Genomic DNA, 72089 nt, shown 5'->3' with positions numbered 1-72089 from the left:
TGAGACTGATCTGTGGTCAGATCTCACCAGGGATGACCTCATAGTGGGGGACTACAGTGGTCACCCATATTGGTAAACACATGAAGCAGTACATTGGCTCTCCTTTATGGGGATGTCATGCCACTGGTCCAGGGCATTGTAGTTAAGGACATGGGCTAACCTTTGGGCAAGTAAGCTTCAGCATGGCTAAGCAACACAGTTGGTGGTTACTTAATGTCACCCCAAGTCATGGTGTACTTATATATCTTGATTGACACAAGTACATTCAAATAAGCACAACAGGTGTCTAGATTCATGGAGCTGCTCCTGTAGCTGGCAATGGCTTGATTAGGTGTTCTTCCAGCAATGAATAGCACCTGCAGTGTCTCCAGGAAATCACAGTGTTTCACTAAATCTGGATGTGTATCTATCCTTAATGAATATGTATACACCACCTGCATTACCTTGCACACTGGCAGTTTGAGGTCTGAGCATGTGGAAGGACGTGTAGTCTGGTATGGCTGTGGTGCTGTCCACAGCCTTGAACCAGGTGTCTTTGACTACACACATGTCTGTATATTCCAAGGTGGAGACACCTTCCACAGAGTGGGGTTTAGTGTTGCCATTCCCAGAGTGTAGGAGCATAACCTTGATGTTGTATGAAGATGGCGTTCTCATTGGAAAGTTTCCCCTCCAGACAGTGCCAATAAGATGTATTGTGGGGGTGTCAGCAGCCTTAGCCAGTACTCAACATCCCAGGGCTGAGAGATGAAGACCATCCCTATCAAAGCATTGACGTCAGTTGAGCAAGTCATCCCAGGCAGACATATAGTGGATCCCCTTACAATGACACCACAAGCAAAGGCAATTATTGGCTTCCATCATTTTCCCTGTGTATTGAGACATCATCCTAGGTGAGGGTCAAATGCAGCTGAATGTTATGGGCATACCCGTGAGAAACACAGAGAGTCTAAGTTCAGTCATGTGTCTGCAAGGTTTGAGCCTCACATCTGCTAAGAACTTCATTAATTGAAAGGATATATTTTTTTAACAGCAGTGTGACATGGCAGGTTAATGCAGTGGTCTGCAGGTGTGATGGTCTTAGGTTTGAAATAGGGGACAGGTGTTTATTAAGGCCAGTTACCTTGGTTTGGTGGAGCATGATGCTAATAATACAAAGATTGTCGGTTTGAACCCTAAACAGGGTAAGTGGCCAGTTAGCATACAGTCTGGTGACATATGTCCCTAATCGTACACACCTGCAGGAACTATGATGTTATCATTATGTTACCTAATATTCCTTGAGTTGCAGCAATGTGTGGTATGATGTATCATATCAACCCACACTCAGCTAAATGTGACCTTTCCTATATGTAGTCTGGTGACATAGACATCAATGTGTCTCATGATAAATCACCTATGAATAATAGGTTTAATTTTGTGTTTTGCCTCAAGTGTTTGATCAGTGAGACAGTGGTGCATGGACTATTATGTGTACTGTGCTCTCCAGAGGTATGGTTTTCTGGTGTTTATTATTTGGGAATGTGACTGGTAAGGAGATGCACACATGCAGGTGTGTGTGATGTGGGTGTGGGTGGAGCAGGAGGTGAGCTGTGCATGTTGGCAAAATGCTCGTTGTCATATGTACTGACTGCTGTTTGAGACACCATAGAATCAAGGTTTGAAATACAGTCACATCTGTTACATGTTGTGTTTGTGTGGCATGGGAGTACAGGGGTGGGGACACTTTCCACATCTCATCAGCAGTCATTGATAGTGCCATTAGCACTGAAGTCATGCTTGTGTGTAAGTCATAGCACACCATCATTAGGCAGTGTCATGACAGATGGTGAAATGTAATGTCACCTTTATGTAGGTCCTGTAGATCAATGTGTGTGTATGCATCTTTAAGAAGCTATCCAAGGGCTTGCACAAGTGTATAAATACTGAGCACATGTGAGCCTGACTGCCATTTTGTAGTAAGCTGTTGAGATGTAAGCATGTATGTATGTATGTTCTGTCTGTTAATTTGTTTATATATTATGATACTGCTATCCATGCTGATGTGTTTCTATGCATTAAAGCATCTAAATAAAATATCCTGCCTGCTTGTCATCTATGTTAGAGAGGGATGAGAAACATGGTGTCAGAAGTGGCATGTCTAAAGGGACATGATGTTAAAAGAAGAATGGCCCAAACGAGTTGTTACCAGAAAGAGTTCCAGTTTCTTCCACTTAAGTCCGAGAAGCACCCTGTTGGCATTGGAGGAATATAAAGGAGAGAATCATCCCTAACAGGTCAGAAACAAATTTCAGATATTAAAACTTGCTTAAAACTATTTCTTATTCACAAAATAGGAAAAAGAGGCATACAGAATGCTCTAAACAATATTCAAATAAACCAGTCTGTCCGATATTGCTAAAAATATTCAAATTACTACAGAAAATGTTTGAGATAAAGTCCGACTTGCATAAAACAAATAAAATAAAAGCAAATGACCACATTTTCACTAAGCACGTATTTTCATATTAATTAAAGATATCTAAGTTATCAGAAGTGTATAAAGTAATCGCATGTTGTTGTCCAGTATTGCAGTAAAGTTATTTCACAAAATATAGACATTACAGAGCATATTTCGTAAAGTACAGTATTTCAAAGAGTGTATTGTGCATTTGAATGTTATTACAAGCTCACAAAACAGTTTGTTCATACATAATTACAAGAGCCATATTTTCAGTGTGTTTGTGCATACATTGTGGGCATGGCAGATGGATTTCGAAAACCCAGTGCACTTGTGTTTGACAGTAATATTGCTCAGAACTGAAGAGTGTTTGAGCAAGAGTATGACATTTTCATACAGGCTGCACTTTCTGATAAAGATGACCATACAAAGGCATTTATTCTACTTAATTTAGCTGGGTCAGAAGCCATTATAAAGGGAGCGCTCATTTGTGTATGCACCTTATATCTATGCAGGAGAGGGGGAACACCATCATATTGTTGCACTGACTGAGTCAAGGGAGGACCCTGTGTGCTTAAAACATAAATTAAGAGAAATGTGTAACCCCCAGACAAATGTTACAATCAAAAGGCACTTATTTTATACAAGGGATCAAAAGCCTGGTGAAACTTTTGCAGCATATATAACTGACTTGAGAAATAAGGCTAAAATGTGCAGATTTGGTGATTTAAGGGATGAGTTGATAAAAGACAGACTTGTGTTTGGTATTAAAGATGATGCTGTGAGAAAAATTTTGCTTTGTGACAGTAATTTAACATTGAATAAGGCCACTGAGATTTGTCAGATATATGAGCTCACAGAAAAGCACACAAATATGCTTACAAATGAGAGTAGCTCTAGAAGGCACAGTGATAAAGCTCATGTTGATAGTATGCAGCACATGGTTAAAAGAAACAGGCCAAAGCACATGGCAGCAGCTGCACCCACTGGTGAACCCCAGAGCTTTCCAGCAAATTCCAGAGTTCACACAGTCTCAGTGAAGCATAAGAATGAGTCAGCAAACTCAAAGCATGGGTCCCAACCCAGTTTCATTGCCAACTGTTATAATTGTGGTGGAAATCATGAATCTAAAAGGAAGAAATGTTTAGCTTTTGATCAACAATGCCACAAATGCAATAAGTGGAATAATTTCAAAAGGTTTTATAAATCAAAAGGCCCACATTCTTTTATTAAAATGGAACATTTTAAGAAACAAGTCGATCAGTTAGAGAGATGCAACCCTACTCTTTATGTTGATAGTGTGTTGGTGCTTTATGAAACAGTTAATGCAGTAGATTTAAGGGGAAGGAATGAAGTATTTTGTACTGTTCAGGTAAATGGAAAACCCATAGAGCTGAAAGTTGACACAGGTTCCAAGTGCAATGTTATGTCAGCAGAAACATTTGCTAGTGTGTCATGATGAGAGGCTTGATTTGGCAAATTGTGCAAAGGTTGTTGCTTATGGTGGTGAAGAAATTCAGACTGAAGGCTCAGTAGTGCTTTCATGTTACTCTGATGGGAAATGTTACGACTTGTTATTTTATGTGGTCAAGAGGCATGTCCAGTCATTATTAGGGCTCAGAGACAGTTTGAAAATGGGACTGCATTCATTTAAAAAGGAAGTCCACTAATCTTGAAAGACCGCTTCTCTAATTTTGCCCAGTACATTTTTTCTACCTATGCTGATCTTTTCAAAGACAAACTAGAGAAGCTTCCAGTTGTGTACTCCATGAAGTTAGACCAGTTATCAGGCCATCTCAAAACACTCCAGTAGCCTTGCAGGACAGAGTCAAAGCTGAGCCAGATAAAATGCTGTGACAAGGTGTGATTTGTCCAGTTGCAGAACCAACTGAGTGGGTCCCTTCTATGGTGGTAGCTCATAAGAGAAGCTCAGATGACATCATAATATGTATTGATCCATGAGATTTGAACAAAGTATTAAAAAGACCTCATCATCCAATGCGCACAGTTGAAGAAGTCAGAGCTCTAATGCCAAATGCCACTGTTTTTTGTCTTAGATGCACAAAGTTCATTTTGGCAAATTCAGCTTGATATGAAATCCTCATTGCTAACTACTTTCAGTACTCCGTTTGGAAGGTGCAGATATTTGAAAATGCCATTTGGAATAAATTCTGCAAGTGAAGGCAACGTGCAATGGAGAAATTTTTTTTCTGGGTATCATTGTGCTGTTATAGTAGACGACATAATTGTAGGAGGTAATGGTGAAGTTGAGCATGACAGGAACCTCAAAAAAGTTCTGGAAAGTGCACGTCAAGTGAATCTTAGCTCAATCCACTGAAATGCAAATTCAGGCTACAAGAGGTTACTTATGTTGGTCATTTGTTTATTAGTTCAGGCCTACAATCAAACCCTTCAAAGCAAGCAGTCATCCTTGAGATGCCAGCTCCAGACAATGTTCAAGCCTGGCAAAATTTTATTGGCATGGTTAACTATCTAAGCAAGTTCATTCCAGACTTGAGCCAACAATCAGCACCACTTAGAGAGCTAACATGAAAAGATGTATCCTGGTCTGGGTTACAGCAACACCAAAGAACATCTGATGTCCTAAAACAAAGAATTACCTTTCAACCAACTCTCAGATACTATGATGTTCACAAGCCAGTTACTCTTTCATGTGACACTTCGAAATGTGATCGTGGTGCAATCATTCTTCAAGAAGTTAAATCTAGTCCATATGCATCAAGAACTCTCACCCAAACTGAAATGCTGTATGCTCAAGATAGAGAAAGAGCTTTTGGCAATTGTGTTTGCATGTTTGAAGTTCCATGATTATGTTTATAGTAGAGCTATCCAGATCAAAACAGGCCACCGGCCTCTAGTCATTATCTTAAGAAAGCCTATGCATTCAACTCCAGCCAGACTGCAACCCATGATGCTGAGATTGCAAAAGTATAATTTCACTCTTGTCTACAAGAAAGACAAATTTCTTTATCTTGCTGACACATTATCCAGATCGCCCAGTAACGCCACTGAACAGCATGAGAATGAGAACCTTGATCTTGAAGTCATGGAAGTGAGAAATTTTTCTTCCACGTCTTGATGAGCTGATTGATCACACAGCCACAGACCCAGTTTTACAGAGGATAAACCACTTTATCAATTAAGGCTGGCCGTCAGAGCAATCTAGTTTACCTGAAGAAGTGCAACCTTATTTTCCATACAGAGATGAGATTTTGTCTGACAAAGGTATCATTATGAAAGGTCCAAAAGTAATTGTTCCAAAGTCCTTGCAACAAAGAGTACATTACTATCTTGCAGCATGGTCACCCAAGAACTGACTCTATCAAAAGAAGGGAGAGAGGACTTGTATTTTGGCCTTCTGTGTCACAAAACATTGAAAGAGTTTTTCTTGTTCTGTTTGTAATAGTACTAAGCCACAGCAACAGAGAGAACCAGTTCAGCTAAACCAGATTCCTGAACTACCTTGGTTGTCAGTAGCCACTGACATTTTCAAGTGAAACAGTCAACATTATTTGGTGTTAGTAGACTCTTATTCAAATTGGTTTGAGATTGACCTACTTCCCAATCTAACATCCAGTACTGTCATTACTAAGATGAAGCATCATTTCTCAATCCATGGTAGTCCACACAAAGTCTTTCTAACAATGGCACACAGTTTACAAGTCATCAGTTCAAAAGATTTTCCGAAGAATGTGACTTAACTCATGTCACAAGTAGCCCAGAGTATCCACAGTCATATGGCTTGGCAGAACGTGCAGTTCAAAGTGCAAATCAGCTACTAGAGAAGTCAAAATGAGACAATAACAATGTTTTCCTGAATATCTTGAATCTCAGAAATATTCATCATGATAAACATCTAGGTTTTCCTGTCCAGAGACTTCTGTCGAGACAGACCAGAACCACATTATCAATCAGTAGTCAATTGTTGGTTCCATGTGTTAAAAACAACAGGTCAGTGAAAACCAATCTGTTGGAGAAGTATTTAACCCAGAAGTTTTACTACGATAAAACCAGGAAAATGCTCCATCCATTACGAGAAGGAGAAGTGGTAAGGATGCAAACGTCCAAAGATTATGATCGACTGGAGTCATGAAGAAATTATTCCCAGAGCCAAGATTGTATATTGTGGAATCACAAGGAGCAGAGTTTAGGTGGAATTGGAAGTATTTGAGACCAATGTCTGAGCCTATACCACAGCACATAGCCTGTGAGAAAGACTCTTTATCTCAGAGTGAGTTGTCCGGTGTTCCAATTCCAGAGGAAGTTCCAGAGAATATTCCCATTCCGGTGATGAATCCAGAAGTTCCTTATATGAGTTGGTCACCGAAGACTGTCCCTGTAGCTAAATTCAGTCCAGATTGTTATGTTATGAGATCCAGTCGTATCTCCAGACCATGTAACAGATACACGGCAACTTGGACATGAACATTGTGTTTTTTTTCTAGTGTCTATAATAATGCATTTCTCACTATAATGTTGTTTTTACTAAAATCAATCTTTTTAAGAATGAGGATTTAGATCAATGTGTTTGTATGCATCTTTAAGAAGCTAAGTGCTTGCACATAAATACTGAGCACATGTGAATCTAACTGCCACTTTGTAGTAAGCTGTTGAGATGTAAGCATGTACATATGTAAGGTCTGTCTGTTAACCAGTTTGTTTATATTTTATGATGCTGCTATCTATCCTGATGTGTTTCTATGCGTTAAAGCATCTAAACAAAATACCCCACCTACTTGTCATCTATGTTAGAGAGGGACATGTGACAGGTCCCTTAAGGTAACACAGCACCTGACAGTGTGCCATACAATGCTTTGCCAGCCATGTGGACCTTGGATTGACCATAATCCTGTTATTAGGCTTGGTCCCAATGCCATACCTACAAATGTGACACTGTGCAAGTCCAGCAAAGTTAGGGTCATGCTACTACACCCTTGAGGTTGACAGCCTGAAACACTGCATTTGTAGGCACTCCTTGCAGTGAATATGTGGATGTCTGTGCATGCACAGAGGACTTGTTCAACTTTGCTGACATCGCATTGGCCTTGCGTGTGTTCAGTGCCTGTCAAATAACCACACAGCAAACTGGTTGTTGTGTGACATGATGTGGAAACACAGACTTGTGTTCCGGGTACATAACTGTACAATATGACATAGTTAAGACATGTGGCAGGTGGACACACTTTGGCCAAAGGTGGCCAGTCCTGTGCAGTAGGCCTCACAGACATATCATGCAGATATCCAACATTAATCTGTTCAAGGGCAGGATGCATGAAGTGCTATGAAATTGTCATCTAAGATGGATCACCGCTACTGTGCTGCTTGTTTTAGCAAGCTTAAACATCTATGTCACTGGACACTGCACATTATATTGCAACACTGCAGCTGTACTCCTAATCTCCATCTGGTCAGTTCCCTAGTGACATACCACCAACCCTGGTATAGAAGGCATAATACATGCAAAAGCCAACTGATTGCTCAGGTTGCTAATCAAGGCATCTACCTGGAGGAGGGTATGTGAAGCCTACAGAGCCTTTCATAATGTAGGACAACTATGTGGATGAACAAACAGGCTGTGTCCTGCTTCTCGTCATGAGCTTCGTAGTAATGTGTTGCGTATTATTACAGAAAAAGTATTGGAGCATGGTATCCCATGAAAGAGTGGTTGTGGTGAGACCAACATCAGTAGTAGCCAGGCACCAGCAATTTAGGGGACTCCCCTCCTTTCCGCATTCTTCAAAAGGTAATTGTGTCCTTTCAGTACACACCACTCGAGTAGTGTTCAGCTGCAGAATACCTGTGTAAAACCTTCTGCCTTACCTTCACAGGGTATACATATTACCCTTCCCTCCATTGTTTGTCTGTGCTATGTACAGACACCTTGGATGCCTCTTTTCTTGGAACATGAGGGAAGTAACTGTACTACTTAGTTGCACAGAGGACAACTAGCATGCAGTGCCAAGCAGTCTCCCCAGATCTCTTAGTCATCTGATATGTAAAGCCATGAAAGGAGTTAACATGGATACGATCAGTAACAATGTTGTACACCTAGTGACACTGGACCAAACACATTTTGTTTTGCTCAAGGGCAGATCATGCCTACCCATCCTAACTGGTGGACCTCACTGAGTGTTACACTATCCAGTTGATGAGGGAAATATGACTCACTTCACCTACCATGACCTGACAAGGTGTTTGACAATATTAGGCCAGCAGGCCTTATTGAAAACTGTGTAGGTAATTTACAGAGTGGTATGTCAGCTGGTGGATAGCCAAGTGTCTGATAGTCATAATCTGGGAAGATAACATTGGATAGTCCAAAGCTACAATGGCACCAGTCACCAGTGGACTTCCCTCAGACATCACTAATGGAGTACCCCTTCTAGCCATTCCCTTCTCTGCAGTCATGGCTAAGTGACCTCTGACTGACTACATTAGCAGGTGATTGCATATTAGGCGCTGCATCTGAATCCCACACAGTAGCAACAGTTATCCAGGATGGCCTGAGACACACATTCAGTTGTTGTCAGAGCAACTGACAAACAGTAAATGCCAAGGACTGCATAATACTATCCTTTTGGATGTAATCCACCCCTGGAAAATATAGTAGTGTCCGCATGCTGCACATAGTTGAGCCATTACTCATGGACTTATGGACACAGAGAGTAATGTAGCCTTTGACTTTCACTGGTTGGTAAGATGTGGGGATCCATTCAGTTTTGTACAACCTATACAGAAAGGAATGGCATGTAACTCCCAGACTGTCATTGTTATATTGCATGTGGTACTCATCACACCTATCATTCAGTGCAGTGGCACCTTTGCTATGTCACTACACAGGCATATCGTACAACTGTAGCAGCCACACAGGTTCCATGGTAAACCAATACACATTGTAGATACCATGTCCTATGGAGTCCGTGTCAAGACCGTACATGTGTAGTCTGCCTCCTAAATGCATTTGAGGGGATGTGTATGGCTGCTATAGAGGGAGGTGTCAGATCCTACTGTGTACCTCCTGGTTATCCAAGACAAGACTAACACATGTATTACCTGTTCTACACACCTACACCATCACTGTGGTATAAATAGTACATGCTGGTGAGACAGGTATGTAACACAGATACTGCACCCTATATGTAAAAGGCTCCCCATGCAAGTGAAGCACATGTCTGCTGTAATGCACACACAGTAAGCTCTGTAGCATGTATGATAACTGTGTAATAGTACACACCTATGTGCAAGTTACACAATGAGATGCAGAACAAGATAATCATAACTTGTGTAGGACAAATGTCTGTAATGGACACAGAAAATTTGTAGATGGATCATCTCCATCATCACAATTTGCAGATGTGCTAGCTCCAGAAACCCTGGTGACACTTACAAAGGGTATCAGACCTTTTCATAGATTAGGGATGCATGAGTAGGCTGAATGATGCCTGGAGTCATGCACCTATAGTGCTGTACTTTGCTGAAGACATATTTCTTCTGTGCTGGCATTCCATCCTGTGCTATGATGTCTATGGGTTTATTGCCACTGTGTATCCATAGGTGTTCCCTACAGACTCCTGAACTGAACCATAACAGGTCTGTGACACACCTTTCATTGTGTAAGTATACAGCCATTACAACATCATACAACATAATGTACACAAAATGATGTGGCTTACTCATTACAAATGTCAGCATATAGTATCTGTCAGTGATGAGTACAAGTGGTGTGGCAAAGAAACACTGGATTACACAATTACATATTCATTTATATAATCACCCTGTGCATCAGACACATAGCTTCATGTCCCTGCATCAACAGCAAGGATGACAGGGATGTGGCACGGCTATCATCACTTGCACAAGGTGTTCTGTGGGGCTGCAGGAGACCGAGGCTGACCCAATAGGTTGAAAGCATGTGTGTGAGTCAAAAAGGCAAGCAGGTAAGATGGACCATGGAAATGTGCCATGTGCATCTGTAGGTGACCTGATTCTGACTGTGGTATGTGAATGCGTGCATGAGCACAGTCAACCTCAGTGCTAGCCCTACATGTGTGCATGTTGGACAGCTTTAAACCATGCATGGCAGAGCTGACAGTTCACCGTCTCCACCCCCGAACATGGGAACTATCTCTACCAGGAGTTGCACTGACACCTCCATGCCCAAGGTCAGAAGTGGTGCTAATACCTGATGGTGACTGCTGTCTGCTGGGACTGTATCCTCCATGGGAACCCCCAGGACAACAAGCCCATGCCCTGCCAAGTCTTGGTGTGGACAGCACACTCCCCTCTGAAGCACTGGATGTACTGCTACTATGGGAGAGTAATTGTGCATGGCCACCTGGACTCCCAGCAATTTGCAATGTCCTGACAGTACTGTCACATCTATCAGTGTGGTCACACCTACAAAGCATATGCATGACTGCAACATGTGTACAGTCAGAAAATATCTGTGCAGTTAGCAATAATTCTGACAGCACAGCAATCCAGCCAGCAGGCCTGGGATGACACTTTAGGGAATACATTGCAGTAAATCTGCATCTGTAATAAAACAGTGTTGTGCTTACCAGGAGCAGGGCCACACCCTTGTCCAATTCCTGATGGACCTGTGAAGACACCACAACATGTTGCACTACAACAGGGTAATATGTCCATATATCTCACATTTACAGTAGCTATTTTGCTAATTGTTATGTTGGTCAAAGTCTGAGCATGAGGTTCAAACTGCTGTTAACACCCCCCCCAAAAAAACAAACATCTAAGACCCACGTAAAAGTATGTACACCCTGACTCACTGAATGCTACAGTATTCCAATGCTAAACAAACTAAGCCTACATGGATGCTCCTCTGGCATGGAAATTGTGGCACCCATATCCAGTGTGATGAATGCCTGAGAGCTCTTGTGTGTTCTTAGGTTCACCAGGAATTCCTCAGTGGCTGAGAGTGGTTGTTCTGCTTCAGGACCTCCACTGGTGCCACTGGCGACACCATGATCCCTGGCCACATCTGCTGGTCTTCTGCATGCAGCATTTATCATATCTATCACACCGTGTCAAACCTGCTCATATGTCCTGCTCTGGTGACCTATGGCATTAACATCATGGACAAAGTCAGCCCACAATACTGCCCACTGTTCCCTATTTTGCCTCCCCCTAGACAGCAAGAGTTCATGGTGTTAATGGAGGCCTTCCAGGATTATATCATTCTCAGCATCCATAAAAGAGGCATGGTGTCTTGCATACATGTTTCCTGAAAGACAGCAAAATGGGAACACATGTCAGGATCACGTATGTGAGAGTACACTATGTAGAGATACAGCAAGAACAGAATGGCTGGCAGTATCCACTGCTTGATCACACATCTCATATTCCACAATGTGCAAACATAATAATCATGTGGATACAACTAAGATACTAGCAATAGTCAGCTATTCCTGTTTCTGCCATGACAGCTACTGCTGTATTATCACACACCCAATACAGGCGTCCATTGTAGTGTGTCACCTAGAGGCAACCCCCCCCCCCCGATAATATGTCTAAACAACAGTGCTAAACAAATAGAAGTGTGCTATTACAACCACTATAAAGGGACATTCCAATGAGACCAGCATGCCACATTGGTAAAAACATTCCACCCTTGATGTACTGTACGTCCTCTGTAGGTGTAACAAATCTGGAGATCAATGACATGTCATAATTACAGTTCTACGAAAGGCTTAATACTTTAATCCCATTCCCCCTAAGTATATTCACACATATGCACCATGTTGTAAACAAAAAGGTTGCATACCTGATGGAGTATAATACTCCTCTGTTGATAAGTGCAGATATATAAAGTTTTTGGCAACACTTTTACTTTGTGCAGAAAGTCTCATACAGACTGGTTCCCCTAACCAGCTGTTTGCCTTTTTAACAAGGCTCTCATTACCAGATGTTTGGCTCTTAACCAGTCTGCAGTTCTGAAATGCTAATAGCAGTCAACACAGCTGATTTGCAGTATAATCAGTCAATGACATGCAACCACTGAACAAAATATAAGGCCTTCATGTAGATTAGAAGTCCTTTGTGATATGTTGTTCTGGGCATTACTGGAGTCAAGATACTATATCATCACAGAGGATATGCCTCTAGCAGCTACTTTTACATACAGATGTGTGTGTTACAGGCTGTAGCTGATGCTGTAGGCAATAGGCATAGGCAGAGAGTGTGAATGTTTATAGGAGAGCAAGCTGTAAGAGTAACTGTGGGAGCTGTGGCAGCCTTGCTGTAGAGGCAGAGCCAGATTGAGGGTACCCATTACACTGCAAATTAAGGCATGTGTTGAAGGTAAGTATGTTAGGCAATGGTATCACTAACAGAGTACTAGGCAATATGTTTGTTGTGTCTTTGAGCAACATAGGGGGTGAATATACCATTATGCCAACCATTTGAGCAACTTCCAGGCCATGTGTTACATTATGGCAGTCATTTGGAATGTGTGTGCTGGCAGTCCTTGTTACTAGCAGGATCACCATATGTGTACATTAGTTGTGCAGCTGTGCTAATCTGTAATATGATTATGAAATGATTGTGTGCTGTACTCTGATATTAGTCAGCCTCATTTGAATTAGCTAAGTTAAAGTCCTCTGTCAATTCATATTAATGCATGAACTGACACTTTATGCACTTTTTAGTGTTGCTATAGGGATATGTCAAGTGTGTTCCTATCTGCTGGCCTTTGACTTCCATCATTGAAAACCAGACATTGCATTGTAAATGCATTGTGTGGATAAAGAGTGTATGTCTCAGTCATTCATTGATGACTTCTCAGTAATGGAATTGAAATGCTACACACCACTGGATTTGAACCCAGGACCATCTATGGCTAAACTTACTGTTTGCAAAGAATTTAACAGGCTGTGCTACTGAGTCATCATTACCACATGTATATTTGTGAAGATATAAGTGCACACATACAGACTATGACATATCTCCATTACATCCATTATTATGTGCCTGGCTTTATAGGGATGTATTTCTCAACCAGAGTCCCAGCTGAACAATGTTTTAGCAGGTGTATCTCTACATGTTGCTGATAAAAGTGTACATTTACCTACTATTAGAGACCCCACTTACATCCATTATTCTGTGCCTAGCTTTCTAGTGGTGTAGTCCTGTACTAGACTCCAAGTTACACTCCCAGTTTTTCCATTACTCTTTCAGCAAATTTGTGTTATTTGGCATGATGCACAACTCTGCTTAAACATGCTTAATGACAGTAACTTGCAATTATTATGTTTTGCTTAAACCATGTGTTTTAATTAACAGCTGTGTGGTGTGGTAGGTAAATGCAATGATCTGCAGGTGCAATGGTCTTGGGTTTGAAATAGGGGACAGGTGTTTATTTTGTATGAGTTTTTTATCATTTAAAACACATATATCAATATAGCTCCATTTAGCTGAGCTTACAGATGCAAGATGCACCGCATCATGCAGCATTGTGCAAAAAATCTTTAAAGAAAAGAAAAATAGGACAAAAAAGTGGTGAAATGGGGTGCAAGCAGGGGAAAAAAACATAGTGAAGGGCAGGTAGGGGTGTGCAGGAAGGGTGTGGATAAGAACCATAGCTATCCATTTCTTCATCAGCAACAACTGTGCACTTTGACAGAATTTGTAGATGAATTTGGACTGTCAATTTGGACCAAATTACATGTGTCTGGTGGACATGTGTGCGAAAAGGAGAGCTATTTAAGGGACAATATTTTTTTTGGCACAGGTGTCCATTTTTTTTAGGTGAGAGTGGAATGTTGGGGAAGGGACATAGGTACATGTGGAGAGGTAGGTTGGGAAGGTGAGGAAGCTTTTGCAGAAAGACAAGACAGACAAGACACCAGACATGGGTGGTGTGTGACACAAGAGGAGGGTGTAGTGGAATCCCAGTTTCAGGTGCCTGCAGAAGGTAGCAGCATGACTCAAGTCCCCATGCATAGAAGTGTCAACACTGTTCCTCCACTGCCCCCGGGGTGGCAGTGGAGGACACTGGGGTCCGGGGTGCAGCTGCACCACCAGGGTGGTGAGCATGCTCTTCATCTGGCACAGGCAGCATCCAAAACCTTGGAACAGTATCCTGCACACCAATCCTCATAGTTCATCATGGGTGACAACACCACCCTCTCTTCCACTGCTCCCAGAGGGGACGAAGCACTGGCCTGTGGGGTGGAACTACCTGACACAGCAGGTAGTACAGGGGCAGCAGAGGGGGCATCACCAGACTGTGGCCCAGATGTGTTGAGCTCCGGTGTCAAGGCTGGAGGAGCCAAGATAGGTGGATCACCTGGAACAGGCCTACCTTGTCGTGCTGTAGTAAATTAGATATAACTATAAGTTATGGTTAGTAATAACCTAACCAATGTTAGTATTAATATAATGGAACATAATATTGATTAATCCAAATGCATATTAAGGTATATTATATGGAACACAAAACAACATAACAGTAAGTATGTTAACAGCAAACCAGTATGAAATAACCCATATGGCCAATATAACAGTTAGTTTAACAGAATATATTAACATTAAATCATAATAATACATAACATTAATAAATTAAAGAAGATAAGGGTGGGAGAGAGAGAAAATGATACCATTAGTGAATTCACAGATGATATTAATACACAGACTACTAATGCATACTTCTACAAGTGTGCAGTGTCAGTTGTGAGTACAGTAACTCAGATTCTTCTATAGATGATGTAGCACATATATACCTCTCAAGCTGTTAGCATGAGACAGTATGGACCAAGCACTAACAAATGCAGGTACACAGCTACACAGAACTGTTTCACATAGTGTACACTTACATAACTACCAAGGTGTTCTGTAAACAGATTTGCAAATACATTGCATTCCAGCTAATCATTTATCTGGTAATCATGGACCAGACAGATTGGGCAGTTGTCATTACATTATGAAAAATTATGACAGTTGAGAGGTATGTTTGTGTACATTAAGTAGACTAGACAGCCATCATGTCTTAGTTGGAAGGCATGGAAATAGAAGCCAAAAGCTGTGACTCCAGTGGACATGTGCACATAATGTAACAACTGACTGCAGTGACATTAGAACAGACATGCTATGAATACCGCCCTACTGAACACATTACTTTTCAAACTACAGTCCTGCTTTACACTTTATTGTTATTGCTCCTTAGAATCTGTGAATTATACACATGATATCTCCCCAGAATGTGTGCTACCTTACCTATATACTTTGTTCCTGGAATGGGAGGAATAGAGAGTATTATTTGACTGAAAGTGGCCTGAAGGCAGCCATGAACCATATTGTGGGTTGTGTAATACATATATCAGGAATTACTTTTGCATTCTTTATTTATTTCATTTTTACAGTTGACAGCAATGACATTAGAACACACATGCAGTGAATGCAGCCTTACTGCAGTTATTTGCACACATTAGTTCTCAAACTACAATCTTGCTTTAAACCTTATCGCTTATTGTTATTGTTTATTGTTTATTGTACTACAGTTATCAGAAAACATCCATACTTACCACATTCATGGTGCATCCTGAACAGGCACCCAGTGTGAAACTCGACATTGCAAGCCTATTCAGCTGCAGGTGTTGGAAGAGAATCACACCATTATGCATACCAGTTTTGCACAGATTCAGCTTGTATTTTAGCTAAGTAGTAACAAACATACTTACATATCTGTGGGGCATGCACAGCCCTAGGATCTTGAACCCAGGTGTCTAAAGTTACCCTCTTCCTTCGCTTCAGGTCATCATAGAGGTGATGACACTGCTCACCTGTGTGGGGGATCCCACTAACACTGGTAAGATCCCTGACCAACTGATCCCAGGCTTCAGCTTTACATTCAGAGCTCTGGTAACCACCCTGCACCAGCTGGGGTTTGTAGTTCTGGACCAGGAGTCCAACATACACTCCTTCACACCCCACCTCTGCACCCAAAAGTGCGCTTTCACACCAACACCACCAGGCATATCAACAGGTTAGTAAGGCTCCAATGAATGCTACAGAATTCCAACTTATTGGCCTTAATATATGCTATTTTTGAGCCCTTACATATGTCATACTGTAACATTCAAAAAATGCCATATTGCTTAGCATTGTGCAAACAAGCTTAGCAGAGATGAGCATCTTGTAAACTTGTACAAGCGTGTTTTAACTAAGCTAAGCAAAGCACAAACAGGAGTAACCATTTACCATGTTAAAGCAGTGCTTAGCATTGTGCAGCTTTTCCAAATGTAACAATTTTGTTTTTAAATTAAACCGTCCTTTAGGTCACCTCACACATTTCTACAGCAATAAATGTAAGAAGGTATGCCTGCTGGGGGCTCACACCTGGGACCTACAACACTTTAGGCTATGACTCTACCTATTTAGCTACTTGGATAGCAAGAAAATCAGTATACCTTTACACATACTACTAAGCTACCTGTTAGCACTGCTAAGCACTGCACTGCACCTCGCTGCACAAATGGCAATTCAAAAAAAAAAAAAAAATGTAGACAGCTATAGCTAATTAATTACATCTGGTTTCTATTTTAGATGCCTGGTAGGTGTCAGCTCAGCACTGCTGTGCTCCATGCCACACCACTCAAATGGGCATAAAAATAAAGAAAAAATAAAAATAAAAAACACAACTATTACAACTTACACATATTTCTACACTAGCAGGGTACATTATAGGGATTCTTATCCTGTACATAACATCTGTCTAGGTATTCCCTAGCAATCCACAACCATGAGACAGCCTCTACACTACTGCCTACATGGATTCAATATCCGTGTTACTATGATCTCCCTCGGCAGCTCGTCATGATTAATATGCATGGCGCAACTGCTGAGGGGGAACTGTGGCCATGTACATGGGAACATTCCATGTAGGCTCTACACAAAGCCTACATGGATTTTATTGAATCCTGGGGTTTGACAATGAACCTCAGAAGCTTGCGGTCAGATTAATGAATAAATGTGCAAATGACTACCACACATCTTGTTGACTCACTGTTGTTAGAATAAATTGTTCAAATCAGTATCCTTCCACCATACCTGCCACTGTATTGGCCCAAGGATCAATGAGAAAGTTATAAAGTAATAGGAGAAAATGAACAAAGTCTTGTCATTGGCTTAGAAAGCATCCCCAATAACAAGCTTTGCATTACAATACTTTTCAGAAGGCTACTAAGTCTGAACTTCAAATGTCTATCATTACTTAGTGACTGCAATCCTCTTAGATTTGTCAGAGAAATGACAAATGTTTCAATTCTGTGAAATCAAAGAAGTTTTAGTAGCCACTGAAACATGGCTTCATAAGTCACAGCTCATATTCAACCCCAAAAAAGACCAATCTACTACTCTCCCCCAAATCCCTCTATCATGAAAAAAAAAAATAAAGTCCTCTCTCTTGATAATTCAACCATTGATGTCACATCTCATAGCAAACTATTAGGGGTGATAGTGGACGATAAGTTTACATTCAACCTGCATATACAAAACTGCATAAGAAAAACTCATCCAAAACTAGGGATGCTTTACAGAGCCAAAACCTTTCTCACCAATACAACTAAAACTACAATTACCACTACTTATCTCATCCCCTCACTTCTTTATGGTAATCCCATCCTTACTAACCTCCAGGTTTCACAAAAATTAAAACATGAATAGTGCTATAATAAAGTTGTTAAATTTGTAGCACATACCCCTTTCAGGACCCAGCAATATATAGCACTTAAAGCCCTAAATTGTTCAGAACTACCCCATCAACTAACATATACAGAACGTCTTACTACCTATAAAATTATCCAGCATCCATCTGCCTGTCCAGCACTAAAAACATTCTATACAACTATGTTTCTAGTCAGTCATTGTGATCCAGTGATCAGAAACTCCTGTCTGTCTGCAAACTTAGCAAATCTGCTAGGTATTGTCTGCACTCGTTCAAGGTTTCTAAGGCCTGAGACTCCTTACCTGTATCCAACAGGTCTATACTCTCCCTCCCATCTTTCAAAACCACTCTGAAAGACTTCCTACCTTAAATTTGGCTCTGATCTTGCTCAAATCCAGGACTTAGGGACACAGGTGGACAGTGGTCTCACTTTCGATAACCACATCACCACAACAGTCAGGAAATCCTTTTATGTGGCACACGTCATCACTAAGGGCTTTTCATCCAGAAAAAAGGAGGTCATTGTCCCACTGTACTCATCCCTCATTAGACCCCTTATTGAGTATAATGCCCCATTTGGTATGTACCTCACAAGACATCTGCAACAGCTGGAAAGGCCACAGAAATAGCTCACTAAAAGAATCACAGGCCTAAAGCAGATGCCATATGCTGACCGTCTAAAAAAACTCCAGCTATACTCTGTGGCATATCGTCTGCTCAGAGGCGATCTCTGCTTAACATACAAGGCCATGTCAAACCCTGAGCTGTTGGACATGCTCCACTTAAAGAAATCCCAATCCCTCAGAGCCACACACTCCAGAGATTTAAACCATGTCATCACAATGAACAAAACATGCTGGAGGGATAGGTTCCTGACCCAGAGACTCCCCATACTCTGGAATAGACTGCCCATACATGTCAAGCAGAGTGCCTCATTGGACTTCTTCAAAAGGAACCTTGATGATTGGATGGCAGATAGGAAATTCACCCCGGGGATCATGCCAGTCGCCATGCTAGACAGAAGCCCAGAGAAGTAAATATTGTGGGAAGAAGTATCCAGGGAATTGTTATGGCTAGGCTTGCATAGGCCCTAAGGCCGATAGCCTAGTACCAACCTATGAACCTATATATCTATAAACTATATCCCTAAATGTGAACAAGTACCTTTTCATTCCTTATACCTCCTTACTCTCCCTTCTTCACTAACTTCCTTACTGCTAATTCTCTTCCCTGACTTTCTCTCTAAATGTACCATAAGCCTAGTTTTCCCTCACTTTATATTGTAATTCCTATTTGTATTAGAGTAACTTACCTTTAATTTCTCTTCAAACTGTCTAAAATGTCTCTAAATATTAAAAGGTTACCTTATACCTTGTATCGATTCTTAACTAACGTTTTTATACTATGTCTAATTGCTTATAGTTATGTGAATTGCAGATGTTTTGTTTTAATTTTGAAGAATGCAAAATTATTGTTCTTAAAATGTTTTGTAATAATTTGGAGGTTTTCTCTCTGGGCCTCCACTGAAAATGGGCTTCTACCTAGTTGGACTTTCCTGGTAATCAAATATGAACAAATAAATAAAAGCTGAGACTATCTATATCCCACATGCATACATACATCTATAGTACTTACTTACATGCATACACACACACACACACACACACACACACACACACACACACACACACACACACACACACACACACACACACACACACACACAGAGATGCGACTGCCATGGGTTACATCCACTTGTATGACTGTGATTGTACTTCTCAGAAGTTTGAAAGTGACCAAGAAAATCTAAAGGTATTACTGCCCTATGCTAGGAGCCTAAACAAAAAACTCCACTCCCTGGAAGCTATTTTTACCCTAGAGAATGCTGATGTCTGTGCGGTCTCTGAGACGTGGTTTAAAGCTATGTACAGCACACCAACAGTGCAAGGTTATAATGCCTTCCACACATTTAGACCAACTATGTCACAGGCAGGGACTAAAGTTGGAGGTGTCTGCATTTACATCAAAAATAAATAAACTTCAAGGCTGGTCAAACAGGGCAATGCAGTTGAGCTGCTCCATGTTCAAATCACCATAGGTAAAATCCAATACCACTTCCTTGCAAGCTATAGGTCCCCCTCTATGACCCAGGAAACCCATACCATGTATTTAAATGTATTAGACACACTAACTATACAACCCAATACCATATTCATGGGTGACTTTAATTACCCCACTATTAACTGGGAATCCTATGCGACATGAAATGTGCACGCACAGAGATTCCTGGATTTTGTAAACACAAACTCCCTGGACCAGATAGTCAATACACCAACCAGAGATACAAACATACTGGATAGGTCTTCACTAATATAGGAGAGTGCTGCACACCCCCTACTGTAATGCCTTTCTGGGTAAGGGCAGACCACGAAATGGTCTCCTTTGAAGTAAAAATAAAACCTGGACCCCCAGCTAAACTGGGAATATCCAGGAACTATTCTAAGTCTAATCTCCTGCTATTAAGTGAACCTGGCAAAATTTCAAGCCCTTATAAACCCTGAGAACACTTCTGCATATGCAGAACTGTTCACGGAAATCCTGTACAAGCATGTTAATAGCTGCATAGAGGCAGCTGTACCCACCAGGAAGAAGTACAGAACTATCTCAAAAAACAAGTCACCCTGGTGGAATCATAAAATTAGTCGAATGTTTAACAGGAGGAAGAAAATCATGGCAAAAATTAGGAGGTGCAGCACGCAGCAGGATAAAAGCACTCTTATCAAACTAAACAAACAACTCAGAAGACAAATAAAGTCTGCCAAAGCCAAATTTGAGGTAAGTTTGTCCTCCTAGGCCAAGGACAATCACAAAGCATTCTTTAGCTATGTCCATGACCTCAAAGGCAATACACAATTGTGTGCAGAGCGCATTGTATATGAAGCCACCTATACTGAGCCAAAAGATATAGCAAACCTCCTGGCTGATAAATTCAGCTCCAACTTTACTACTGTCTCCCCCTCAACCTTCCCTCCAGAAATATCATATATAACTTCCCCTACTAGCACTAGGGAACAGGTCCTTAATGCTCTCTCTAAGATCAAGAACACTGCATCAATGGGCCCATTCAATACCCCAGGATACCTTCTAAATAGCAACATGACCTATCAGGGCCTGTGGAATTACTATTTAACTGTAGCCTGCAAACAGGCTTCATGCCTCATGAATGGAGAAAGGAAACAGTCATCCCTCTGCACAAAGGTGGCCCATCTACAGACCTTGGAAACTACAGATCCATAAATCTCACTAGTCTTATATGTAAAGCCATGGAAAGAATTATCATGGAGATGATCAACAGAGATATAGTAAATGCCAGACACTGGACCCAAACCAGTTTGGTTTTGTCAAGGACAGATCATGCCTACTCAACCTGGTGGACTTCTTTGAGAAGGTCACCAAAGCAATGGATGAGGGCAAAATCATTCACACTACCTGCCTTGACCTAGCCAAGGCATTTGACACAATACCCCACTTGGGCATCATTGACAAACTCAAGAGGTTAGGTATAAACCTGTATGTCACCCAGTGGATAGCCAAATGGCTCACAGACAGGACCCAGGAAGTTAGAATTGGGGAGTCCACCTCTACAAAAAGGCCAGTCACAAGTGGAGTCCCTCAGGGATCAGTCCTTGGACCGGTCCTTTTTGTCATTTACTTCTCAGAAGTCAAGGCCAATGTCAGTAGTCTCTGGCTGAACAGATTTGCATATGATTGCAAATTAGGAGCTGTCATTGAATCTCATACTGACACAAATGTTCTCCAAGAGGGGTTGACACAGACAAACAACTGATGTCAGAGTCATGGACTAAAACTAAATGACAAGAAATGCATAATAGTATCCTTTGGAAAGTCATTCATCCCTGGTAACTATCATATTGATAACACACCCCTTAGAGTTGACCAAGTAGTCAGGGACTTAGGGACACACATAGATAGTAATCTAGCCTTTGATCACCAGGTGGCTACAGTGGTGATGAAATCATTCTATGTTGCTCAACTTATAAACAAAGGTATGACAACTAAGTCAAAGGAAGTCATTGTTCCACTGTATTCGTCATTCATCAGACCTAACATTGAGTATAATGTCCCCTTTGGTTTGTACCTAACCAGGCATATCAAACAACTGGAACATCCACAGAAGTTCCTCACTAAAAGAATACAGGGTATAGGTAATATGTCCTATGCTGACTGTGTCAAGGCCCTATCTCTGTATTCTGTCTCCTACAGGCTTTTGAGGGGAGATCTATGCTTGGTATAGAGGGCATTGTCAGACCCCACTCTGATGGACCTCCTGCATATCCACAAAACAAACAATGCCAGAATTACCCGTTCTAAAGACTTAAACCTTGTCTGTGATATAAATAGGACCTGCTGGAGAGATAGGTATATATCCCAGAAACTACCCCATCTATGGAACAGGATCCCAACCCATGTGAAGCAGAGTTCCTCCCTAACCCAATTCAAGTGCAACTTGGACAATTGGATGGGAGAACGGGTTTGGCACCTATGTCTCTAATGCCATCAGGCAACCTGTAAATGGTACATCTCCCAGGCCCATGCTTACACTTACCAAGGGTGTCAGAACTTGTCAAAGATTTGGGATACAGGGCTAGGCTTAAAAAGGCCCTTGTGGTTATTAGCCTAGTAAACACCTATTAACCTATCAAATGAATAAATAAATACATTAATTAACTGCCACACAGGACTGTCTCTTCCCAGTTTACTGCTGTCAGATTATTAAACACACATCTCTGTTAGTAACCCCTTACCTTTCACATATGTCCCAACCTCTTACATCAAGAATTAAGCAGAAAGCTAAAAATAATGGGTCACAAAAAAACAAAATCAGGGACATATATTGCCCTTATAAACTTAGAACAGCAATATTTGCATTAGCATGCATTTTCTATTGAAATCTCAGTGTCTGTCATTGTTAGTTTGTAACTGTAAGTAAGCAGAAACTTTGCAAGGAAGTAACAGACCAAAATATGAGACTAAATCAGAGACATTCTCTAAATTTTGGGACAGTTGAGAGCATTTACTTCTCCCTCACTTGCGCCCATAAGTGATACATGTAGAGCTAGCTACACAAAACAAAATAATACAAATATATATATATATATATATATATATATTCATTTATTTGACATTTGTTAACCGGGTTGGTCAGTCTGGGATGAGGCCCTTTCTCAGTGGAGACCCGGGGAGAAAAGCTCCACAGTTCAAACATAAGTACAAAAGTATGAAACATAAAACATCTAAGTGAGTCACACAATACATAATACTGCCTAGAGGGTATATACAATGTTAGGTAACTGCATATATTATAGTAGTTAAAAAGGAAAAATACAGTATAGAGAAAAAAAATAATACAGAAATTAAATATAAGCAGTGAACAGAGGTTAAAGTGTAGAAGTGAGTTTTAGACATTCTACTGCTGAGGAGATTGGCATCAGTACAATCAAAGTGTTGGAGGTGAAAGTTGGGAAAGATTTAGCAGTGATGAAGGGTAAGAGAGTCAGGATAGAGGTTGCGTTGGATACCTGTAGGAGAAAGGAAGTGATTGGCTGCTCTAGAGAGATGGGTCATTCAGGGGGCTGATTGCAGAGGCATAGTTTATTTTTGCTAAAGTGATTTTTCACAGCATTTCTGAATAGTAGTTTGGATCTAGTGTTTCAGATGTCAAGTGGGAGTTTATTCCAGTTTTTGCAGGGCAATAGCTATACAGGTTTTTTCCTATGCTGAGCTTAGGTTTGGTTATGGACAGGAGGTGTTGGTCAGAGCTCCGGAGTGTTCTAGCTGGGGTGTAGGATGAGATGATAGGTGATATGACGGGGCAAAATATGGGCTGGAATAGGATAGAATGGATTATTTGGAGTTAGGAGACATTTAGGTTATGGGGGAATTCTAACCATTTCAGTTTTTGTAGTGCTAGACAGTGATGAGAGGGGGATGGTAGTTCAGTGGCAAATTTTGCTGCTTTGTTATAGGTGGATTCAAGTTTGGATATAAGTGAGGTCTGCAGGTTGATGAGAATCTGAGAGCCATAGAGAAGGGTTGGTAGAAGGTAGGCACGTGATAGAACTATTTTAGCTTGACTAGAGAGAAAGTTTTTATTTCTATAAAGAAGACCAAGTCTTTGGTGGATATTTTTAATGTTATTTAGTACATGCTGGTCAAATTTTAGCTGGTCATCAATGATGACCCCGAGTAGTTTAGTGTGGTCTTCCCCTAAGATAGGTGTGCTATTATGGAAGGTGATGGAGAAGTTTGGTTTCAGGTGGGTCATTGTTTTAGGTAGAAAGAGTAGGACTTTGGTCTTTTGTGGATTTAAGATTATATGGTTATGGTTGAGCCAGTTCTCAATAGACAAGAAGGATTCCTGTGTTTTAGAATGGAGCTTGGGAAGTTTGTCAGCAATGGTGATGACTGTGGAGTCATCAGCATATTGCATTAGTGATGACTGTGGGGTGGAGATAGATAACCAATGGGTAAAAATATTGAAAAACAGTGGTCCTAGTACTGATCCTTGGGGTACTTCCATCAGTATTGGGAGTTCTGGGGAGATGGATGAATCCCATTTGACTGACTGGGAATGGATGCTAAAATAACTAGTGAACCAGGAGATAGTGGCAGGGGATAGGTTTAATTGGGAGAGTTTGTTTAAGAGTAACAGATGGTGAACTGTATAAAATCCCTTTGATAGGTCAAGAAAGAAACAAGAGGCTAGTTTATTCTGGTCTCTAGCTTGAAAAATAGTGTTTATGAAGGAGATGAGAGCTGTAGAGGTGCTATGGCCAGGGCAAAAGCCGTGTTGGGTGGGAGTAATTAAGTTCTCTTGAGTAAGGTGCTGGAGAATTTGTGTACACATTTTTCCAAGATCTTGGAGAGGGGTGATAGAATTGCGATGGGCCTATAGTTAGTTAGTTCAGTGGAGTTACCTCTCTTATGGATGGGAAGAGATTAGAACTTCTTCCAGATGACAGGGACTGTAGCTTCAGTGATGGATCTGTTGATGAGAATAGAGATGGGTAAGGCTAAGGAGTTAGCAGCTAGTTGGAGAAAGAGTGTAGATAGACCATCTATGGAGGGAGAGCAAGGTTTGAGCTTAAGAAGCAGGGGTTTTATGTACAAGGTGGATACAGTAAGTAGGCTGAATGCAGGAAAGGGGTTATAGTGAGTAGGAGGGGTGGTGAGTGGGGTGGTGTTGGAGTTAGAGTGATTAATAAGTTTGCTGATGGACTCAGTGAAGTACGAGTTGAAGTTTGTAGCAGTTTGGAGAGGAGTGAGTGTGGGGCTTGGGTGGGGAGTGGATGGGTTTCCTGGATGTAGGATTTGATTAATTGTATGCCAAAATGTATTGGGTTATTTAGATGTTTTTTAGGGGGGGTTGTGTAGTAGTTATTTTGTCATCTTTATTTGCTTGCTTAGCCAGGTTATGAAGTTATCTATATTGTTGTAGGTGAATGGGCAGTTTGGTTTTGGCCCAGAGTTTCCAGTTTCTGTCTCTCTGTGCCATTAGTGAAAGAGTGGAGGGAGTAAGCCAGGGTGACACAGTGGATTTTATTCTGACCTTACGTATGGGGGCCAGGGAGTTTAGAATGTTGAGGAATGTATTATTAAATTCCATGACTGCTTATCAAGGGAAAAGAGTTTGAAAAAGGTCCAGTTAATAAGAGAGAGTTGACTGTTGAGTTCATTTAGGTCAAAGTTTTTTTATCTTACATCAAGTTTTAGTTATATGGAGTTTGAGTGTGTTTGTGGAGTAAAGCGGAGGACTTTGGTAGGAGAGTGGCCACTAAGGGTGTCAGGAAGGGTTTCAGGGAAGTGATATTTGTGGGGATGAGATACAAGGATCCAGTCAAGTATGGCTGAGTGGGTAGTGGATTTAGTGGAATAGGTAGGTGTTGTTACTAGTTGGGAGAAACCATGTAAGTTAATGGAGGTAGAGGGGGATGTAGTTGTGAGTGTGGACCAGTTGATGTTGATATATATATATATATATATATATATATATATATATCTATATATATATATATATACATATATATATATATATATATATATATATATATATATATATATATATATATATATATATATATATATATATATATATATATATATATATATACATATATATATATATATATATATATATATATATATACACAAAATAATACGTATATATATATATATATATATATATATATATATATACAAAATAAAACAAAACAAATATATATATATATATATATATATATATATATATATATATATATATATTGCTTAATTCTACCGAAATACTCAATGAAGAAGGATTAATAAATGCATATAAAACTTCAGTTACTACAACTTACAAAAAAACAAAACAGAAATATAAACTGCAGCCCACTGCGGTTCATTAAGCTTTCGTTCCTTTATTCAGTATCAGAACTTCATCAGAATGAACCGCAGTGGGCTGCAGTTTATATTTCTATTTTGTTTTTTTGTAAGTTGTAGTAACTGAAGTTTTATATGCATATATATGTATATGTATGTATATATATATATATATATATATATATATATATATATATATATATATATATACACAAAATAAATAAAATATATATATATATATATATATATATGTATATATATAGTTATCAAAATAAAGAGACACACCTTACTGGTTGTCAGAAGGTGGAAGGTAAGGGTGCAAAAAGGCCAAAATGCAAACGCAAATCCTGTTGACTCTGAAATGTCGATACGTAGCTTGTGTTAGCAGTTTTGAGCGTCGGCGTTTTGAATTGGATCTCACTTAAGTGCCGATTGGGAAGATTATCCTTTTATTCACTGTAGTGCGATCTTGGAGTTAGAATATATAATTAGCAGGGGGTTTGGGGGGTGCAAGACGGCTTGCCTCCATGCAAAACAGTAGATATGTGTATGTTTTTTCCTGGTGTTTTTTAAAGAGAGTGAGTGGTCCATTACATGTTGAATGTTGAGCAGTCAGCTTGACAGTATTCGTCGTTTCGGTCTGGGGATGAGAATATTCATCATGAGTGTTTTCTTTATTTTGATAACAAACGTATATTACAGTAAATGCCTTACGTGCACATTTTACTTTCAGTATCAGGCTATCTCAGTTTCAGCTACAATAGAAATGGCTCCTCACTGTTTCTTATATCTTCTTACAGCAGTCCATCTGCTCCCAAAACTAATTAACTTATTTACCTAAATATTTCCCAGTGCCTCTCCCTTAATATTATAATCTTTGTGTCAATAATCCAGTTTTTGTGTACAGCAAAATATGCAACCAGTAACTGGAGACCTTGGCAATTCATTTGCTCCATGTGCACGCCTCAGTTATTCACATCTGGTAAATATAAAAATTAAAGTAATACAGTCATTGCAATGGGCTACTAGGCCACTGCCTTTATACATCATCATGCACATCTGGTAAATACCAAAAACAAAGTAATGCAGTCATTTCACTGAGCCACTGGACCACTGCCTTTTTTACATCATCATGCACACCTGGTAAATACCAAAATTAAAGTAATACAGTCACTGCACTGGACCACTGGACCATGCCTTCATTACATCATCATAAACGTCTGATGAATAGTATAAACAAAGTAATACAGTCACTGCGCTGTGCCACTGAACCACTGCCCTTATTACATGATCATGCACATCTGGTGAATACCAAAAACGAAGTAATACAGTCACTGTACTGAGCCACTGGACCATGCCTTCATTACATCATCATGCCAAATGGTGCTTCTTTAGACCTCTTTTCAAAAATATCAATAAAAAGAAACAAAAAAAAAAGTGTGGGGAAAGACTTTCAGTCTAGCTGAAAGACAAATTAAGGAAAAAATATCTACATCTCAGGCAATCAAATGTTCATATAGTTGCTCACTGTCATCTTTTAAAGTGTGAAAAAAGCTTTTGCTTCTCAGCACCAAACATTAACTTTAAACAATAATGCTGGCATCCCTTTCCTTGTATTGATTCACACCATATAGTGCACTTATCTAAATAAAAATGTGTCTCAAAAACACGCAGATTAAAGCATGAGATGGTATGATCATAGCAAAATCTTCCAATTCCAAAGCAATGCTAAGAAAGAGCAAAGTAACCTCAACGAACAAAACCTTAATACTTTGACAGCCTAACACTGCTGCCCCATTTATAATAACTAAACCATTAGACATATAATACCATTTTTAGAAACATTAGTGGCATTAAGTCTATCAAACTATCAAAGTTTTGGACCTTTGCTTAGTAACTAACATAAATTTCTATTGATGCTAAAGCACAATTTGTCATTTAACATCCTCCTATATTAAAATTATAGTATAAGAATAATTTTTTCTATCATTTTATCCATTTTGCAATTATATCCCCAAACCCAATGTCTTTACAAAATCTTTTACTTCACACAAACAACCAAACTGATATTTCCAGAATAGGATTCCAGACATGTAATGAAAGAATATTCACTTTACCTTTAACTCCCTTATCTTGAAATACAGCTGCAATTATGCAACCCCTAATATATAATCTTTATAATGACAGTTTATTGTTAACTGTGCTATTGCCCCTGAATCAGTATTACTGACATATACACACTCAACCTAACAAATGACAATTTGCTTCAATGCATGTGGTTGTATAAATCAACAACAGTTCAATTATGAATATGTAATGAAATCCCCAGTCCCCAATAGGTTCATAGGTGTTTACGAGGCTGATGAGCACAAGAGCCTTTTTAAGCCTAGCCATGCATCCCAAATCTCTAACGGGTTCTGATCCCCTTGATAAGTGTAAGCATGGGCCTGGGAGATGAACCATTTACAGGTTACTTATTTGTATCATTAACATAGGTGCAATCAAATAGAAACAGTTATAACAACACCTCATATTAAGCAAGGATTCAGATGTCTCAGTAATATTAGTATGAATTGTCCAATAAAGTCTTAAGAATTTAAAACATCATGAAATATTAAACATGCAAAATGAGTGTTATGCCATCTGAACATCAGCCCCATCTGACATTTTTTATACCACCTAAGTTGAAGTAATATATGCTTAATTTTGGTCATATTTATGACTTTGCATGTAGTTCAAATTAAATAAAGTGTGAAGCACACCATAATATCATTGCTCTGCCCCTCCAAACATGAGATCCTTATAGGGTCTTTTGAATCTTTCATGTTCAGGAGATTCCTGCTTCATTAAGAGCCTAAGTATAACTTTGCATGTAGTACAGATTTCATTAATGGGTACTAAACCAAAACATTGCACACTCCAGTACACCACTACTGTCATTGTCAAATAATCCTCACACCTACCTTACCTTACCTTACTAAGAACAACCACCCATAAAGTATGTATAATCAGGTAATGCCTAAGAGTGGAATATGACTATAACATTTTAAAAACGCTTGCCATGTAGAAACAGTTTTAGCAGAATTTCTTGAAAAAGTGATTCAAGATTATAAAATAGTTATTCATGATGCAGTAAAGGTCATGCCCATTCTAAGTACCATCCTTATATGCAGGTTTCCAAGCCACATTTGTTCATAGCATGGCCTTACGAATGGCATAGCTATAATTTCGCATTCAGTTTAAAATCGATTGTCAGGAGCTGACAGAAAATGACAGTCTCAATGTACCACTCGAGCAACATTTGCCAGTTATGAAAACTCTACTCCAAGACTCCCTAGCTTACATCCTGTGAAGCTGCAATAAAAAATATCAAAAAAGCAAAACATTTACACAGTAGTGTCTGTTGTGCAGAGTTCCTCACAATACAGTGCATTTGGCCACCATAATGATTATTTTTCAGAATTTCCATGTCTACTTAAGTAGCCAAATGACATCTCTCTTCCCATCTCATCCATCCCAATGAATATGTAATAAAAAAGACTCAGTTTTCTCTTGTTCAGGCTTCTATTTCATACCTTCTTCCAGTTCATCAGTGTCCCAACATTTTATTTGTTTTGTTTTATTTTATTTTATTTTAGTTTAGTTTATATGTTTAGTGACAGATAAAGCCCACTGGATATAGTTGCCCCCTTCCAGTGGTGACATGAAAGCACTGTCTGGTTAAGTGATTTGCATAACGCTATACAGGCAAATGGAGAAAGAAGTAACCAAACTCTTTACTTGGGTTACAGGAAACAGCTCCTTAAATGCAGATAGCTTTAGTTCTCTGTAGTAACTGCCAAGAAATTCATTCCCTTTGTTCTGTTCCACTGCCACAGTTTCATTACTCACACAATACAACAACTAACTGTAGCAATCCTTTTAGATTGTCCAACTCTGAATGAGTTGGGGTAACCTGCATCCTTTTTGGGAAAAAACACTTTCAGAAATTACTGGAAATGACACCTTGTTTCACAACTTAAGCCAATAACACTTTTATGACAACTGAAAACTTTATCCATTGTTGCATGGTATTCACTGAGAAATCATGATCCATGAATACAGGCTTTCCACCAGCCATTATCATTTTACTAGCTCATCAAAGCTGTAATAAGATGTGCTTCTCACAACTAATAGGATCATCTCCTCACACTGAGTCACAGACAATCACAATCAATCTTAGCTGATCTTAAATCCTGTGGTCAATTGACAATGACAATCTGCAGGCCTTTTTGGTAACCAGTGACTTCATTGACAGTCCAGTCTGCTACATGATAATGTTTTTCAAAACTGTGAACATTCAAATAATTCTTCACTTCCTCTAATTTTATTCAAGTGGAATTTTATCTGCTTTCCTTTGCCTTCTAGTACTAATTGTGGAGCATCAGAGGTAAATACACTGATGGATTTATTTTTTTTTATGTTAACTGTGTCTAAGATGGATCTTAGTTTTATATTCTGAAGCTTGGATAAAGGCCATACTGCAGTTTTGAAAGGTGTTATACATAATGGCTAAACTAAGTGTGCACTTTATTTTTTTAAATCTGCCTTGTTTAATTATAGTACAACCTTACAGAACAGTCTCAATATCGTCAAACATTTGTTTCTAGCCACTGTGTACTATGACTGAGACAGGGCATCCATTTATGCAATTCAGCGAGTTAAATATGTAAGCTGCAAACAGTAGTAGAATCCAAGATTAACAGAATTTTGGTCATGGTGTCTTTGTGTGGGAATTACATTTATTAGAATACTAGAAAATAGATTCATGTGAATATTTCTACAAGAAACAATTTAATTTCAACTGTACCCAGCTCTACAAGTCAGCTTGTTCAATATTAATATTATGGCATGTAATGCATATGCTGACAAATGTATCCTGAGAAACAGCAGGGTAGTTTGCAACATAATAGGATGGCTAGGACAACTACGTTGTTTGGAGATAGGGGTTCTGCATTCGAAACTGAATAATACAGATTACAATACTGGTTTGGGATAACAAACACACACAAAAAAATAAATAAATAAAATTAAAAAAATGGACAGTTCCTTGAAGTACATAAAAGTTTTGGAGAAGGATACAGTCATTGAAAAGCTTGCCAATTTTATTAGTCTGACAAGGAATGGTACAGTTAGAGAATACTATTGAGTTTTATTAGTTTAAAAAAATGTTTATACACACCAAAACATCCACTTTTTGTATATATTATGGTACAAGTTGTTGCCACCATTGTGATTTGTTTCTAAGGATACAACAAACAGTGATATAGCAAATAAGAGCTAAGCATGCAATAAGTGAGTATAAAGTGGATATGCTGCAAGAGGTATTGCAGATAATAAAATTAGGCTTTAAATGGAAGTAGTGTGCCTACTACAAACATAAGAAGGAACAAGAGAAAGTGGGAAAATGCAAAGCAGACACAAGGTACCTAGCTCATTACATCCAAGTGACTCCTCCAGGTGCATCTGCAGGTAACTCCTACTAATGCCTCTAGGTGCCAAATATTGCTTGTTCATATTTGCATCAATAATTCCAAAGTCATGCTATATACAAGGTTTTAAAAGATTTCATCTTAAATCTTACACAATAGCAAACTCAACTACATTAATATTTGACCTCTGTCTAGTGCAGGTAAATAGATATTAACTGTTGTTTTATGATATTAATCTATATAGATATAATTTTCACATTTTTCTAAATATCTCAACAACCAAGTAACACAGACAAAACTCCTTAGTCTCATATGAAAGCTCTCAGCTAGATGAATAAAATGCTGCTAACAGTATGTGTGTAACTTGAGTGGTTGCTGAGATATTGTAAGTTGTTTACAAAATATTACAAATTTAATTGTTACTGTATTTACTGTGACTTATAAAATTCTGCTTATGACCTAGAACCTAACGAATAATGCCCCTATACAAATAGTTTGTGCTGAATGATTTTCCATTTATACTTCTTTCATAAACCCTATGGTTCTGGAGATGTGAACATTTGTTTGAAATGTGAGGACATAATTTGATTCTGTCAAAAGGCTTATGCTCTGGCCACTGGAAGTTACAGTGCAAACTTCCTGAGCTCCGTTGGAGTGAATGAGCTAGAGTGGGTTTTATGAGATGAGGTGTTACTACACAGCAGTGTAATGACATTCAACTAATGTTGGAAAAAAGGGAACAGCTCAGTATATTAGCTCCAAAGGAAAAAAGTCTGAATAAATCACTAACTAAAATCTCAGGGAGAGGAGATGGTAGGAAGCAGGAGTTATGGGTTGGCTACATGACTTTTCCAACAAACAGCCCTTTTATATAATAATATTTGAAAGAGATGCAGTTGTATCAGGCTGCAGAATCTAATAACATATCTCAGCTATAATTGCACTGCATCAGTACAGTCAGTAATAACAGGCATGGACAGGGGAGGTGCTATGGGTTTATATGACTTATAAAGGAATTACCTGCTGTTAAGCAGAAAGCATTGTTGTTATTTGTAAAACAAGACCTAATAGTAACAGCTCTCAGTAAGAGACTGGAACATTTGATGCACAGCTACAATGGCGCTCAATTGTAAAAAAATCATTATATTGTTTAGTGCTTCTCCAATGTCAGAGTAATGGAGATCAATCAGACTGTTTGAATTATTACAGTGACCTGCCAGAACACTAACTGCTATTTAAAGCAGGCTGACTAAATTAGCAGTACTTTTTGTCAAGTCAACAATTAAGGCTCTGCAGCTGGGAATGATAGCGGAAGAGAAGGATAGCACAGCAGGTATAAATGTAAAGATGTACAGGATGAAACAGAAAAAAACAGCAATAAGCAGAGGGGGCTTGTTTGCACAGTGACTGAAGACATACACAATTTGAGCACAACTTAGCAAATTAGTCATGGAGTGCCCTATGGGAACAGTAGTGTTGAAAAACTAAAGTAATGTTAGTATTTAAATCAAAAGCAAGATGCTAGATCCCATAGCAACATAAAAACAGCAATCTCCAACATTATTTCTAGAAAAGAAATATGTTGATGATAAAGCAGATTAACAAATTTGTATAATGTGCTAGAGAGCAGAAAGAAACTACAAGATACTGGAACTTGTTTACTAATAAAAAATACTTTGTTGCATTAAAAATGGAGCTTGGAATTTCAGCCTGTACTCTGTTGAAGTATACAACAGGTAACATCTAACAGAATATTAACAAACAGGCAATTTTAAAAGAAAACTACAAAGAATATTAGCCAAAAGTTATAGACTTGCCTACTTCAATGACAGTGCATGTAGTGCTGACATAGTAAGGAAGAAGCTAAATTTAACAGGCTAGAAAACAAAGGGGCATCAGAAGTTTTTTAAGGAAAAAAAAACTTGGGTCAAATCTTTTGCAACAAGTACAAGAAATTGAAATACAAAATAAATAACAGCTTGCAAGGCATGTCCAAGATGAGGGTTAGTTACTCAGAGGATATTAGGCACCAGTAGCTAATGAAAGCATTTTTATTCATTTAATTCTTACAGGAATACTGACATTAAGGAAAGCATGGCACTGGAATATATAAAGGAAACCTTGGAATTTATAATATTGTGACTTATTTGAAATTAATTTTTGTTCTCCACTTACACATTTCAAACACCATTTCATTATTCTGTACTCCTCCATTCAATTTCAGCTTGCTCTGGAAGTAAAGAAATGGAGAGACTGGGAGGATTACACACACACACACACACACACACACACACACACACACACACACACACACAGTGTGTGTGTGTGTGTGTGTGTGTGTGTGTGTGTGTGAGTCTTTCTATATAAAGGTATTTTATATATTTGCTTCACTTATGAGTCTCTGATGGTACCCAAGTTCAGCTTTTCAGGAAATTACCCTCTTGGAAAATTCTGAAGTAAATGTTTTAGTGGGTGGCAAGCCCCTTCAGTTCCATAACTATGTTTCCTAACCCCACAGTTGCAGAAGCTATGGAGAAAGAAGAAAAGACTGATACATCGCAAACAAGTGCATACATAGAAAGTGTAGTGGTAGTCATTCCTTATGGAAAAATTAAATCAAGGACTTCAATATCATGGTGTTGAGCTCAAACAGAAGCAACCTCATCCACTGTGCACTTGAAAAAATGTAGTAAAGCAGATATATGTGTGTGTGCGTGTGTGCGTGTGCGTGTGTGTGTGTGTGTGTGTGTGTGTGTGTGTGTGTGTGTGTGTGTGTGTGTGTGTGTGTGTGTGTGTGTGTGTGTGTGTGTGTGTGTGTTTGTGTGAGCTCGCATGCCCATATCAGGTTTACTATGAATAATAATTCCTGGTATTCAGCAAACTTCCATGCAGGAATAGCTTATTCCTGCATGGAAGGGACTGTTCCCATACATATTCATGAAGGAGCATTGCCATTCTGTTAAACGGACATGGATCTGTGTACGAGTGCAGGGTGTGCATCTGAGAGCAGTGGTCTCATAATACGCACACCCCCTGCACACCAGAATTGCCATTTGGCAATATAAAATGAACGAGAACATTCGTAATACCCACAGCCCATCAGGGTAAGAAATCCTTGTCAAAGCCATAAGGGACAATTGTCCCTATCAAGGCAAAAGTTGAAAGAATAAGAGATGTAGCATAAGCACATAGTGCACACCCTCCAACCCATCAGAGTAAGGAATGTGGACAAAGCCATAAGGGACAATCATCCCACAAAGCAGAAAGTTGATAGAATAACAGGTTCAGCATTAGCAGGGATATTCTGAAGGGTACAAATAATAAGACAGAACAAATATATATATATATATATTTTAAAAATGTGATAAAGTTTAAGCGTAGGTGTGTGGGTGTGCCCGTTGCTTAGCTCAGTCCAACTTAAACAGCAATAGAAGTTCAAGAGACATCTGACATAAACAGTACTGCAATAGTGTAGTGGTTGGCACACTTGCTTTGTAAGTATCCATCCTGGGTTTTATACCCACTGTAACCAGTTTGCATTTCACATGTGATTTTTTTTTTACAATTGGCTACTAAAAAACATATATTTGTTAACCAGAGTACTGTAGTAGGTGCAGATATGAGGTGTCAGTTTAATAAAGTTGTGAAACCTGCATATAAACACAAGTGCCCTACACAGTATAGTCACAAATTAATAAATATAATGAAAGCACATTGGGGATGTTAGGGACAGTAAAATACATTTATAATATGTAATGAATGATGAATCAATACCATACAGCAAAAAGTTTATAAAATAAAAAAAAAATAAGCAATGCTAAGTATTGCACAGCTTTGCTGACCGGGTGTAAGCATTGTGTACATATTAATACTAAGCAATGAATAGCCCAGCTAAGTGAATTTGCCCATTAGTAAGCAATGCGGAACTTGCCCCTTTAAGCACTGCCAATCTTAGCTAAGCAGGTTTGCCCATAGCTTAGCTTAGCTCAGCATATTCAAAACCATCCAATCATGGCAAAGAATGGGAAATCGGCCATATTTAAACCCCGCAGGCAGGAATACAACTCATAACTGTTTGCAGCTTCTCACTGTAGGCAGTATGGTAGGTGGTGGTGAAGGCATGCGCTTCCAGACACAGCACTGGGGCATACAGGAGTCCAAGGTCATGGTAAGACTCCTGGTAAAACACCATGATGAGAGACTGCTGCAGGGCCAGTACCAGGGCTCCCAATATAAAGTGGACACCTGTGACCGTCTCACCTGTGATCTCACCAGTGCCACTGCTATCCCTCATACTGGTGCGCAGGTCTGGCACCACTATGCTGACTTCAAGAGGAGGAAGAGGGAGCTCTTGGATGAGTGGGTCCAAGAAGCAAGGCAGAGGGGTGATGTCCTAGCAGTGTGTAAGTATTCATATCAGTAACTGTTTACCAAAGTCCAGCCTGTGTATGTGATGGATAGGTATGCCTAACTATTTCTTGATTCCCTTTGCAGCTGCAGCTGAGCGGGCTGTGAATCAGGAAGCCCATGCCAGTAGGTTGCAAAGGCTATGTCGCAAGGCTGGTGAGTAACAATCCTGCTTGTAGTAGTCATACCAAATAAATATAAAGTAGTAGAAAGTCACCTGGCAGTATAAAAACTGTGTATGGGTTATACTGAATAAACCAGACAATATGACAGTACTAGTCCCATATAGGTAATATTTAAATAAAACCATAACGACCTGGCAATAAAGTTCTAAATCCTAGACTGGTTGTGTTTACTCTGGTATTGTATGGTATTTAGTGTTGCATTCTCTGAATAGTAATGTTGTGTTAACCACTGTTACCCACACTGTGCTACATAATAAATATGTCTAGGAATGTCTATATAAGACTGTTGTAAGTACAATATTAGATTGTGCAACCAAGAGAGAGTTAGACATAAAACTCTGAAAGAACAGGCAACAGTTTCTAAATAGCTCACTCTGATAAAACACAAATTGTTTTATTTTTAGCAGACACAGCCATGGTTCAAATCCTGGGAGTGGTACTAAGCTGTATGCACATACCTCTCAACTGTACAGATTTTTGCAGAATGTCCAGATAATTGGCTCATATGTTTGGCCTGTTCTTCTTTCTCCCTGGCAAATCACTGGGATGAGCTCAGAATTGTAGTGACTAAATAATGACATACAATTGAGTTTCAGACTTTTAATCCATCAGAAAATGTATATCAAAACAAATCATGTTACTCTAGCAACTGTCTAAACATTTATAAAAACAATGTTCAAAATATGTCCCTATTTGTACCCCCATGTTGTCAAGCTTTGTCCAAAGTTTGTGCATTAAGAGATTGAGAGGTATGTGCATATTTTAACTAGGAATCTGGGAATATGTGTAGAAATAGTCAGGCAGTGTTAACAAACATTCCCCCCACAGGTCTTTCAGATAAGAAAACTGTACCTGCCTGGGAATAAAGTTTTAAATCCTGGACCAGTTGTATTTACTTTGGTATTGTATGACCTGACATGTATGTAGCATTCACCAAGATCTGATATCAGAATAGTACTGTTGTGTCAACGACTATTGCTCACACTGTGCTACATAAAAATATCTCTAGGAATGTCTGTATAAGACTGTTGTAATTACAAGGGCAGATTGTACAACCAAGAGAGACTTAGAAAACATTGAAAGCACACACATCAATTTCTAAATAGCTCACTATGATGAAACAGAAAATGTTGTATTTTAGCAGACGCAGCCATGGTTCGAATACTGGAAGTGGTAGGAAGCTGTATGCATACTCATACCTTTCAGCTGTGCAGATTTTCCCTGAATGTCCAGATATTTGGCTCATATTTTTGGCCTGTTCCTCTGTTTTCCTCACAAATCAGTGGGATGATCTCAGGATTGTAGTCACTAAATAATGACATACATTTGAGTGTTAGACTTCAAGTCCTTCAGAAAATGTATATTAAAACAAATCTTGTTACTCTAACAACTGTCTTAAAAGTTTATGAGCAATATTCAAAATATGTCCCTATTTGTACCTCCATGTTGTCAAGCTTTGTACAGTATTTGTGCAGTAAGAGATTGAGAGGTATGTGCATAATGTTAACTAGCAATCTGGGAATATGTGTAGAAATAGTCAGGTAGTGCTAAACATTGCCTCCAGAGGTCTACCAGGTAAGATAAGTAGAATTTAGCTATAAGACAGCTGAAGTATGCACTTGTGTACAAACATACCACTGACTAAACCAAGGCCATAGGGTATTATAATAATACCTGTAGAGTAATGATTAGAGCAATGATCATTAAAGTTGTGAGTATTGCAAGGATATACAAGTTGTTAATTGACATCAATCTCTCCCCCGCCATATCTGCAACAATAATCTAAATACACAAATTAATGGGTATGTTTACACCAAATCTTCTATTGGGGCATATGTCCTATTGTTCAACAAATATTGAAATGTGCTTCTATTAATGCTCCATGTTGAAATACTATCATTGGTGGCCTGTTGCTATCAATGTAACCTGCATGCCGTTGTAATGGCCACTGTTGTTCCTTATATGCATGTGTTCTGTTTGCTATACCACTGTTAAAAATCTGTTGTTTTGGGTTAATGGGAATATCTATGCCTGCTGTTATAACAAATCCCGGAATGTGTTGACTATTACTAACCCACATATGTTCTAAAACAATAACACCATAGCACGTTTGGGAAGACCGGTCCCAGCGGTTCCACCTCTCCCACCTCATCTGGCCATAGCACCCACCCCGGGATTTCCTCATCTGCTGGTCCTGCACCACCTCCAGGTGGAACCTCCTCAGGGGCTTGGGCTTGTCTCCCTCTGGAAGTGGGCGCGGACAGAATCCTGTCACCTGAAGCCAGGTCCGGGTTTGGTGAGTAGCGAGCTCTGAAAGGAATTTGGAGATCTGCTACGCCAGCTTGAGGGCCGCATGGCTCAATTAGAGCATCAGCCTGCCCCTCCTGCTCAGCCCCCAGCACAGCCACCTTCGGGGTCATGAAGGTGCAGTGGTGACTGCCCATGGGTGGGGACCTCAGTTCCACTGTTTCCATTTGGAGGCTAATGGGCTTCCAATTTCCAAACACCCCTCCCTATCCAAGGTGTTTACCCCCACATATGTCATATACCACCCCTGTATGCTGTCTTGCTGTCTTGTCTGTCTTGTTAGTCTTCCTACCCAACCTACCTCCCCAAATATACCTACTATCCTTCCAAAACATCCCACTCTCACATTAAAAAAAAAAGAGAAATCTGTTCCCCCCCCAAAAAATTCACCCAATACATAGTTGTCCATTTCACACACGTTTCCACTGGACACATGTAATCTGGTCTAATTGACTTCACAACACATTATTGTTATCCTCACCCCTTTCTCAATGGTTTGATTGTCCAAATATATCTCCAAATTCAGTATATATACACAGCTGTTACTGTAGAAGAAATGGACAGCTATGGACCTTCCCTACACCCATCCTGCACACCCCTGGCAATTTTCCCTACTGTCTTCCCCTCTTTGTGCCCCCTTTTTCACCACTTTCCTATCACCCCTTTTTTCTTTTCTTTTAAAGAAATTAGCAGGGGGGAGTAAGTGGGAATAAGCACATTTAAGCAGTAGTAAGCAGGTTTAAGCCTGTTCACACAGCACTAAGCAATACCTACATAGATTAAGCACTATTAAGGCTAACTGTCTGTAAGCATATTTAACTGAAAGTTAGCATTTCTGACTGCCATGCAAACCCATACAAATGCACTTACAACTGCTTAAAAGTGTCTTAATCACTCTGTATCCAACAGCCCTTGTCCTGCCAAGCAAAAAAAAAAAACAGCCCTAGTCAGTCTTGAACTGTACACCACAGTCAGAGCAATGCACCACTACTCCATCAGAGCTGCTCAACTAAAATTTTTTTAAATATATCATTCAATACAGATATAGAATACTATGGAACAAACACTGTGGAACCAGCATGTTTATAATATACAAATATACAAATTTAGATGCGTATGGTGATAGATGCATATGAAAAGTGTATACATCAGATATATGTAGCTGTACATACAAAATTACACATATAGAATATGTACATATATATATTATATAATAATATAATGCGTAGATATCAAACAAAAATTATACTGATATATCAATATTCATATATAAAAAAAAAATATATATATAAGAAAATCTGTACAGGGATAAATATATATGAACATAATATATACATATATGTAAATATATATCTAGGTACACACACACACACACACACACACACACACACACACACACACACACACACACACACACACACATATAATTGACTCGCCGGCTGACACAAGCATCCTCCAAAAAGGTCTCACAGAGACGGATAACTGGTGCCAGAGCCATGGCCTAAAGCTAAATGCCAAAAAGTGCATAGTCATCCCCTTTGGGAAAAACAAAGTGTCCACAAATTACCACATAGGTGGTAATCCATTAAGTATGGAAGAAGTAATTAGGGATTTGGGGACCCAAGTAGATTGCAATCTCTCCTTTGACAATCACATTGCCAAAGTGGTTAGAAAGACATTCTATATAGCCCACCATATCATGAAGGGGTTCACATCTAGATCAAGAGAGGTCATTGTGCCCCTCTACTCATCACTCATCAGGCCCATAATTGAATACAATGCCCCATTTGGGATGTACCTTACCCGACACCTGCTACAACTAAAAAGACCCCAAAAGTACCTCACCAAGAGGATCAAGGGGCTCAAACAGATGCCCTACGCAGTTAGGCTAAAGAAACTCCAGCTCTACTCAGTTGCTTACCGCCTACTCAAAGGCTATCTGTGCCTGATGTATAAAGCCATGTCCAACCCAGAATTAATGGACATGCTCCACCTCAAGAAATCTAAATCCATCAGAACTACACTCTCCAGTCACTTAAACCTCAGCACAGAAATAAATAGAACATGCTGGAGGGACAGATTCATATCCCAGAGGCTCCCCTCACTATGGAACAAAATCCCAATCCATGTCAGACAGAGCCCCTCGATGACCCTCTTCAAGAAGAATCTTGACGTTTGGATGGGAGATCGTAAATTTACCCCAGGGATCTCTTCTGTGTCACTGCTAGACAGAGGCATGGTAAACTAACCTTAAATGGGCTATCTTCTGTGACCTACTATACAGAGGCACAGTCAACTAATCTAAGAAGGGTGGCGAAAGCCAAACACACTCTGGCTAGGCTTGTAAATGCCCTAGGGCAGATAGCCTAGTATCAACCTATGAACCTATATATGTGTATATATATATATATATATATATATATATATATATATATATATATATACACATAAATATATATATACACATAAATATACATATACATATGCAGAAATATTTATATATACATATATTTATATATACAGACATACATACATATACAGATATATATGCATACACACACACACACATATAGATATCTTTATATATATATATATATATATATATATATATATATATATATATATATCTATATGGATTAATTTTGAATCATAGAATGTTCAGAACATCGACGTTCTGATCATTGAAACCAGAACATCGATGTTCAGAACATTGAAGGTTTAAAGTGGAAGTGCCAGGTAAGTGAAATGTAGAAATGTGGGAGTGTATGCAAGGCAGGAAGGTGCCTTGCATGTTGTAAGTGTGTGTGTGTGTGTGTGCCATCTGAGTGTTGGCATTGCAGGTAGGGTACGGGAAATCTCCCGTTTAGCACTACGGCATATAGCGGTAAATGGGAGATTTCCCTTACCTCACTGAGTGCAATCTCAGAGTTGGAATATTAAAGTAGAGGGGTGTGAGGGGAGCAGCCCCCCACATGGGGGTGCAGGGAACCCCCCTGCATAACATAGTTTTTGTAAGTTTTTTGGTGTTTGTGTGGTTCATTTTGAACCTTCGATGTTCTGAACATCAATGTTCTGTTCTCGATGATCAGAATGTCGATGTTCTGAACATTCGATGATTCAAAGTGAATATATATATATATATATATATATATATATATATATATATATATATATATAGACACACACACACAAACATGAAATATATATATATATATATATATATATATATATATATATATATATATATATATATATATATATATATCTGTGCATAACATGTACTGCAGTTATACCCAGCACCATACCTCCCCACCTCTAAGTGCAGGGGATCTGGACAAAGGCTGCAAAATGGGGGGGGGGGCAAGTAACCAACACTAGAGACACAATGTACATCTTGCAGGTATAAATATAGAATGTCGCTACAGGAACAGGGTGTGTGTCAGCATACAAGTTCAGAAGGATGTCAGTTATGAAACTGTAATGTATGTCATCATATACTGACCGACATCCCCACATGATGATAGTGATTCACCACAGGAATGAATAAAATGATACTGTTCAACAGACCAGAAATATGGGCAATAAACTTGGACAGTCTGTAACAATCTTCCCTGTGACAGGTATGCTCAGAACAGCTGAGTGCAAGAAAGCATAACCAAGCCTGGCAAAGGGGGGGGGGGTGCCCTGAAAATGTGGACATATCTGACATACTGGTGTCGATGAGCTGACACATGTGATGCAGTAACACCCTCCTGTCTGTTCTAACATCTATTGAGTGAAATGGCAGAAGTCCAAAACCCAGTGACTTCCCAGGAGTTAGTCATGTAAATCTTTACATCTCCCACTGATGTGTCAGACATACACAACACTTATGTGGGCCAGGCAACACTACACATCTGCCAAATATCTGGGCATAACATCACATTATGGAAAATACACTGAGCTGCTAGCCATGTCACCAAGCAATATCCAAACTACAGGCAGACTGACACAACAAAAAAGCAATCTTGCTATGGTGGAATACACATGTAATTGCAAATATACCGGGCACTCCAGGGATGTAACAGCACTGAGAAACAGACACCTGTGTGAAAGTGCATACAGTACAAGGAGTGTGTGAACCAAACTGTCAGCATGTTTAACACTCACACACACTACCCCTACATATAATGGCCCAATACACAGTGTAGTATGATGCCTGACTGTGTTATGCGGCATGTCACATTCCTACCCTACAAAGATGTAACACTTGATAGAGCACCAGAAACTGGATTTGCATGCAAAGGCGAATAGAAAAGGAAACATAACACTAACATCTACCCCACCAAGAAATAACGTATTCAGAATACAGTGCTACACAATCCTGACAGTCTGTCAACAACAGCCAGAAATACAAAGACCTCCCAAATGTACACACTCCCAAAGAATGTCCAGGCCTTGTCATCATATATAAGGCCTCTAACACATAAAATGTCTGGCAGTCTGATACCTAACTGGGATGATATTACAAATGATGTCACCAAGTAATAATATACCATATCTCTATGCCTCTAACTGCATGATATATGGACAAAGTTTGGCATACTCATGGACAGAGGCCTAAACACAAGTCCAGGATGGAGATATTGCTGTTATAAACTGAGAAAGTAGCTGGTGTAGGTCTAATCCTATCCCTCCTGTCACACACTGCAAATGTGAACATCCCACACTCTGCTGTGTCCATCCCTGAATCCTGCCTGTCTGTAACTGTCTGCAACCAATATAATGTAGCCAGTCACACTTCCCTTCTGTAGACTTTATATATCACTCTTAATGGTACTTGTTTGCCACAAATAACTCCTGACTCCCCTCCATACCACAAACAACCTGCATGTAGTCTCTCATACACCTCTCCCCCACACTACCCATGACTCTGAACTGGTGTTCTCAAGTAGTTAGACCTATCCAACTTCCAAACTGTACACCCTGCATTGTCACCATTCCTCTTTCCCCTGCCCCATTCACACACATATATTCTTACTTAGTTCTGCTGATCATCATTCCTCCCCACTCTACAACATAACCCCACCTCCCCAGCATCTCCCCAACCTGTTCCCTAATCTCACTACAGACCACAATGTCATCAGCAAACTGCACAGTCAACACGGGCCCCTGTCTGATCATGTCTGTCAACCTGTCCCTCACCACTGCAAATGTGAAAGGACATACAGCTGACCCCTGATGTACTCCCACCTCCATCTTAAATCCACCTGTCATGTCAAAACCAGAAATCACTGCTGTCACACTAGCTTCCTATGTATCCTGTGGTGTCTGACAGACTCCTCTGGCACACCTGACATCCACATACAATATCACAACTACTCTCCAGGCAGCATGTCATATGCTCTCTCTAGGTGCACATAGACACAATGCAGCTGCATCTCAGCCTCAGTGCATCAACAATTATGGATCAACATTTGCATCTGTAATGCCCTTACCTGGCATGAAACCATACTGCAAATCATCAATCATCACCATGTTCTCAACCTAGCTGCCACCACCCTTTACCATTACATCATCCTCTAACAGATCATTGTTATCCCTCACTTGTTACTACAGCTCAGCAGACCACCCTTGTTCAGATAAGCAGTACCCATACATATTCGCCAACATCTCACACATCCTCTCACTTTCCAAGATTACAGTAAACAATCCAGTTAAAAATACTACTACCAGGTCTCAGAAACACCTCCAGGCATCCACAGGTATGTCACCTGGAACAACAGCCTTTCCACTGCTAAATCCCCTCATAGCTATCCTTACATTCTCCTTGATAATCTGTTGTACCTCCTGATTAACCATATCCACCTCAGCCAACCTTCCCTCCCTCCCTCCCCCATTTTCCTCATGGAACAGGCCATCAAAGTGATGTTTCCATATGTTCTAAACACACTCCTAGCTTGTATGTTTCACCCATATTCCTTTATCACCCTTTTGTGCTGCACATCCTTCCTAGCTATGTGCCTCTGTCTAGCCAATAGCTACAGGCCCTATACACCATCCATGCTGTCCAACATTATATACAACCCTAGACTCCACATCTGTATGTCAGACTCCACATCCATAGCCATCCCCAACACTCTCTTTGCCATGCACCCCATCTCATTATACTCATGTCTACTTTATACATCTGTCTGTCAATCCCACTTCTCCTTTGCCAACACTTTTCTTTGCATACTCCCCTGTACTTCTTCATTCCACCACCATGTGTGTAGGAGCAGTCACCATCTGGGCAGCATGTCAACCTGTGTCTGACTGAGCATAGTAGGTCACAGGTGCATTAATGCAATGCTGAGTATAAGTACAAATAGGACACATCCACTGAAGGCAATCAGAAGGCCATCTCTACATATGTCTGTGGTCTCACAGGCAACTATCCAACCCGCCCTGTAATGGAGGTCAGCCACAGCACATACACACACACCATAGCTACAGACGAATGCTTCGGACATGTTGAGGACAAACATCACTCCCCTGGCTCAATATCAGTATAGAAGGATATCCACACCACATGCACCCCTACCCTCACCATTAATCAGGTGGAAGCTGCCTACTTACACATAATGCTATGCATGTCCATACAATTCTGCTAGGTACTGGAGTATTATTTGATGTAATGTTGTGGCTTCTGATACTCACTACTAGTGAGCTGTCTCTGTACAAAATTATGGACACTGTATGATGTCCTGTGATGTGTTCTTTCCTCTTTATGTCTTTCAGGTGTGATGCAGAGGCTTCCAGCCTATGATGTCCAGGAGACAGCAGCCATAACTGAGGCCATCCTGGAACACTACCACATCCTGTTCAGTCAGGGTTGCCAACAGCAGTGGGAGAGGACAGTCCTCTGGGAAGACCTCACACAGAGAGTGAACACTTTGGGGAACTGTGGCCGCACGTACGAACAGGTCAGGCACAGGGCAACTGGCCAGATTTGGCATGCACGGCAACAGGCTGCTGCGGTGGCGAGGGACCATTCTGCTACTGGTGGGGGGCCAACCAGAGAGGCCCCACTTACAGCAATGGAGGAGCTCCTTGCCAATATATATATATATATATATATATATATATATATATATATATATATATATATATATATGGAGATGCATATATATGTGGACAAATCTATGCATAATACATTTTATATATATATATATATATATATATATATATATACACATATATATATATATATATATACATATATATATATATATATATATATATATATATATATCTATATATATATATATATATTTATATATATATATTTAGAGAGAAATATACATCCACATGTATATCCACAAATATGCATAGATACATATATATAGAAAGGTGAATACATACATACATACACACACACACACACACACACACACACACACATATATATATATATATATATATGTATACAGAAATATACAGAAATATATGGCAGCTACAAATACATGCAATCTGATGGTCATGCTGCTGCACACTAGACATCTACATCTAAAATGTACTCACTGGACATATTCCTTAAAATGGGGAACTATGACATCTGTGCTGTAACAGAGACCTAGTTAAAGGCAGCAGGAAGCACCCCTGCACTACCAGCCTATTACCCATTTCACATCTCTTGGCTGCAGAACTGTGACTGAAACTACAAAGGTGGTGGTGTTTCCATATTCATTAAGGAGGCACACACCTCCAGATTGTTAACCAATTTAGGTATTACAGATCCTGCAGGCATAGCTAACATTGGGTAGGACAGTGGTTCAGGTCGTAACCTGCTATAGGTCCTCAAACGTGTCCCAACACTCACACTCCATTTCCCTAAACACTCTGGAGGATGATATTGTCCAACCTAACACTCACATACTGGTTGACTTCAACTATCCCACCATTAACTGGGAAAGCTACTCATGTACCAATGGCACATGCCCATCACATCAACCTGGTCCTTCCTAACATGGGCGACTGTTGCTCGCCACCAATAGACAACTCCCCCTTTATTATATCTGAACACAAATTAATCACCTTTGGAAATCCATGGCCCTCCCATGCCCCCCTGCACAGGTAACCACCATGAAAAGCCTTTCCAGTGCTGAATATGGCCTCATAACAACAGAGGTGGCTAACCTCATGGCAGCCATGCAAATGGAGTCTAGGTTCATGACAGCTGAATCAAACAACAATGCCCTATGAACATGTACACAAATGCATGGATACTGCCATATGCACTACAACCAGGACCCTCACCTCCAATAAAAGGAAGCTGATCTGGTGGTCCCCTGCCATATAAACACTGTACAACAGAAGGAGGGAACCAATATGGAATAATGTGAAGTCCCAAGACTGGAAATCAACATGTATCAGTCTCAATTTAAGGTTCAGCTCCCTCATCAAATACTTCAAAGTTAGCTGTGAGAACAGAATTGGAATGTATAGTGAAGACAACCACAAGGACTCATACAGTTATGTTAAGAATCTACATGGCAATAACAAGATTTGTTCTGCGCTACTAGACAATGGAACCTCCCAGACTGAGCCAAAAAATACTGCCAATATACTGGCTGGCATCTTGAGTGCAAACATTACCCCTCACTCACCCCCCAAAGGACCAATCACAATACCAGTACACCACCAGACACCCAGTATTACTGCAGCACAGGTTAAAACACCACTGTCCAAGGCCAATAATACAACTTCTATGGGACCTGAGGATATCCCTGGCTGTATTCTACATGAACTACAGAGTGACCTGGCACCTTACCTGTGTGCCCTGTTCAAGCAGCCTCACCTCAGGCTTTGTCCCCACTGAATTGTACACTGCTTCAGTCACCTCTCTCCACAAATGAGATGTAACTACAGACCCTGCGAAATACCGCCCCGACTGCCTGACAAGTCTGTTATGCGAAGCTATGGAATGCATCATCATGCACCTAATAAACAGGGATATGGGAATCTGCAGACTCAGGATCCCACACAGTTTACTTCTGTGAAAGGTATGTCATACATGCTCATTCCACCTGGTCAACTTCTTGGTGTCAGTCACCTGAGCTTTGGATGAAGGCAAGGTGCACATACTGCCTACATTGATCTGGCCAAAGCCTTTGATAACATTCCCCACTCACTAACTAGGTGGGAACAGAGGCACAAACACAGGGGTAGATTGGACATACTGGTGTCATACATTGAGACAGTTGCAGATGTCACTGGGTTTGTTTAACATCCTTTATGAGGAATATGACATTGGTAATACACATAGATTTGTGTATTTACTGACTGCATTCCCCGGAGTCCACAACTGATTTACCAAGGACACCAACTGTCTGGCGAACACACAAAACATAACAGGCAGCCATGTGGCCAGTCTGTGGACAGTGTGCCAGTGGAGAGGTATGTCAGAGACATATCACTGGGAGTCGTGACATCATACACTAAATTCATATCCACACAAACCCTGTCAATCTATCAATCCACCATGTGTCTAACAGCACTGATGACATAGAATCTGTTTAAAAATCTGAGTATATGTCACCCATGTTGGTTGGCTGTCTCCACATGTCCTGTCCTGTGACATATTGCCACCCACTGTATTTGAATCTGTAGGCCACTGCCTCTGTAATGTCCCTCACACAGGCAATGAAATGGGGCAAGGCCCACATTAAGGAATGTCCCATATGTTGGAACTAGCAGCAGTGTCTACTCCCACAGCATAATACAATGTGGGCACCTATATAATGGTATGACCGCAGCAATACCTGACATCTGCACATCTGTACAGAGGGCAGACAGTAAGTAGAGAGCCAACAGGTTATGCATTATGATGAATGTTTTGCAAGATACAGATCTGAAACTGAAAAGTATGCCATTACTACATGTCAACAGTCCTCAATGACATGTCCAAACAACATAGTACTCTACAGTTAATATCAATGTATCAGATCAATATCCAATAGGAGATACATATAAACATACAGCTCAGACAGGTCAAACAAGACACTCAGTACTCAGAGTCCAGCTTTGCATGCAGGGGTGTATGGCTCCAGTACTACAATCCGCAATCTACTCTTACTTGAAAAAGCACTGTTAAAAGTACTAATGTAGTGATACAATATGTGTTAAATTATTTCTTTCAACCAGTGCACTGTAGCTGGTGTAACATGTAAGTGCGACTGCATATAACCTGGGATACTACCCGTGTATTAAATAAATCCAAAGAGAAAAGATTGTGGTACTACCCATGTATACCCAGGTTTCCCATACAGTATACTCACACCCCTTGCAACTGTAATGACAGCACATAGAAGCATGTTATGTACAAGAAATGAAATACACTTCTTAAAGATGTCATTACCCAGCTATTTTATCAGACTGGAATGTGATCACTGGTTACCAGGGCTGAGCTATGCTTAGCAGGTGTAAACATTGCTTAAATATAAATGCTAAGCAGATTTGTGCACTGGTAAGCAAAGCCTACACGGTGTAAGTGCCATTAAGTTTAACTGTACGTTAGCAGTGCTTAGCTTCATGCAAACCCAAGCAAACCTGCTTAAAGCCACTTCAAAGTGCCTTAATCACCCTGTCTCCACCAGCCCTTGTTGTGCCCAGCAACAAAACAAATAACCCATGCAGGTCTTGAACCCAGGACCCTGCACACTATAGTCACAGGAAGTAACCACTAAGCCATCAGAGCTGTGAAGATGTCTGTTGGTTTTTCAAATATATCATTCAGTACACATACTGAATAGTAATGAACAACTGCTTTGACTACTACAATTGTTTAGTACTTGTAAGTGAAAACAGTGTTGAATCAGTCATGTTCTTATATGTAAATATGCACATTTCAGATTAATATGGTGTGATACATTTGAGAAGGCATATATAACACTCATGTTTACACATAAAAGGATATATATATATATATATATATATACATACACACACACACACACACACACACACACACACACACACACACACACACACACACATATATATACACCACCCCAAAACATTTGCAAATATAGTAAGAGGTCAGGCTTTGAGAGTATCCCGTCTTTGCTCAGATGAGCGAGTATTTGTAAGGGAGTTAGAACATCTCAAAGAAAATTTTTGCGATAGAGGTTATTCTAGGACTGATGTAGATATGATTTGTACAGATGTAATCAGGAATAGATCCTTTAAAGGAAAACCCTATTTCTCTGATCAAAGGAAGCTTTTTTCCGGAGATCGCCCTTGTGATTCAAGACTTCCTTTTGTGTTGCCTTATGGTAGGAACACCTCCATTGTCCAGAAAGCCATTATGGACAATTGGAATATCATGACAGCTGATAATGAGACCAAGAGTATAGTCGGCAATTGCCCCAGATATACATATACCAATCTCACAAGTCTTAAACAACAGTTATGTTTTCCCAAAATGAATTTGATGACTAGTATATGTCCCACAGTCATTGAGTTTGGAACAAAAAAGTGTGGTACATGTGCTCAATGCATTTATGTTGACACATCTAGATTTTTCAGGAGTCCCAACGATGGGAAGTTATGGGAACTTAGGTGTCAGTCTTGTTGTAACACTAGACACTTAGTGTATGTAGCATATTGTAAAATATGTTTTGCCTTTTACGTTGGCAAGACGAATAGGTCTCTACGTGAGAGAATAAGAGACCACTATTATTGCTACACGAGACAAGAAATGTATAGCGCAGTAGCTAAACATATGCATTTATATGGTCAAGAGCACATTTTCATGTTCCAAACCTTACATGTTCAGAATCCAACACTGAGAGGTGGAGACATTGTTACTCTCACTGAAGAATCTGAAACGAGATGGATTCTTCGGTTATCTGCACATAGGGGTAGAGGTCTCAATGAGTTCGTACCCTTGAAACCTGTGCTTAAATCTAGACCATTGAGATGACCTCATTACAATATGTAGTGTATTAGCAATTTTGTCCAGTAAGTCCGTTAATACCATTTATTATTCATTTTACTATATTAATAATTGATATTCTATATTAGTTATTTAAATACTTACATAGACATTCATATATACATATGTATACTTCTACATTCAAGTAAGTCAACAATTTTCACCACCATTACATTTTTCATTATTAGTATTTATTTATATATTGTTTAAGTTTTGCATTAATCAATATTTACAAAGAACATATATATTATATATGTGATTTATTTATTAGTTTCTATGAGTATTGAGTGGCTGTGAGGTTCAAGATCAATAATACCAAACATAAATTATGGTATTAAGTTTTGTATATATGTGCTTGCGTATAACATCTATCTAGGTCAGACGTTTAGTTTACGTAATATCTCATGTTGAGGCATTACAGCATTCATTAACATAGTATTTATTTATTTATTTATATATTTACACATGAATTCATTATATATTCATCGTATTTTTTCATAGCAATTATACACACTACTATGAATGTTACTCGTAACGCATCATGTTCCACGTGTATTGAGTGTTGCGATGTCCAGATGAGCACGCAAGTTTTTATTCTTATTTTTATTTTTATTCTTTATTATCATGATGAGTGTTTTGCGTGTATATCATTCTGCAAACTTGAAACAGATGTGATTAATGAAGTTCTATCTGCTTCTGTTTTTATAAATATCAATTATATATTGTATATTTTTCTCTTAAGACATTGCCGTCTTAATTTTATTATTGTTTTATCAGGAAATGACGAAATGTACGTATTTAAAGCTAACGGAACTGATTTTTTATGATACGTCTGAAGAAGCGGATTACCGCGAAAGCGCTTACGTTCATTAAACTTTTGTCTCTTTTTGCTATTACTAATGTGACTGTTTATTTGGACTTTTCTGCATTGGATCATCTGATTGGATTTTTGAATTATATCACCATATCTCCATCTGTGGGTATCGTTTTTTCATCTACATAGTGGGACTGGTCTAGTGTTCTGGTATATATATATATATATATATATATATATATATATATATATATATATATATATCTTGGCATATATTTCCATATCTCTCTCTATATATAAAATCATCATAATGAAGTACCACACAAATCAGAGTAATGATCCTGCGGAATATAGAATAAATATGAGCAATAAACATGGACAGTCTGAAACAATCTGGTCAGTCAGGAGGTATAGACAGAAGTCCTTAGTTCAAGACATGTGGAACAAGCCTGACAAAGGGGATGCTTAAAGCCATGAAAATGGGGATATATCACACATACTGGACTAGATAAGCTCACACACTAAATGCAATCACACCCTCCTGTCTGTCCTAACACATATTAACTGGAAGAGCAGAGGTCCCAAGTCACATACTTCCCACTAGCTAGTGACATACATCTTCACAGCAGCCCACTGCTTTGTCAGAAATACACAACAGGCATGGTGGCCAGACAACTGTTCATCTGACAAATATCTGGACATAACATCACATTAGTGTAAATACACTGAGCTGATAGGCATGTCACCAAGCACTGTCTACACCACAGGCAGACTGCCACAACACTAACCCAATTTACCTGTGGGGGAATACACATGTAATTGAAAATATAGCAAGCACTACAGGCATGTCACAGCACAGAGTAACAGACACCAGTGTGAAAGTGCATACCCATAACAAATCTCAACACAGTCACAGTCACATAATGGTAAGCCTAAGTAATAGTACAGTATATGGACTGTGTGAACAACAGTCATCATCATATCTGCCACTCATACACCAACCCTACATATACTGGCCCAATTCACAGTGTAGTCTGATGCCTGACAGTGGTATGGGACATGTCTCAGTCTAGCCCTACAAACATATAGGCTGATAGTGTATCAGAAGCTGGAGCAGTATGCAATGTCAGATAGAACAGGACCAAGAACACTGACATCTACCTCAGTCTGTACACAAGCCAGGTAACATAATCACAGTGCATGGCTACATAATATGAACACTCTGTCAACAATCACCATAAGTGCACAGACCTCACTACTGTATAGACTACAACAGAATGTCCAGGTTTTGTCCTCAAATATTAGGCTTCCTATACATTACATGTCTGGCAGTCTGATATATCACTAGCTTGATATCAGGAATTATGTCAGTAAATAATGGTATAGTATACGTATTCACCTCTTACAGCATGACATATGAACAAAGGGTGACAGCCTTGGGGGGCAGAGGCACAAACACAGGGCCAATACTGACATATTGCAGTTATAAACTGAGAACATTGCTGGTGTAACAGGGTTTGTTGTGACATATCTCTTCTGAGGGATATGAAGTCAGTAACACACATGGATGTTACAATTTACTGACTATAATCATCAGATTATGCTACTGCATTTATAAAGACAGAAAATGTGTGAGTGACACACCAAAACCAAGACTCAAAACTCTGGCCAGTCTGCAGATAGCCCTACAGTTGAAAGTTTTCTCAACCACATAACACTGTCATGCCAGACTTTAAATCATGCAGAACAGCCATATTCACACAAAACCTGTTAAACCAACATTACTTCAAATGTAGAACAGCAATGTTTACATGCTGTCCCCATGTCTGGAACATCCCCCTCCAGTTTGTTGGCCTGTCTCCACAGTGTTTGTTGTAAGACATATTTCCAACTACCCTCTGTGATGCTGTTTGTCACACACCCACATGAAGTACTGCTCACAGTGAAGGAGAAGGGCCAACACCCACTTGTTGTGCTTACTTATAGGAGTCTCTATGCAATTGGCTATAGGAATGATACCACAGCTGTTCCACATGCAATTAGCAGGTGGAGGACTCCAATTCATCCACAGGCCATCAGCTGATCATGAGCATTACCTACCAATGTCAAGCTCCTGTCTACGCAAAACAGATGCATTTCTCCACATCTACAGGGGGGGAGATAGAGAGACAGAGGGAAAGAAAGAAAGGATGAGAGAAAGAGCCAAGCATGTTTGGGTATGATTTGTAGATGGAGAGAGATCTCTGGGTAATATAATGGTTGTCTATATATACATTTATGGCTGTGGATTATCTACAACAACATCTATGGTGTTTGACAACTGTTGGCCTTGTAATGTGACTTTGGGATATATGGGTCCTCAATATGAAAATGTAGCAACACCCACCCTACAATGGATCCTGTTATTACACAATCACCCCATCAGGATACTGGTGATACACACTCACTTGCCAGTACTTTGTTCCAAACCCCTAACTAGCTATGTCTTGGTACTACAGTGTTACGCAGTTATTACAGGTGCCATGGAGCTTATATGTTGGAGAGCTGTCCAAAGGTATCTTTGAAGGTGAGTGACATAAGCAGCAGTACTAAAGGATGGGTGAGGAAAGTGTGAATGACCACAAAGTAAGGTGTCAATGAAGACACACACACAAACACACACATTATCACAGTTGCCAGGACCAGGATTAGACCTCCTACCTAACTAGTTTGCTACACTATGGTATTATGCAGTTACCACAGGTGCCACAGAGCTTAGGGGTGAAAGAGCTGTCCAAAGATATCTTTGAAGGTGAGTGACATCAGCTGCAGTGCTAAAGGAGGGGTGAGGGAAGTGTAGGAAGTGTGAAGTGTGAATGACCACAAAATCAGGTGTCAACAAAGACACACACACACTCACACACAAACATTATCACGGTTGCCTGGAACAGGATTAGAACTCCTGCCTAACTAGTTTACTACATTATGGTATTATGCAGTTATCGCAAGCACTACAGAGCGTATATGTAGAAGAGCTGTCCACAGGTATCTTTGAAGGTGAGTGACATCAGCTGCAGTGCTAAAGGAGAGGTGCAGGAAGTGTAAGAAGTGTGAATGACCAGAAAATCAGGTGTCAACAAAGACACACACACTGCCACACACATTATCATAGCTGCCAGGACTAGGATTAGAACTCCTACCTAACTAGTTTGTTATACTACAGTATTATGCAATTATTATGAGCACCATGGAGCTTATAAGGCTGAGACTTGGCCAAAGGGTTATTTCAAGGTTACTGACATCAGCAGGTGTGCTAAAGTAGGCCAATGGCAGATTTAGTGGTGTGAATGGGCTCAAAATCATTCATCTTCACACACACACTTGCCAGGACCAGAATTATAACTCCTACCTAAGGAGTTTGCTACACTACAGTATTACACAGTTATCACGAGTTCCATGGAGCTTATAGAGCTGAGATTTCACCAAAGGGTTATTTCAAGGGAACTGACAGCAGGCGTGCTAAAGTAGGCCAATGGCAGGTGTAGTTGTGTGAATGGCCTCAAAATTATTCCTCTCCAAACACACACACACACACACACACACACACACACACACACACACACACACACACACACACACACACACACACTTGTCAGGACCAGGTTTAGAACTTCTACCTAACCAGTTTGTTACACTACAGTATTAAACAGTTATCACAAGTACCACAGAGCTTATAGAACACAGACTTGGCCGATGGTTTATTTCAAGGTGACTGACATCAGCAGGAGTGCTAACATGAGCAATGGGAAGTGCAATGTGTGTGAATGGGCCATAAATCATTCCTTTGGAAACTCACACACACACACACACACACACACACACACACACACACACACACACACACACACACACACACACACAAATTTACATTTGACAGGACTGAGTATACATATGCTACACGAATACTGATTTGTACTATTGTGTTACACAGTTATCGCAAGCACCACAGACAATATAGGGCTGATGGCTACCAAAAGGAATGCGTACATTGATTGACATCAGCGCATCATGTGATATCGGCCGATTGGATGTGTAGTGGGTGGGACAGGCCTCATAATGGAATTCTCTCTCTGTCACTGTCTGTCTCTGTCTTCCCCACTTCTGTGAGTGTGTGTGTGTGTGTGTGTGTGTGTGTGTGTATGTGCATGTGTGTTTGACATAATATAGTGTGCTGGCCTTGGATATGTGTGAGTATTCCTATCCAATGTGTGTGTGAAGTATGAATGGTGTACAATTTGGTGTGTGTGCACAGACATCTGCAAATAACAGATATGTATAGTCCACTGTGTTGTCAAACATGGGCTTCATTTCTCTAAGTGTAGGAGCATGCCCAGTATGACTTTCTGTATTGAGTATGTGAATTCATTCCAGGTAGGGTTGTACTCCAGTCCAGGGTTTGGTGTTCTACACATGCAGCTAGCAATCTGTTTCTGCAGAATATCTGCAGATAGGTTGACAATATGGAGTCACAATGGGCGACAGATAGGGAGATACTGTAACTATTGCTGTCTGTGCTGCTTGTGTTACATGGTTGGTGTTAGCAGAGATATTCAGACAGATGTACTGTTTTACACTGTGATGTATTATGTCATAAACTACTGACAGATATAATTATTTGCTCAAAGTTATTTACTGGGAAATACAAGATGAATGAAGCTGAGTCCAGTATTGTGGTCCACAGCCTACACATTCTTGCACACTCCTGCCATTCTGGAGGGGTAGCTACAGACACTTGCTGATGGGTCTGTGTAAATGGTCCACCATCTTGGTACTATGGTGTCTGAGGATTCCCTTCTTGTACATATATCAACTTAACAGAATGGCCATATCCTGCTGTGGCCATCTCTCTCAGCTGTACAGATTCACCCAGGCTACCAAGAGGCAGAGCTCATATATCTGGTCAGTTCCTCTCCACACTGTGGTTTATGAGCAGGTTTTTAGCCACCCAATTACTGGGTTTGCAGGCAGGGGTAGTATGGACACACACCAGAGTTTCAGACTTCACACACTCCATGACATCCATGCGTCTACACCCCCCACACTCTGTTATTCTATCCTCTTTTTAACATTATGCAAGTGATATCTGTGAAGTATCCCTATAGTTGACCCTTCATCCCAGTGGTATTTATGGATTGGTCCACAGTTCATGCAGTGAGGCATGGGGGCATGCTACTGAGATTTGTCAACATGGCCTTGCATTTGTGTTCTGTTTGCTGTGTTAGGCTGTTAATTGTGATCTCATGAGATACCATACATCAGCACTATGGGTGGGGCACAATAATTTGACAAAGGACTGTAGGCCATTTGGTAGCGATGCAAGCCATCTGTAGCAGGCCACTGCATTCTGTCACTCCTACATTCCCACGCTGCAAGCCACTGGATTCCCCTGGGTTGACAGGGCAAGTGTGCGAGGTGTTAATGGCAATAGTTCCTGTCCATATTGATCCATTGGTCTTGATGTAGGCAGGGTGCTGCTTACAGCTAAGGACACACCTGCATAGGACAGCTCTTCAGCATGCTGCATTTTGTGGGTATTCCGATACAGAAGTGGGGTCATACTGTACTCATTCCCAACAGCAAGGATATGACCTGTGATAAACCTGTGGCTGATGGTGGGATGAGCTGAGTGCATGTGTGATATGGAAGCTACTTGCAGCTGATTCACAGATATACCTAGGACATTCCTGTTATGCTGCCTTGTGCAGGGATATCAGTGGTTTCTTAGTACTTCATAACTGTGCCTTTTGTGGTCTGCCAGTGATTGGCCAGAATACATCAGTATTCCGTACTACACAGACAACTAATGTGCTGCTAAACTGTATGTACAATTCCAAAGGTGTGTGCAGTTGACAGTTAAATTTTATGTACCCTGTCTGGGGTACTTTCACCTGTGTACTGTGTGTATGTCTGTGCCCACATCCATGGCATGTCCATCTTTCAGACGGTGACAGATATTGACATCTGGACAGTGAGTATGGATGACTGCTGACATGGGTATTGCTGAGAAGCATTGCGTTTGGCACTGCATTTGTCAGAGCATGGCCCTGTCAACCACAGTACTGCCCATAGGCCACCAAGACACAGCCCTCCATGCCTACATGCTGACCACATCCAGACAATATTGAACACACAACTTAACACACAGACCCCTGCATATTGTACACATGCAGCAATCTGTCCTGCAGATTGGGTCAGCTCGGGTAATCTGTGCTCCACTGATACTACTCCTCACATTTACATGTTACTGCATTTCTGCATATGATTGTGGGGGAGGGGCACACTATCCTGTAGATTGGGCTAGCTTGGGTAATCTGTGCTCCACTGATACTACTCCTCCCACTTACATGTTATTGCATTTCTACATAGGATTGTGGTGGGGGGGCACACTATCCTGTAGATTGGGCCAGCTCGGGTAATCTGTGCGCCACTGATACTACTCCTCACACTTACATGTTACTGCATTTCTACATGGGATTGTGGGGGAGGGGCACACTATCCTGCAGATTGGGTCAGCTCGGGTATTCTGTGCGCCACTGATACTACTCCTCACACTTACATGTTACTGCATTTCTACATAGGATTGTGGGGGAGGGGCACACTATCCTGTAGATTGGGTCAGCTCGGGTAATCTGTGCGCCACTGATACTACTCCTCACACTTACATGTTACTGCATTTCTACATAGGATTGTGGGGGGGGGCACACTATCCTGTAGATTGGGCCAGCTCAGGTAATCTGTGCTCCACTGATACTACTCCTCCCACTTACATGTTACTGCATTTCTACATGGGATTGTGGGGGGGGGGGCACACTATCCTGTAGATTGGGCCAGCTCGGGTAATCTGTGCTCCACTGAAATTACTCCTCACACTTACATGTTACTGCATTTCTACATGGGATTGTGGGGGGTCAGCACACCTGACAACTGTAAACTGTGCTATGACTGTACTGGTATATCAGGTACTCTGTTGGCTTCCACATCATTTTGTATTCTGACCTATCATGCAGACTGGAGGCATATCAGTGGAGTACAGATCTTAGGTTTTATTGACCTACATTTCAGTTTAAGACTTCTTACCCTTCAGAAGTAACATACAACTACCAGACCTGTTGCATTCTGTCTGTGTAGGTCTGGAGGGGGGCTGTTCACCATTGCCATTAATTGGAGGCCTTAGGCCAGCCTTTCTTTATGGTCATCTACACCTGTCCTGCTGGCTGAGGCTGGTGGTGGGTATGTGAGCCTCACTGACGTGCATGTGTGTGTCCTATGGACACACATTTGGGCCACCACATGTAATGCAGTGGGATTTGTCACCTTGTCGAGTACTGCCTAGTGTGTTGACACCAGTATTTGTTATGGATTTCATGATGCCCATATAGGTGTTCAGTATCTGCTGCCATCCCATTCAGCCACCTGAGTCCCTTGCATCCTCACATCCATACCATAGATGCAACTATCAGAACATACTACTCCATTCAGCAATTAATAGAAAGAGTGACTTACTTTGTGGCTGTGCCAGTATTGAGGATGGTGTTGGAGGGCTGACTATGTCAGATGCACATAGTACACTCACTATACATGGTAAAGCACAGGTAATGTCATGTTTGGCATCCCTTTTGCTGTATGTGTGAGCAGAGAGAGGTGTCATTCCCTGGGTCCCTGCCATGTCAGTGTATGTGCTATGCATCGTCTCTTTGTCAAGGCCTGTGCATACTGGGCATGCCTTCATCTGCCTACATGGGCAGGCTCAGGTGGTTCCTCCTCCTAGTCCCTCTGTACCTGTGCTGGCCTTGGCAATGGTGGGGGTCTTTGTGGCCTTGCCCCATGCTGTTCCTGCTGCAACTGTTTCCACAGGATCATATTGTGTAGCATGGCACATACTATGAACATTTGTGTACATGTAGCTGGAGAGTACTGCAAGGCTCCACTGGATATGTCCAGGCAGTGGAACCATGACTTCAGCATCCCAAACACATGCTCTATCATGATTTTGGTTTGTGCGTGTGCCTCATTACGAAGTTCTTATTCAGGTGTGTGTGCATTTCTGAGGGGAATTAGTGCTCAACAATGTGAGACACACCCCCTTCCTTAGCTCTGCATAGCTTAGAGCAAACACAGCCTGCAGGGCTCCAATAAGTTTACAACAAGCATGACACACCCCCTACTGAAGTCATCCTCTTGTCCTGCCTACATGGTTCTCTATTCCTGCACCTGCATGGTTAGGTGCAGGCTTCCAATAGGTAGAAATCTGTGATTCAGTATAGGACCCTTCATTTGCATACCCCAGTGCACACCCTTTCCCCTTGGCAACCAGTGCTCCCTTGTCTTGTTTGCATTCTGCCTGCCATTGACTGTAATGGCAAAATGCAGATTTTTTTTAAAAAGGCAGTTTTTCCATTTTTTTTTAAATTTTCAGCACCCCTGTGTTTGCGCACCACTGCCTTAGCTTAAACGGCTGAGATCGGCCCAAAAAAATAAAAGCTTTATTTTTATAATATTTATGTGCCTTTTAATGCCAATGGCCTTAAATTTGGCCATCAGCTTCTCTGTTCTAAATATTACATGCTTTTCACGAGCTGTCATGCCTACATTTTGTCAGGTGCATGCAAAAATGTATTCGGCTACTAGCTGAATACATTTTTGCACTGACCCTGCTCCTATACGGAATCTGTTCAGCTTGCTGGATCACAAAATCACCTCATTTGCATGGTTTTCACCAGCAAATGAGGTGATTTGCATACTGAACAGAATTCCATGCAGGAACAGTATAAGGCCACTCGTGCACATGAAAATGGCCCTATCCTGGATCGCATTGTGGCCATATTGCACGCAGGAGCTGCTACACTGTTCCTGCACAGAATTTGGCCGTTTGTGAATCCAGCCAAATGTCTTGCTTAATTGATACATGACTACTTAATATGTAGGATGTTACAGAAAACAGCTAAATTTCCAATGCTAGGAAACATAAAAACACTTTTCTGTTTTTTTGCAGTGAACAAGCCTCTGTACACCTGACATGGGGCAAGCACATAGATACCTGAACCATATATATTTTATATATATGAACACAAAGACATGTAAATATAATCCAACTTTGAGAATGAAAAAACACAGAGAAAAGGAAGATAACATTACCCTTCTCTTCCATTTTCTGTTTCAACAGGATATCACAGTGGTTTAGTAAATAGCAATGTTGCCTCACAGTAAGAGGTTTGATTCTCAGCTGTGGTGTCTTCATCGCCTCCCTGTGTTTGTGTGGATTTCCTCTGGTTTCTTCCTACATTCCAAAGATGCCCAGTAGGTGGACTGGTCATAGGTGTGTAGTATGGAAAAACAACCATGGCATGGCAAGCTATCTGTTGGCGTGACTCCTGGATCTAGAGGATTGGCACTATTGAAATTACACCCTGACTCCATGAGCAATAATGGGAAAAAAGGGGGTGTGGATGGATCCTGGTAAGTTTCCATTGACAATGTTCTGACTATTGATCAACTGGCTACCATCAAACAGTAGGTTTCTCTCTCTCTCTCTCTCTCTATATATATATATATATATATATATATATATATATATATATATATATATATATATATATATATATATATATATATAACTGTGTAATATGGTTCCTTTTTTGATTAAGTTGAGACCATGTTTTTGTCTTAACAGCTGGTTGACCATAGCAATTTGATATCATGCTACAACAGGAATTAAAATTATACCTTTTCACCCACATTGTATGATTTCAGAGTGGATATATATAAATAGCAGGGTGTGTGACAAAGCCCCATCATCCACCTTAGTAACCTTAACCCTGCCCCTTCCTCTAACTCTAACCTCACCTTAAAAAAAAACTTTCCTTAACACCACTACTATTCAGACATATGTTGTCCGAATGTGATTTTTTTGTGTCTGTGTGTCTGTATGTGTGTGTAATAAGACTGCAAAAGGAATCTGTTTTCTTTTTGTAATCCTTTAGTCTTTCAGTATGTTGAGTGTTCGGTAGGGGCGTTTTCCGATATGACAGCATAAACCCATGTGTAAAAACAGACACACACACATGCTGGACTGTGCCTGGAGTATAATTTAGTAAGTCATGGCTAGATTTCATATGACATGAGATTCTTAAGTGTCTGGAACAGGAATGGCTAATTCCCTTTAGAAGTTAAGAAAGGTTGAAATTGCAGTTAGTGGGATATTTAAAATACATTTTCTTCATAGAACTTAAGGGTGATAGTTTCTGGTGAACTTCTTTATATAAAACTGCCTGAAGTATGTCTCTCAAAACACTGCTCACTCTACTGTGTTCTGCTATTTTAGGGGCCTGAGAAGATATAGGCCTCTGCTGGTGACTAGAAACCTAATGATTATGGCCACTATCTAGGCTTAAACCTGCTATATACTGGGAAAAATCTGCTTACTAATGACTTCTGGAAGGGAGATGAAACTGTTTAAAGTCTGTTTTAAATCGGGTCTGTCACAGGAGCTGTATTCTGTTAAGAAACCATGTTGTGAAAAACTTAAATGAGGCCATAGACTGTACAGACTTGAAATGACAATGGAACAACTGTTCCAGAGCAACTGTTTTTATAGGCATCTAAAATGTTCTTGTATTTGGACTGACAATAACTGACTTTGTTTTCATTATTTTCCTTCAATAAATAAAAGTTAATATTTCCTTTAAAAATTTAAGTTTGCATTAGTTTTATACACCAATCCTGTGCTAAATGGTCTCAAGCTATCATAAATATATGTGTGCGTGTGTGTGTGTGTGTGTGTGTGTGTGTGTGTGTGTGTGTGTGTGTGTGTGTGTGTGTGTGTGCGTGCGCGCGCGTGCAATAAAAAGCAGGCTAAAATGTATTGCTATATTGCAATAGATGTGCATTTAAATATGGAGATGTATAGTGCAAGAAAAGTGTTAACATGATGGCTATCGTCACATAGTTGCCTTAACATTACATATGGATAAAGAAAAATTAAATAAAGTTTACACTCATACCAGAAACAAATTTTACCTTTGGAATGGTTCATGGTCAGGTAGAAGACAGTTGCTTTTTTTGCTTCTCGCTGAATTTTGCCTCTTTATGGAGACAATGCATGTCTGTTCTAATTTTTCTAAAAAGACATCAGTGCAAATGTGCTTAATAGCTTTTGTAAACAATGAAAGATGTTAACCATGCCATAACTAAAGTTAGCTGAGTAATGAATGACTAGATGAAATTCACCAGTCAAATGGATAAAGAGCTACCCCCAGATTCTGCAAGCCTTGCACGGCATACAGGATTAGTGCAGGAGCTCTAGCAGGCAATATGTCTGCTGTGCGATCCAGGAATAGCCTGCAGGGGTGTGCATGAGCGCTCCTGCACTAGTCCTGCACAGACTAACCCCTGTAAGCAAACCACCCCATTTGCTGGAGAAATCTATGGAAATTAGGTGAATTTGCAATTCAAGAAGTTTGAAACCGGCTGTGCAGAACTAGTGCAATCTGCAGAAATCCAAAATCCAAAACGGAGCCATGACAGCTCCAAATAAAAACTGCATATCAGTCAGGAAGCATATCAATGGCCAAGTATAAGGCCACTGACATTGCAAAGAGCTTAAAAAAAAAAAATCAACCTTTTTTTTTTAGCCGATCTTGGGTGTTTAAGCGTAGGGCAGCGACGCGCAAACAGGATCGGGGGGAAAATGAGAAAATAAACCTAAAATAAGCATTCTAACTAAAATCACTATTCTGCCATGAAAGTCAATGGCAGGCAGAAGACAACATGGCCAGTGAGTAGTGGTTGCTAAGGAGGGAGGCTCAATGTGAGAAATGTAACTATGCATTAGCAGGCAATCCTATGCAAATGAGGGGAATGATAGTGAATCCCAGTTTTACCCAGCATACTAGTCAGGTCCCAATAGTGTAAGAGTAGGAATAGCTTGGTGCAAGCCTAGGAGTTTGCCGGCATTGTGGGGGTATGTGTCAGGCATACTGTAAGCAGATTGGAGCCCTGTGGCTCAGGTTTGCTCCTAGCTAAGCACAGCTAAGCAAGGGGGCGTGTCTGACGCTGCCTAGCACTCTTTACATTGTCTAAGTGGGTGTGCGCACCGCACACCGGGTTTTAAAGATATAAAAAAAATGTTAAACCAGGCAATTGCAGCTCTGTGCACATTTGATCACTCTGTTTGCATGGCACACCCCTAGGCTTAAACAGGAAGGCAATGGGAAGGGACAACAGCAGTAGGAAGATAATCTAGGGGAACTAGCATAGCTGGCAGGTGAAATGTATCAGAATCAGCCAATTACACAGGCAGCAGACCAGCCCAGAACACTACTATAAACTATGCACACACCTTCCCCTCTGGTTTTTCCCACACCCTACACCACCGGTGTATATAAGCGGGGAACTTTTAACAAACAAAACTACAAAATGATAGGGGCTGCAGCAGGCAACATAGAACAACATGTGCAAGAGGCTGAGGGTGGTGAGGATGTGAATGCTGCCAATCAACCCACAATGAGGAGATGGATAAGAGTGTGCAGACCCAGGGTAACCTACCAGCGGCTACATGAGCTGGAGATAGTGGAGTGCTATAGGGTGAACAGGACCTCCTACAGCAAATTGTTGAGCTGTGCCGGCCATGCCTGATACACAGAACTAACAGAGGGGAACCCATCCCAGTGGATACCAAGGATTGTGTAGGCCTAAGAATACTAGCTACAGGTACCTTCCAAAGGCCAACTGGGGATATGATGGGAATTCACAAGCATCAGCATCCAGGGTACTCCACCAGTTCCTGGATGCCATGTCAGCACATGTCAGTGAGCATGTATATTTCCCCAACACCCGTGAGGCGTTGGCCAGCAATATGCAACTGTTCCACCCAATAGCAGAATACCGTGAGGTAGTGGGTGCAATAGACTGCAGGCACATATGCATCAAAACACCACCCGGTTAGCGGGATAGGATCTACATCAACTGCAAGGGCTTCCCCTCTATCAACTGCCAGGTTGTGTGCAATTCCCAGGGCATAATAATGAATGTGTGTACTGGCTGCGCTGGAAGCTATCACGATTCCCACATCTGGCATCTGATGCAGCTGTACCAGAGATTTGCCAGTTTGGACATCCCACATGGTCACCTAGTGGGGGATGCTGGATACGCACTGGAGCCATGGCTGATACCCTACAGAAATGCACACACACACCTGAACAAGAGCTCCATAATTAGGCACACACACAGACCAGAATTATAGTAGAGAATGTGTTTGGGATGCTCATGTCACGGTTCCGGTGCCTGGACACATCTGGTGGAGCCTTGCAGTACTCACCAGCTACATGTACCCCAATTGTCATCATATGTGCCATGCTACACAATATGATCCTGCAGAAACAGCTGCAGCAGGAACAGCATAGGGGAGGGCCACACAGCTCCACACCATTGCCAAGGCCTGCACAGGCACAGAGTGACTCGGAGGAGGAATAACCTGAGCCTGCCCCAGTAGGCAGAAGGAGGTGTGCCCAGTATGCCCTGGCCTTGGCAAAGAAGCAAAGCATAGCACATACACTGATACAGCAGGGACCCAGGGAATAACACCTCTCTCTGACTCTCACATACAATAAAAGGGGATGCCAATCATGACACTACCTGTGCTCAACCATGTGTAGGGAGTGTACTATGTGCATCTGACATAGGCAGCCCTGCAGCACCACCCTCAATACTGGGACACCCACAAGGTAAGTGATTCACACATGCCAGTCAGGGGGGTTCACATACCCAACAACAGTCACAACCAGCAGGACAGGTGTAGACAAACACAAACAAAGGTTGTGCTATGACCTCTGAATGATGCCTATGGATAACCTCCCCCACCAGGCCTACACAGACAGACTACAGCAGGTCAGGCAGTGGGATTTTAGTTCTGAAGGGTAGGAAGTCAGAAACTAATATGTAGGTAAATCAAAGTTAAGATCTGTAGTACACTGGTATGCCCCTAGTCAGCATGATAGGTTAGAATACAGAATGAAATGGAGTACCTGACATACCAGTACAGACACAGCAAATGTGTACAAGTGTCAGATGTGCCTCCCATCCTATGTAGTAATATAATAACAGTCAGGGGTTCCCCCCAATCCTGTGTAGAAATGTAGAAATAGTCAGGTGTGCCCCCCCAATCCTATGTAGGAATGCAGAAACAGTCAGGTGTGCTCCCCCAACCCTACTTAACTATGTAGTAATGGTCTGGTGTGCCCCCCAATGTGATGTACACACATCGTAACAGTCAGGTGTGCCCCCCCACAACCCTATTTAGAAATGTAGTAATATGTATGTGTAGGTCTAATACCAGTGGAGCACAGATGCACAGAGGTGGCCAAGGTAACAGGATAGGTTATAGCATCTGCTCAATATGCAGGTATGTGTGTGTTAGGTTAGTGTGTGTCCCATATCACGTGAGAGTGGTTGGTATGTATGCATGTTGAGGTAAGCCTGGTGGCCATTGCCCACAGCTCCTGATGACAGGGACATGTCCTCACAACTGCAGTACCATACACAATACCCGTCAGTATAACATAAGCTAGCAGCAAGCCATTGCAAATGTATGGTGGTAATATGTGTCACCATCTGAAAGACTGACATGGCATGGCTGTTGGTCTAGATATACAAGCAGTACACAGGGGAAGGTACCCCAGACATACAGTATATATTGTGTCACTGTGAAATGGACACACCCATGGAAATGTACATACAGGTATGCATCACATTATTTGGTCCTGTAGTAGGGGATACTGGTGTTGTCTGCCCAAATACTCACAGATCACAAAGGAGGTAGGACTGATGTATTGGGAAACAGTTGATGTACCTGCGCATGCAGGCATAACTGGAATGCCAAATGCATAGCTGTGTGCCAGATGCAAGTAGTATCCATAGTACACATGCACCCAGCTCATGCAAACACAACCCACAGGCACCTCCCTGGTCATATCCCTGCTGTGGGGAATGGGTACAGTAAGACCCCACCTGTATATGGCAATAGCGGAAGACTGCAGCATGCAGTGCAGGTGCCCCATGCAGGTGTGTCTCTAGCTGTAGGTAGCACCCTGCCAACATCCACACCACCTGAGCAAGACTGATAGAAGTTATTGGCATGGACACCTATCACACCTACCCTAGGAGAATATACTGTATGGTGGTCTGGGACTGTAGGACTGACAAAATGCAACAGCCTGCCACATCTGGCATGCAGCAACACCTAATGCCCTACAGGCATCTGCCAAAGGCATGTGTCTCACATGTACTGCCAATCCATGTTATGTCACATACACCCAAATAACAACATAACACACTCCACATAAGCCGTATGCAAGGCCATGTGGACAAACCACAGTAACATGTCCACCATGTCCCACTGCATGAACTGTGGGCCAACACTAACAAACACCTGTGATGGGGCGATACCCTTAGAGAAAGTATCAGAGAATGTATGCATAATGTGTGGAAGAGGTTAGAATAACAGGGGGTGAGCATGGGCAGCACGGAATGTGCAGGGTCTGACACCAAGTTATGTGTGCACACTACCCCTGGCTGCAAACACATACATGGGTGACTACACACCTGCCCTTACACCACAATAGGGTAAATTTCCTGACCCATGGCCCCTGCCCCTGGCTGACCTGTGTGAATCTGTACAGCTGTGAGGCATTGCCACAGCAAGATAAGCCCATAATATCATGCTGCTGGGTGTACAAGTATGGGATCCTCTGCCAGTACTGTACCAAGGTGCTGAACTGGATACACAGACCCATAACCAAGTGTCTGCAGCTCTCCCTCCAGAATGGCATAACTTACCATGAATACGTAGGTGTCTGCCCACATTATCGGACACAGCCGCAGTCATCCTTGTCTTCCAAGACATCACTGTGAGCAAGAATGTCCACCTGACAGTACACGAGGACAGAAAACATCACTGTGTTTAACAGTACACATCTGAATATCTCTGCTAACAGCAGTACCATGCAGCTGAAGCAGCACAGACACAATCAGATACAGTACACACTATCCCTGGCACAGTTTGTCCCCATATTGCCAAATGATCGACGGATACCCTGCAGAAACAGTATGCTACCTGTAGGTGTACAACACAAAGGTCTGCACTGCAGTACAAACTACCTGGACTCGATCCACAAATTCAGTACAGATGGGCATACTGGGCATGCTCTCACACTTAGAGAAATAAAGACAATGTTAGTCAATAACATAGTGAAAGGTCTTACTGGGCATGCTCACACACTAAAACAAATGAAGGCCATGTCTGCAAACACCAGTGGAACAGACATATCTGGCAGTCACAGATGTTAGTGCAGACACTCCTCAGTATGCACCACTCATGCTTTGCACACACAGTGAATAGGAATACAGACATATATCTAAAGACAACGCACTATAATGAGCCAAAAGAAGACATGCATAGATGTGTGGAAGAGGGTGACTGTGACAAGGAGCTATCCAGGCCTGTCCCACCCAGCACACAGCCAAGGGGCACAACCACATGAGGTTCAGATGTCACTCACTGTAGATACTAGCCACCAGTATCTGTCAGCATTACAGACTATATGATGCAATGCTAGCTGTGCAACATGACTGTACAAGGAAGTATTCATCTAGTAGCTGTATACACATACCTGTGAAATATGACCCTGCTTGTGCCCGCATGTGGTGTGTCAACCTCTAGATGAATGAGTTATGGTCCATACACACACACACACACTGCCCTCCCCATAGCCCTACTATTACAAGCCTGCTGAGGTAATCCACTGTGAAATACACCTTTGGGAAATTTGTAGCCCAGTAATCTCTGTGGAGCATCCAATAATTGTGTACTGCTGTCGTGTGATAAACTAGTTAGGTAGGAGTTCCAATCCCAGACATGGCAAGAGTGTGTGTGTGTCTGTGTAGAGAGCAATGCTTTTTAGGGTAGTCACACTCCCTACAATTCAAATGCTCTACTTTGGTAAGGCTGCTGATGTCATCCACCTAGAAATACACCTCTGGGAAGGTTGTAGCCCAGTAATCTGCATAGCGCGTCCCATAACTGCATACTGCTGTAGTGTGATGAAATAGGTAGGAATTCTAATCCCAGACGTGGCAAGTGTGTGTGTGTGTGTGTGTGTGTGTGTGTGTGTGCCTGTGTGTGTCTGTGTGTGTGTGTATGTGTGTGTGTGTGTGTGTGTGTGTGTCTGTGTAGAGAGCAATACCTTTTAGGCTACTCAAACTCCCTACAATTTAAATTTCCTACTTTGGCAAAGCGGATGATGTCATCCACCTTGAAATACACCTCTGGGAAGGTTGTAGCCTAGTAATCTCCATAATGCGTCCCATAACTGCATACTTCTGTAGCGTGACAAAATAGGTAGGAGTTCTAATCCCAGACTTGTCAAGTGTGTGTGTGTGTGTGTGTGTGTGTGTGTGTGTGTGTGTGTGTGTGTGTGTCACTGCCTGTGTAGAGATCAATGCTTTTTTGGCTAGTCACACTCACTACAATTGTCCTACTCTGTCAAGGCTGCTGATGTCATACACTGTGAAATACACCTTTCGGAAAGATATAGTCCAGTAATCTCTGTGGTGCATCAGATGACTGAGTACTGGTGTAGTGTGATGAACTAACTAAGTAGGAGTTCTAGTCCCAGACATGGCAACTGTGTGTGTGTGTGTGTGTGTGTGTGTGTGTGTGTGTGTGTGTGTGTGTGTGTGTGTGTGTGTGTGTGTAGGGAGCAATGCATTTTAGCCTAGCCACACTCACTACAATTCAAATGCCCTACTTTGGCAATCCTGCTGATGTCATTCATTATGAAATACACATTTGGGGAAAAAGTACTCCAGTAATCCCTGTGGTGCATCCTATAGCAGCTTCATTCAGTAGTGTGATACAGAACTCTGGTAGGGGTTCTATTCCCACACATGTCAGTTGTGGATGTTTTGTGTTTGTTTCAATGTCTGTGTAGGGAGCAATGCATTTTAGCCTAGCCACACTCACTACAATTCAAATGCCCTACTTTGTCAATCCTGCTGATTTAATTCATTGTGAAATACACCTTTGGGGAAGGAGTACTACAGTAGTCTCCATGCAACGTCCTGTAACTGCATAGTGCTGTAGTATAACAAACTAGTTAGGTAGGAGTTCTAATCCCAGACATGACAGGTGTGTGGGGGGAGATGAGTGTGAGTGTATAACAATTGGGCTCAACGTGGAGCGGGTTTTTCAAATTTCTTATATGGTGGCCCCAGTATATATCACAATATCCACCGTACATGGATAACAGATGTGAAATAGCCGAGAGGCTGGGGTGCAAATCCATACCCCTATATGTGACATCAAGGCCAGGCAATGTTAGCAACCCTAGTATTACCCAGAGAATACTCTCAACCCATGTCTCTCTGACACACACACACACACACACACACACACACACACACACACACACACACACACACACACACACACACACACACACTTGCCTAGACAACAGCTGCTATGTTGGTAGAACCCTGCACATTACCCACTGATAGTAACCATGGTGTGATTGTAGTGGGCTACAGAGGCCATGGCACCTTGTCCATCTGTAAAATAGGCATGTACATGCTGACAGTGCACCTTCCCCATGTTCCCCACTGGACACCTGCAACACCTGTGGTGCCATCAAATGTGGCCCACAAAGGACATACCATGCCTGACAACAGCCACTGACACCAGGAAATGCCGGTATCATGCTGTCAATGTAGGTGCAGGGTAAACCTGCTGTCCATTACCAGTTCCTGCCACATGAGGCCAGGACTGGCACATCTGATGATAATCTGTGTACACAACATGGGCCAGACACCCCAGGCACAGTTCCACATGTCACTGAACATGTATGTGGAAGGTATGCACATCAAAGACACTGTCCATGTCATGGACTAAGGAACACATACATGGCAAGCAATGCACAGCATTGCCCACACATTAGTCACCCAGTTGACTGGATGGTGAATACAATACCCATCTGTGTGGGCAAATCCAGAAACTATACCCCTGAGCCACAATGAAAACCATTGTTATGTGGGCTGATGCCAAGATATACCCATCACCTAGCCTTGTATAGCTGCCTGACACAGATGGCCACTACACGCCCATGAAGCAACGCACCCATGCATGTCAATACTGCACCGTGTGTGTGTGTGTGTGTGTGTGTATGTGTGTGGGTGTGGGTGTGTGTGTGTGTGTGTGTGTGTGCTGTATGATGCGTATGATCACATTCACACTCACTACAACCCCCATTGGCATACTGAAACATGCTGTCCAGTGTCAGACACCTCCACATACCCTTTGCCCATATAACCTCTGCATGACCCCTGTAGTGCATGTGATACCTGCACAGTAATGTGTTGTGGCAATCTCACTAGTGATGAGTTGTATTCCTGGCCCTACCATATGTGTCAATGTGTGTGCATCCCTGTGATAGTGTGGCTGTGTTGATGCTGGCACCTGTTCATGCAAACAGGCACGTGTACTACACCTACCGTATAGCTACAATATCCCTGTTGCAGATGCCACTCACCACCACATATACATTTTGAGGGCTTCTCAACATGTAACCTATGTGGCAGCCCATCCAATAACTGCATAGAAATGTGATAGCACTACATAGTCATCAGGAGTTTGATACCCTGTGCTTGTAGGTGTGTGACACAAACATGCTTATGTTTTACTCTCCCACCCCTCCCTGACTTTACTTTGCCTCTGTCTGCCTCTCTCACTCCCTCTCTGGTGGATGTGGAGCCCTACACCTGCTTTACTTAGGCAGCAGCATGTGTATTCTAATTGATGCTCATGATCAGCTGATGGTCTCTGCACGAATTGCAGCCCTCCTCTAGCTGATTGCATGTGGAACAGCTGTGGTAACATTCCCATTGCCAATTGCATGGAAACACACTCCAATATCTAGGAACATCATGTTGGTGTTGGGCCTTTTCATTCACTGTGAGCAGGAACTCATTCTGTTGTTTGGCAAACAGCATCTCAGATGGCTTGGGGATTTACCTCTAACAACATACACTGTGGAAACAGGGCAACACACAGGAGGGGGGTGTGCCTGACCTGACTACAGACTGTAAGTGCTGCTATACTGCATTTGGAGTAATGTTGGTTTAGCAGGTTGTGTGTGGATATGGCTGCCCTACATGTTTTAATAACTGCCATGTCAGTGCTATGTTTATGAGGGAACCCCATCTGTAGGGTCATCTGCAGACTGGGCAGTGTGTGGTGCATTTTGTTTCATGTGTTACCCACAGAGCAACTATCTGTGGACT

Source organism: Protopterus annectens, chromosome 12.part0 (assembly GCF_019279795.1).
Source record: "Protopterus annectens isolate FY-2018-M chromosome 12.part0, PAN1.0, whole genome shotgun sequence".
In the NCBI taxonomy this organism is placed as follows: Eukaryota; Metazoa; Chordata; order Ceratodontiformes; family Protopteridae; genus Protopterus; species Protopterus annectens.
Note: the sequence above shows the minus strand (reverse complement) of the source record.